We start from the raw sequence: 50,542 nt of genomic DNA on the forward strand, positions 1-50,542 counted from the left end.
CTAAAAATGTTTCGAAGGAAATCAAAGAGAAGTTTTCGTGAGGGCCGATTGTGTAAACGCGACCGAGGACAAGTTGTTTTATAAAACGCGAATCTGGCGTGACGACCGTGACTCGGCGACAAGCCGCTCTACGACTTTTTAATTGTTTCAATTTCTTTATGTGGCTACGACTCTTTGAACTTTACAAACATTTAAAACAAAACGAAACATTAGTGAAGTTATGTTGACGTTACTGAGGCAACCGACTGAGTTTCGGAAGTGAAGATTCAACGTCGAAGATAGCAGGTACAGATAGAATGATAGAGTCACTCGGACATACATATGTATGCATGTTGTAGTGGCGTGCAATCAGGACGTTGCACATAAGCTGTGCCTGTATCTACGTAGGCTCATATTCGTAGCAACCCTAATGGAGCGGTTGCAAATGGAGATAGCACACACAATTGAACACGGGCCTATTAACCGAGTCTGAGCCGGCGGTGGCGTGACAAAGCGGAGTTAGCTCGGCGCGCCTGCCCTGAGGTGTTCGTTACAACTGTTCCACGGCCCACAACAATGTTTTTAATACGGTTTATTTACCGCCACTAATTAATCTTTACTTAGTTCTTTGCTTCTGTTTCAACAGTTTTAAATGGATTTTTTTAAAGATTTAAAATGTATGATGAGTGTTACTCCAGTTTTCTAAGAACAAACTGCGGTATTAATTCTTGGGCAGAGGTAATTCATAAGAACTGGCTGATACGCATGAAGGATATTAAATTTATACATGAGAAAAAGTTTTTGTCAAGAAAAAAAGCTTAATACCTTTTTTTATTTATAAAATGCATAGGACTTTTTTGCTCTACACTCTACCATACTATTAATTTATGATGTGTGCCCCTGGTTCATGTAACTTACTATCGGAGATGTGTATTGAAACTAATAGATGTAATTAGTGCATTTTTCTTTAATTCCGTAATAATTTATATTCGCCAATTATAAACACGTCATGATACAAAATGAAATTGTACATTTATATGAAAGGTGACAGGAGAAAAACAATATCTATTTTAATTGACAACATTTTAATTACAAAACACCACAAAATCTATGAGACATGGAATGTCGCATTTCTGGATTGCTTAAGTACATCGCCGCGTAATAACTATTATAGCATTAGGTACTTCATTACATACATTTAATACTTTAAGTTGTGTATTTAATACTAACAATACATACATCGTATATAATAGGTATTTTTATATTATAATATACAGTATCTTTGCACATTGTCGCTGAACGAGTGTTCCGATCACTATATACTGTACAGTACAGTTCAGTGCTGCATCGTCTCACGCTATTACATCAATCTTTTTTCTATTTTGTAACCAATTTACGTAATTTCTAAAAATCATAAACATTTCTGTAAGTAATTCTGTAAATAAATTATAGTTATTTTCAGTAATGCTTGATTTTTCAAATTTATTTTTCTATTTTATCAACATTTTAAGATGCAGCACCGAAGCGGACCTGCGGAACATTTCTTAAATATAAAATAATCAATAACGGAATGTGTCATATTCCAGCCTATTTACTTTCTATTGTAACTTACAAGCTTTATCTAATAACTAGTTATCAATAAGTAGTTAACACGACATCAATTATATTTTACATGGTCTTATATCGTATCTGGGCATATAATATCACATATCACGGACTTGAGTCCGTCTCAAGGAAAACATTCGAAATGTAGATGTACAGGAATTCCGAATTTGGTGCAAAATAAACGTGCAGCGGAGACCACAGAGAAGAAAACCGAACGGTAACGTTACCGGAACATTATGGCTTCTCGACATATTAAAAGCACATATCAAACATTGAGTGTCTTTGAGCACAAGTCTTTGTATTTTCACTGTTTCATTTATCCGATAGAGAATCACGTTTGGCGCAAAGTCATTTGACGTTAGTCCGGGAACACACAAGTTACTGTCACTTGTGGAAAAGGTGAGTTCACATTAGACGTGTATGGGTTCATCGTCATCATCGTCGGAGTGCCTGTCCGCAGGCGTGTGCGGTGTGTGAGGGGTGTGGGGGGGCGACCGGTGCGGGGGCGCCGGGCTCCCAGGGTCTAGGTCTGGTGAAGGCGATCGCCGCGCATGCGCGTAGTAGCCCAGAGCCCCCAGCCCGGGCGCGCCTAGGCCTCCCAGGTGCGCAGACGGACCTGGTAGCCCTAGGCCTAGAGGTGGCACGCCTCCTAATGGCGCTCCTGGATATAACCTGTGTGACAAATGAAAAATTAGAGTTGGTGCCTTCGAGTTTAGAAAAAAAGGCAAGCTAAATTGAAATCTCAGAAATCTGAATATAATAAATTGCACACTTTTCAGTATTTTATATTTCAGTCCATGATGTTCTCTTTATACCCCTACGGCATATCATTAATCGACGTACCTAAATGACATGAAATAAGCAAGCATAAATAATCAGCAAGCTTTACAAAAACTATTTTCAGAATGCATTATCAAACTTACCGATAAGGCAAAGGCTTCTGCAAGGTATTAGCAGTGGCGGTGGCGGCGGCGGCAGCAGTGGCCGCAGCCTGTCTGTAGTACAGGTCTGCGGCCGGCGCCGGCTGCGCGGGGTACGCGGGCACTCCGGGCCAGTACCCTCCGTACAGCCGCTGGAAAGCCGCGTAGTTACCAGCCTCCGCCAACAGTTCCAGCCCCACAGCCGTCTGCCGCTTCCATTTTGTTCTGTCAGAAGAAAAGATACCATAAGTTCAATTACGTTTCATTTAAAACAAAAAGTTTCTACATCTCAATCGTGAGAGCCACCTCTATTTCACAATGACGACTAATTAGTCTTAGCACGATTGGTTATAAAGTATGTTTTTATTGCCGGCACATAGTGACATAATGAAATATGAATCTTATCAAGCTTTAACAGATTATTCAATAATGCATACTTTAATGACTTCAAACATTTCTTAAAGATTCCAAACGTAAAAGAGAATGACATTAAGAACTCTAAAAAACATCGTAAAGAGTACAATTCAATAAAAGTACGTAAAAAATACAAATGATAAAACGTTCACAGTCCATTTGAAGTTGAAATAAATCGTTACGCGAATCCCAAGTACACAAAACGATTTATGCCACATTAGAAACTTAAATCGACTCTAAAATTCTGTGAACTACCGTTTACGTTCCCCGCAGCCATAGATCATGGGCCCTCACATCATGACCCCAATCGTCATCAAATTTGTCACAGTGCACTCGAGACAACAATGAAGATACCGCATTCAAACCGCTAATAAAAAATATAAATAAAATAATAAATTTGACAAAACGTCTTGGGCACTGGTGAGTGCGCTGGAGCGTGGTCGAGTACTTTAATTTGATTTATTTGATTCGTTTGGGAAAGGGTGAGCTCGTATAAATTACGCTACAATGGTGCGCGTATATTGCCACGGTTTACAACTGCTCCATCTCCCACAATGTCGTTATTTAGCAAAAACTTTATTAGTACACTACTACATTTTAAACATGTTAATTCATTTTACAGTTCAACTTGCAGGGGGAATACCATTTCTATGACAATCTCTCAAAGAAAATTATGAGGCCACCAATTGGTTTAGTTTAAACCCTTTGAAAATTATGTTGAATGCAGTACATGTCTCAATACAATGCTTTTATGTAAATCTCTTAATCAAAGTAAAATATTACTTCAGACGTTACTCTGTTTATTGTATATTTTAATTTAAAAAATACTTCACTCTGGTTTGATTACTGTTTCAAAGAAACGGTGTAATGTTAGTACTTAATATTTTTTTATGGAATAATATCTACAGAAATCTTAATTTACATCTTCTCTCAGTTTATAATTCTATTCAAAAGTAAATAAAATGATCATATATTTAAAACAAAATAATTTCGGTAAAAAAAGTTGACAATAGGTCTCTACTTTTTATCATTTATTTTCCGCAATAATATTCGCCAAACAAACAGAAACGCATCCCTATTTATAAATTTAATTTAATTTCGTGTACGGTACTCGATTAGTTCCAAAGTGGTTGGTTATTGTCATCGAGTGAGGTTTATATTAATGTGGGGAGTTCGTATTATCATTGTTATTATTAGCAATGTAGTGAGCGCCTATTGTTAACCCCCGCGGCGCGTCCTCGACCCATCGCGAAAGCAGACGCTTCACTGGTTACCTCGTTAATTAATTTCTGTAAATGGATCATTTAATTTTATTAAATGCAAATGAGGGGGAGTTCACATGTTTTGTTGTTCGTCACTAGCTAAATAATTTATGTTCCTTATAGCCCCATTTATCATAACTCAACTCGTTAATTCGTACTCCCCATACATAAGCCGAGCTTCACAATAGAGCTTTAGCTTCAAAATAACTTTAACACTTTAAGCCGTATTAAACTCGATCCTAATTTAAATACTACACTTTAATTATCAGTAGCTGACAAATGATCGATAGAAAGCTGCTCTCTCATTAATCATGTTATTATGACGGCTCGCTCTTAGTGTACGTCACTCGAGAGCACTTATTTAATTGTCAAGTGCTGAATGAGAGGCAATCTGCTCAGTGACACTATTCTTTTTATTGCCGCCGCAGGCTACGAACAAAAAGCTCTCGGAGCGCACTTAAATTTGGACTGGCATCTCAAGTCGAGACCTCTCGACAGACAATACGCTTCTCTCTGTCTAACTCGCGAGCGCAGCGCGAGTGCGGCCGTCTTCCGTCCCTGTTCCGCGCTCCCCCGGTGGAGTCTGAGTACGCTCCGCCCAGTGGTTTAGTGATTTGATGCTGCGTGAACTGATTCAATTGTTGTTCGAGGAGGCTCGTCCAAAAACGCGCCTTAACTGTTCTCTTTAAAGACGAAAATTGTCCGGTAAAACGATACGCTTAGGACCTCTCCGGGGGGGAGGTTGTTTATCTCAGTTTGCGTTTTTCGGCGACGTGATGCGAATTCGGCTTGTATATCCGGCAAACAAAGAGCACTTTCATCGATCGGACGAGTCGCGGTGCGGCCGGCGCTTACGCCGTTAAGGCTTTCGAGGAGACGGGACCAATTTGAGCTTTATCGAACGTTATATATACGCTGCTTAGAAAGTTTCTGGAACGTGTTTGTGTGCGCTCTTATGGGAATTGTTTGAAGTTTGAGCACTTTTATTGTTAGGAACGTGACACATGTCTATCTGAAAGTATTTCGGTTTCTACTCGTTTTTCAGTTCTTGCGATGACGCCGTTTATGATTGGCGAATATTTTGAATGTAATCGTACCTAGTTAGATTTTGAATAACTACAAATTTTGTTATATTGTATTATTTTATATAGTCTAAAAATATTTAGACATAATTTCTTTTTGGAAAATGGAGGAAAAACAATTTACATGAATTATATTTTTTGTATCCTATTCAATTTTATTTTATAAAAAAAACATGATTCAATAAACACCTGTATTATGGATTATTATATTTATTATTTACCTACATAAAATTCTGATTGGTAGGAAAATGAAATGAGTGTTTTTAACTTCTACCTATTGCTGTTAACCGTTGTTATGAAGCGCCTACCTGTTATCAAATACGAATATGGAGGCAAAGAACATACCTACGTCAGTAATATTTCATGAAATTATATTCGGTACCTAAACTGATAGGAAAATACATATATTTCTCTAACATAACATTCATATTTCATTCGGTTCATTTAAATTTTGAACAATAAAGACGTTTCTATTAACATTTTATTATTTTCCTTTTATAGTTGAAAATAAATATCAATTTTAAAAACGACGTCGTTTAACTTTTGTCGTAAAATCATTTTAAAGGACACCTGCCCAAACATTTGACATTATGAATGCACAACTGAGACAAACATGGACATAATCAATATAAAACAAGAAATAACAAATATCGACATTTGTCTGCTAATTCTGGGAACTATAAATCTAATATTATTTTAATGAACAAGTAGCGATATAATAAAATATTTCCTGCAAGCCCACAGCCGACTAATATCAGATTGCATCACGGTCCAGACTTAGAACAACTAAATTGCTACACAACGAATAATCCGGCTCACAATCCGCTTATTAAAACCCGACCAAAACTGAAATGGCATTTGCAGTATAATGATTAGTGGTTAAATGATAAGCCGGGCGACCGGAGCGTCCTTGCTTCGAATCCCGTGTCTCTGGCGTGTAATTTGGAAGGGTTCGCTATAACCGATTAGTCTGGTTCTCGGTAGCTACGCGAAACACGCGCGGAACCCACACATTATGTCATTACAGATGTGCGAGCACACGTACGGAATCTTAATATCGTCCTGCTATTTAGAATAGAATCAATCAATACAATACAAGTTAAAAAAATAAGCACGCGCCAATCGTTCCGAATTAATTTACGACTTTCGAGTCGTTAACTATTCTGCGGTACGATTAGTAATCTATGCGGAATACATAAATAGTTCAATATCAGCCGATAGGTCACGCGTTTTGGCGATTTATTGAACTATTAGGATTGAATAGGCTTGTACGACATATCTGTCATGCTAATGTTATCAGTATATTTGCATGAGCATTCGCTGATAGACATAAAACCACTCCTCCGTTTGATAAACTCAAACGGTGGAAGGTACAGACTACAAATTAACAATCTAGGTATATAAAAGTCAAATTAAACTCGATTTCAGGTTTCGTAAACTGATAAAATGCACTACATTCCTATCTCAAATACACAGTTCTACAAAATTTGGATTAGAAACCAAAATGCTACCTTATAATGTGGCTTTGTTCAATACAGATTGTAGAACTAGAGGCATAAAGAGCCACAATAATAATGTCTTGATCACTTTTTAAATTCGGTTTTAAAGTAACATGTATCTAACTTAAAACTGGCTGTAAATAAGACCTACATTCTAGACAGTAAAGGCAACGACTTACAATTTTAACTAAGGACTGCAAAGACTAATAAACACTAATTGTTTTTCTATTTAGATTCAAGAACAATGGGAATGAAAGTGCCTAGTTCTACTTCTCACTTTCAAGTATGGTGTGACGTGTTGTTTGCAATTTTAAAATGAACAGGATTTTTTATGGAATCCCACTTATATTATAGCTGCGAAAGTTTTTAATCACGTATATAATTACATACATATGTATACTTATTCGATACTCTGTCGAAAATGCTAGTAAATAGATTTTATTTAAAGTCACACAGGTCGTTTATAAACAAAAACATTTTATTCAGTCGTTTTTCCACGCGATCGTAATTCTCATTATAGAGCTTGTAGGTTTCGCGTGGTGTGTTCCGAGACCTCCAGTATTATCTGCAAGATGCAACCGTTTAAACAAATGATACAAATTTACCAGTAACGCAAACCGTTTAGTCACTACCGATGATTCACACTTACGCGGAGGTTTCAGTTTCCACGTCGGAAATTCACATACTATGGTACTAATAAATCAAATTCTCGGAACGAAATTACTTATGCATACAAGTAACATAAGCATGTTTACATATTCTAAATAATATCTTTACATAATTTATCGCAAAATACGCGTACTCTCGTCAGGCAAATATTTGGCAAAAATATTTCATGTCAAAGTCGATATCAACGATTTAATTGTCTCTAGATAATGAGTAATAATATTTGCATATTTTTTTGCATTTTGCATTTTGCAATAGCGTGATCTTTAAAGTAGACAGTCACAATAATAATTGAAAATATCGAAATTAATAAAACTCCCTAATAGATTAACTGGAACATGACAATCTAGTGCGAATACCAATCAATTTCTTATTACTCATGCAATACTTGACAGTAATATGCCTAATTGGTGAGTAATTTAATAATAGTCGGAGTCAGGCAACGACAACTAGCGTGGCGGGCTAGTCACAACACACACACACATGACGAACACTTGCATGATTCTTGTGTCATTACCGCGTACGTCATTAGGTAATCGCGATGGATTATACGTTGCGCGGACTAAACGCCGATAAACGACAGTTAGTGCTCAGCCCCCGGCCCATTGCGAATTCACCGTCATACATTTATAAAATTATAACATAAGTATTGATGATTCATTTTGTTAGTCCGATATCTGGTGCCTGCCGGGGTTTTGGGAGCTAGGTTTGAGTGTGATAGAACGTTTTTTGGCATATCTAAGATATGTCTATTTTGATTTTAAGAACGGCGACCAAAAAGTGGTCACTTCACCGAGTAGCGATTCACTGCGTATTGAATAGGTAGTTTATAAGTTACAAAAAATGTTTTTAACTTACTGACTTACAAGATATTTTAATCAAGGGTGAAATGGCAAGAGGTCATTTTTATAATTGTGCCGAACTTGTGTAAAAAAAGTAATGGTGGTAGAGCCCCAATTTTTCTTTTCAGTTTTGTCTTATTAACTCAAAATATGCTGTGCAATTTTTATTTCGAAGCTGATATGAATGCAATTTGCCAACATTATGCATTTTCAACTCGCTTGTAAAGTGGATGTTTGTTAAACAACAATTTTCATAAATGACTGAATTGTGACGCTAATGATGCTTAACGAGTATAACTGAATGCCGACATAATCTGTTGTTTTCACATAACGTTATTTAAAACTGCATTGCCGGTTAAACATTTAATTAAATCATTTGCATGAAAGTTAATTTCCACGAAAACCGAGTCTTAAAGTACATTTCTCTCGTGTGTGAGCGTTTAAAACTGGTCGAATCATGAATCTATTTTCACATGCTCAAAAACACTTAACAGGAACTTCTTTTAAATTATAGAGATCGACAAATAAGGAAGCTATTTCAAAACAATTAAGAAAACACACATGCGCCGGAGTAGCGGTGTGGCGATTAATAGGAGGTGTGGACCGGCGCCGGCGCGCCGCCCGTGACTTGCAGCCCCTTTGAACTGAGCCACCAACGCCGACGTAGGACGGTCACACGGTGTATCAGTGCGCGAGTCAGAACAATCTGAACACCTATTTATTTCATATCGTAGAGAATATTAAGAGTTTGTAAAACTGTTGGTAAGTGTTTAGTAAATCATTCACGAAACACAACAAACAAATAAAAGCTTGAGAAAGAAGCACAAGAAGTTGGTAGAGATCGTGGCAAGTGGCCATTTAGCCTATATTGGCAAATATCGTGACGTTATCTATGCATGTAAAAAAGGCTTTTAAAATTTGAACAAATAGATAGATCCAAGATAACTCATATTAACTACAGCAGACAAAATCTTTAAAAACTACGTTATTAGATTGATATTTTTATAGAAAGGCATACTATAAACGTAACAAGTTATGTTATGCCCTTGAGACATCACAGCTGTCATAGAGCACACGATATTGTTTCTACCACAATCATGAAAATGACGCACGAATGATTACCGCCATTTAATTTTAATCATGGCTACCAATATTACAACGCGGAAAATTTAAATTTAATTTTTGCAAAACTAAACTCGCGAACACGCTATTGGTTGTTATAAATAGATATTAACTCCATATTGTTATTCATTTGCTGGCACGTTTAGTCTTATCAAGTATATGTAACTGCCTATTTCATTATAATAACAAGAGCAAATCTACCTGTTTCCGAAGACAATGATAGTTTACCTTATTTTGAAATACATATAGGTAGGTATGTTAGGTGTAGTAGAAACATTAAGACAATCACTATTGTTTGTAATTTCATATTTAAATAAAGTTTTCTGGATAAATGTGATAAGTTTACGTCCAAAAAGTAAGTATATGCATGCTACCTAACGTTGTTGAGTGAAGTTCAAAATATAAATATACTTCAGTTAACAAAACGTAGGTGTTGTTCTAGTATTTAGGTAATAAAATCTTTATGATTAGAATATTGTACTTTATCTGTGCCGCCATCCGAGCAAAGTTTTTGATAATTTGTACAATTGTAATTGTCTTCAATTAAAGTGATAATCTCTGAAGATTTAATAATTGTGTTAGTAGCAACCAAGTAAATTATAATTGATCAGCTTAGTAATCAAAATGGTCATTACCATTTTTGTATTTTAGCTGTTTGTAGAAAAATCATTAAGAAGATAACAGAAATCGTGTAGATGTGTAATTATTTATAATTAAGCAAAAAGCAAACGGCGTGTCTTATAAATAGGTAATTAAAATTAATTGTTTCAGTTCGACTCTAGGTTATTAAAATAATTTTGCTTTGTGTTCTTCCAAATTAAGAATAACCATTTTTTTATTTAATTTAATAGTTAACTCTATGTCCGGTTAGCTGTTACCAGAAAATCGGTTTGTTATTAGAAGGTGAAAGCCTATTCTATTTGGGTAGTCGCACAAAAACTATACAAATGTGACCGCACACAAAAGCCATTACATCCTTCAATTAACTCCGATTTCACACCCTTTCACGAACCGAAAAATCGAAGCCCAAACATTAGTTTAACCGAAATTATAGAAAATCAACAAAAAGTACGACAAAAAGACGCAGACTAGGCGGAGGCGGAGAGAATCGCAGCGCGGCGCCTGCGCACCGGCCACCCGCCACTCGCCACTGTCACTCTACTGTCAGACATCAAGCCTACATTACCTATGTAAGTCACTTTCAAAGCCAAAAGAATTTGGCAACATTTTTCACATACCTTTATTTGCGGTAATAAATATGTAACCAAGTTCGGCTACCGTAACAAATTTGTTCAGGAAACAATAAAATTACGTATACCAACAGTTTTTGTGATCAAAGATACAAAAACAGTTCTTCACTTAGCCGACAAATCAGCTAGATAGTTTTTAATAACGCACAATCTTGATTAAAAAGTATTCAATCAATAGAAAATTAGTATAGTTTGTTATTAGCTACCGTAGTTTTTGTAGGGAACGTTCGCTGTGGACCGAAGGCGGCGGTCGAGGGCCTAATTACAACCGTTTGTTTTTGAAATAGCCGCCGGTACTGTCGACGATAAACTCCTTTATAAACACATTTTTTTCTAAATTAACTTAAAGACACTTAAGAAACTAATTACGAAATGAATAGGCAATTAATTACAGCGATATTTGTTTATATGTAAAATATGTAGATGTGTTATTTACATGACAATAACTAACCAGTTATGTTAAATTATAGGACTGGTCATGCCATTAATTTTATTTAAACAATTAAAAAAATAAAATAAAAAATATTTTAAACATAGTTTTAAGTATTTTCCCACATTTAAATTAATCTAGCTGTACAAAATTGTCGTTGTCTATAATATATTTTAATTTTTTAGCAAAATTAATTTAGTATGCGAAAAGTTCCAGAAGTCTACTACTGTATATCGAACTAAACTAAATTAAATTGTATTTTTTTAACCTATTTCTGTGCCACTGCTGGGCAAAGATCTCCTCCTAAAATAAGGAAGGGTTAGGAATCACTCACAATCCACCACGCTGGCCAATTAAATAGCTTTTTTTTAATATTGATAATAAAGTTTTGCTTCTAAACTGTGATTCAATACATTGTAACATTGGACGAGTGTTAAACAGATACAATGCCAGTAGCAGTCGTAACGTGTCGACGGTCCCTCTGACTCAGCATTGCTTTGTACTCCGAGCCGACTCTCTCACGACTAACCGCTAGTACGACCCAAGCTACTAGCGGTTAGATAATGACAACCGCAAAACAGTTTAATAAAAATCGTTACATTTTGTTATTTAAATTAATGAAGTTAATAATTATTATAGGCTATATAGCCTATAAATTGTTTATAAACGGTTTATTGAGCTTTGAGCGTAGCACTTTACGTCGCGTAAATCTTCCATTTAGTCTTGTTTAATAGTTTTTAGGTACAGATAATTTAAAATGAAAATAATAACTTGAACTGATAATAGTAATGGCTTTATTTCATCAATTGTCTTTCTCTTCACGACATTCAAGTGAAAATTATTGAAAAATAAGTTTGTGTCTTTGCGAAATAAAGTACTTACGCTTTAAATTACCTTCAAAATGTATCTTAATATTAACTTCATAAAATAGACGTTTCAGTCTCTTGAGAAAGTAGTTTTATAGACTGCCAATACCTCAAAACATTGAACTTTTCGTTACACGCTGACGTCTTTGTCTTAACCCACGCGTGTAAAAATGATATTAAATCCTGTGATTGGCCCACTAAAATGATAGTTAATTGTTTTCTTTACGCCGCCTCCAGACTACGTGTGTTATTTTCTATTCCATTATAATTGTCTACAGCAGTTAGTATCTTAATAGAATTGACTTTTATAGAACTTTAAACTTGAACTAAAATTGTAAAATTGAACGACCGGTGGCCATTTAAGAGAAGCTTATATTCATATTTTATGTCAGTGTATGCAAGTCTTGAAATTGAATTATTTTTTTATTTTATAGGTGTTATTCCTATTTGTATGGTGCACTTTATAGCCTGTTATTTAATGAATTTGTTTAGTGAGTCTCGCTATAGAAGCTATTAAGTCGAAGGCGTAAAGGACTCGTGCTGTAATTGTGACTAAATTACATAGATTCCGAGTTATATTTATTGTTTTTATGATCGAATTAAAATTGCAGATTACACTTGTAACTAACACATTTTGCTTCGACTGTTACTAAGATTCAGCAGTTCAGCAAATGTATATGATTAGGTTATAAACTCCTGTGACATCTTTATGTAATTCGTTTTATTTGTATTTTGTGTAAAAAGAATAACTATTTTCAGTAGCTAATATACAATACTCACAACCTAAGAACAATCCAACACACTGGTAAAAGCTAAAAACACGTTAAAATTACAAAAACATTTCATAAAACTGACCTTCTATTCTGATACCAGGTTTTGACCTGAGTATCAGTGAGTCCTAGTTTTGCGGCGAGCTCCATTCGGTCCTGCACGCTGAGGTACTTCTGCCTCTCGAAGGATTTCTCCAACGTCTGCAGCTGGTGGTCCGTGAAGGCTGTTCTCGCTTTCCTTTGCTTCTTAACCAGTCCTGAAGAGTCCCCTCCGCAACTTTTACTTGATACGTCGTCTGAATCATCCTTTACACCTGCGTGAAAAATACGAATGTTAGTTAGTTATACACTTAAACCTTTATTGAGGATTGCTCTATCTATTTGTGAAAACTCTAATGAAGATGCTTTCTTTAGATTTTCGCGTTTTTCACTGAGGGATAGAATTAGTTTATTTTTTTAATGTAGTAACGGTAAGTATTAGTCAAATAAATTTGACTTTTGACGCCAAGTTGATTGTTTGATACATATAGAAGGGCATTACAATATAAGTTTCGAAAATTATTATATGCCTTGACAGATGCGAAACAATTCAGTCAGACGAAAATTTTAAAAATAATACTTAATAGCTGTTACAAGTTACAATTATGAAAAAATATTACCCATATTAAGAATTGTCTACAATATAATAATGCGTCCTTGGTAAAAATCTGTGTCAACGACCCGTCACTAAACGTGTTTCTTATTAAACTGGAGTAGGTGGTGTCCTCCGAAGCCTTCCCTGTCGGTAGGGCTTCTTGCGGTCACCGTTTCCTCCCACATCAGCCGCCAAGACTTGTACGCTTGGTGGGTACAAGTCCAGATTAAGGGCTCGGCGGCAACCAAGCGAAAGGGACTATGTCGAAATACTTAAAGATTTATGTTTTGATACTTAAAACTTGGATTTTTTCGTTGAAACAAAAAAAGAACGCATAACGCTAAGTTATGCTTGAAGATAGTTTATGCCGAAACGCCTTGATCTATTATTGACACAATATTCATTAGTATTGTTTATTATTATATCTACTTTTTTTTTCAAATCGCACTTTGATATTACCTGCCTACATTTATTTTATCAGCTTGTTTCCTTTTTTTTGTATATAAACATTTAATTACCAAATAAATACAATCACCGCTTCAAATGAGATGCGCCTTTAAATAAATTAAAATAATAGTGTCTTAAGTGTTTGACGATAGTAAATGGTAAACGGCCATTTTGGTCCGAGAAAAGTTTAAGTTAGCATACAAATTCGCACGATGTATAAATAATGTACGTTTGCAATAATTATATCGTGTAAAACAATGGCTGTTTCCGATGGAATTTCCTAATGAATCTATAAGAACAAATGAACAAGTAAAATAGTTTGAATGTGACCGATGTACGGGAATGTAGGTATAAAGGTAGGGGGGAAAAGTAGATTTTTCATTTTTAGTCCTAATATATTATTATAGAATGGTTTTATTTCATAAGGAACTATCTCAGTAACATAGCATGTTTGTCATATTAATAGGCAGTAAAGTTTATTCTTGTTTAGGTAGGGACCTTTAGTTACTAATTCTTAGCAACAGCCTAATTTCAGAATATAATTTATTACTTTGTATTGTTGATAAATCTAGGGCCTAAAATCGTTATCTTTAAATTATACGCGTACTTTAATTCGAAGGATTTATAACAAGAGTCAACACAAAAAGTATTTAAGGCAAAGAGACAAAGGATTATGGTATAATGCGCGAAGAATTAGCGCAGTCGAGTGTAGCCTGCGGTTGTGGCTTGCCACCCGTGTGCTCGCTTCAGAACACTGTGTGTGACAGACTTTATGCTTTTACTTATAAAATCCGTATCCAATATTAAAAAGGAGTAACGTGGTAAGCTGAAGAGGAAAATCAACGAGCATTATGTATTTTCCTAGATGCTTTTCAGCAACGGCCGTTTTGATTTTCAAATTCAACCGTTTACTCTATTCACAATTGTTCCTAAAACATATCGCTGACGAAACAATAAAAAAACTCTTCAAGAAACAATCAATTTGCAAATCAAAAACAACTTTGTTTTCAATTACAAGCGGTTAAAATGTTTACATATAAACGTTTTCCGTAATAAAACAACCTTGGGTATAAATTGCCCGATGGAGGTACGAGGTGATTTTTTACCAGCGACCCTTTAGCAGTTTGTAATATTGAGTATAATTATGTACGGGAAGCCCATTAGGGTACACCGCCGTTAATTTATTATAATAAGGTCCAACTGCCGACCGCGCTTACTCGACTGTGAAAATTATTATCATTAGTGCACAATAATGTACGAGCACAATGCGCAAGCTGAACTACCTCCCTTATCAGAACGACTCTCGAGCCTTATATAAATACCGGACAAGTATTTAAATGACCGCTAATATAAGTAGCTTGCTGTATATAAATATAGGTAATTTCCTCTCGAGGCAGTCCACTGGCGACTATGTAAAAAGTGCTATTAGTACTGAAAGCTCGTGAGCTTCTTAATCGAGCTGTTCTCATCGATTTCATAGCGACGGAAATCGATTTACATCTCAGAACATCTAAATAGGAGACGACATGTGGGACATTTCTCTTCCCACACATTAGTAGCGTGTACTACACTGTACACTGTACAGCCTATTTGTTAATGAGTGTCTTTAACAATAATACCGACTCTTTGACAGATATTCAGATTCAAAAGTGGTACGTAATGACTTTGATCTACAATTTTTGAGTTTTAGCTTGAACTAGCCTTAGCACATCTCACAAACAGAATATAGATGGATACATCAATTCATATTTTCACTGAAAAAAAACTTGTCAAATGTCAGAATACTTATGAAACATTTCGATAGCTTGTTCAATAAATACTAGTTTGTTTGTATACCAGTTTAGTTCGTAATACCAACAAGTTAATATCGATCTACTAGACAGTCTAGACACCCGGTATTCAATATATAATATCTTAGATTTCAATAGACTAATTGAGAAATCGGTATGATGACGTGACGCAAATGCTAAATGGTTCACTTGGCATCGGAGTTCGGACACACGATCCGCACCGCAATGTCGCAACCCACTCACTGTTGCGATTACACACAGATTATTCTAAATATTATATTATTCTTGCCTATTGCATGCCTATTTCAATTATATAACCTTTCTTACTTTTGTTGGCTATTAGAAATGATTTAAGGCTACTCAATCGTGACTAATTGTCATAGCCGCTAGCTATTTACACACATATTAATCTTCAATTACTGTAAAACCTAAAAGTCAGTCAAGAACTTGTCGACCCGTGTAAGTGAACCAGTCACTCAATCACTCGGTTCACCTTAAAAGTCATAATGTATTATTAACTCTACTTTATTTAATAACAGCTTTGAATCGGCTAAAACAAACCTGTTCAATAACTCGCTATAATTGTATTTTTTGTCGTCAACTAAATGATCACTGGCGCGACCTCTGTTAAATGTGAATATGAAACAATATGCGTAGGTGCGGTCCACTAATGTGTTTATAATTGAAATTATGTGTAAAGCGGCCTCGGTGGACTGTCCCTGCCATAGCCCACGGAGGACAATCGAACAACAAGCACGCGTGTATACTGAATAGGCGCTAATTGAATATTAAGTTTGTTAAATCCGCGCGATTGCTTTCAAACTAGTTTTAATTATTCGATAATTATAGCGATAGATTGATTAAAAAGTGTGATAGTGAAGGTCGTTGTGTACTTGTCATAAAGTGACACGCAGAAAGCTTTGTTCAGTGTTGTGTTCTATAAATCATCACGTGTACAAATTAATTATATGCGAGCTTATTTAATTTAGACGTACTCGTTCAACTTTTGAAATGAATAATGATACTGTTTCATAGAATCGTACCTAATCAGATAATACTAAATCCTAATACAACACTTTAAGAATTGTCTGACAAAAAGTGACCGCGAATTTAATTAGTTTCCAACGTGTACAATGCTTCATTATGCTTAAAACAATTAATATAATTAATTAGAATATTAAGACTGTTAAGAGCAAAAAGACCCTGATACAAAGCTAATACATTAAACAGTAAGATATAAGTTACTTCTAGAATGAAATGTATATGAATATGATACAATTTTGACCATGTTGACTCTATCATGCTCATTAAAACATTTCACGTGACAATTGTATTAATTAACCGTGATAACAATATGCCTACTGAGGTTTAAACAGGTCACTGAATTGAACCCACATCCGTTAGTGACGTTGCAAATATTCCCATTGTGAATTATTGTGATAAATACTTTTCTACTGAGTACATTCAACATATGAAACTTATAGGTTTCATGCGATATCTATATTTTAACTAGCGGACCCGACAGACGTTGTCCTGTCTACACATCTTTATTTTGAAAAAAAAAATTAAAAAAAACATTGTCCAGCGGACAAAATTGTGAATCTAAACCATTCTCAAATCCCCTTGAACACACACAAAAAAATTCATCAAAATCGGTCCAGTCGTTGAAGAGAAGTTCAGTGACATACACACTTACAGAAGAATTATATATACATATAAAGATTTGTAAACGCTTAAATTTAACCTATTACTGTCCCACTGCTGGGCAATGGTCTCCTTCCGTAACGTGGGAGGGAATAAGTCTTAAGTCCATCCCGTTGACCAAGTGCTGGTTGGGGACTATTCATACTTTCAAGAACTGTACTAAAGAACTTCCTTTTTTGAGAGGTTACCAACTTATGCCACTCTGTCACTGCCCAATATACGCTTGGGACGAGAAAATTTCAATTGTTTTAAGGAAAAAATAAAGTCTTAAGGACAAACCCGCACTTGGCCAGCGTGGTTGACTCAAGACCTAGCCTCTCCCTCGTTTGGGAGAGCCCTTGCCCAGCAGAGGGGCAGTAATGGGTTTCAAAAGACAATTTACGATTGCTAGATTTTTGTTAAAATTATGGCCGAGTAGAAGACAAGATGTCGACCTTCATAGTATAAATATAATCCTGAACTCAAAAAATCTTTTACAATACAGCAATTATTTACAATACGGCACTGACGCTCATTCCATAAGTTACAAATGTCCGTTTGTCACGTCACGGTCTTAGCTTGACGTCCTACGGTGAATTAAAGCAACATCCATCAATAAAGTTATTGCTAATTACACATTAACCTAGAATAGTGGATTATTTATAAGCTGATAATTAACTATAATTAGTTTAACAGTCATTTGATAAAATTATTGTGTTGTTTCAGTATGGATTTGCAGTACAATAACTGTGGCCAAAATTTAACAAATCCCGATTATTTTTCTGTAGGATCAGTTGGAGAGCGGTTTCGAAAAGTTAAAATTTGGAATAGTTCTGTGTGTTATTATCCTACTTTCTACTAACTAATTTTATAAATGCATAATTTTGTGAGGATGCATGTATTTATGTCTGTTACTCTTTTATGCAAAAACTACCGCACGGATTTTAATGAAATTTTGTTTATAACCTAGGTTAACATAAGACGAAGTCGCAGGCAGAAGCTTGTTAGCCATAATCTCGTTTTGACAGTCCTAGAAATTTATTTCAATCAAGATAAGTCAAATGAATGTTAGTAAAGTACACCACAGAATTGAAACCATCGTATAATTTATGGCTCGATTCACAACTACGTAATTAATGTAATTGTTCGATTAGTGGGAAACATTCCCTATTCATCGCGAGAGAGACGTTTAATCGTACATGAGTTACGATTACGTCAAACGTAAATATCGTTTTTATTATAACTGCTTAGATAATAACCCGCGTTCTTGGAAACGACAGTCTCAAAGCACAAAGGAAATATATAATTAATCATATAACAAAAGATACTCGTTGCTAAATCTTGTTTGTTTTGGGTAGAGTTATATAAAGTAGAATGGTAGGTGCATTGGATGTGGAAGATATCTAATCTAATGGCAATTAAAATCTAAACCGGTAGCGAGCAACAAAATAATAGTCTATATGCCGTTTATACAATTTGCCTAATTACTGTAACGCTTGCTTTCCAGAGCGGCGATGCAAGAATAAGCTCGCGGGCGCAGGCGACGGGCGACAGCGACAATCACTTTGTCATCTCTACTAACTATCAACACGTTTGAGAAGGCTTAGAATATCCATAATCAGCATGACAAAACAATATACTTCGTGTTATATTAGTAAAATGTGCTCTTATCTTGGAGTGTCAGAATGAAATTACGTTTGCAACTTTTCAACAGCTTTCATTTATCCATGTTTGTATACATGAAACTAGTCGTTAGTTTTGATAGATTCAAATATTTGAATGATTTGATTCTAGTATCCTGATCAGTCTTAACAATTTTTCCCTCATTCTTGACATATTGAGCTATGTGATAGAGGCGGATCAAAAGTTGTTTTAATTTTAGAAAACTATCGATGATGTTGATGATGTAAACTTAGTATTAGACTAACCAATTATCCTCAGTCTAGGAATGTGATAGTTCGTAATTACAATTCTCACATCGCTGTCTCCCATACACCGTGTCGGCATTCTTAATGAATTGATGCACAATGGCGGCGCGGCGCGGGTGCGCGGGCGCAGCGTGTGAGCGCCGAGGTGCGCAGACGCGGGCCACAATGCACCGCGCATGCGCTCTTATGTCACGACTGTGGCATAACACGCCGCCATTGATGGCACACTCGCCGACTACAGCTTAACAACACTCATCATTTTGCTAAACTATACATTGAGCAATACGGATCTAATACCTCTAAATACTAAGTAATTTGCACATTTCCTTTGCGGAATCGGAACTACCTTTCAAGATCGTAATGAAGAATCTGCAATTCGTATTTCAAATGTTTAAGGTCATACTGGGCTTATTAGAACATCTTGGACAACATCATAAATGATAACTAAATATTGCAATAACAAATTTGATATTAAAAGCTTTCCTTTCCACTTTCATTTGCTCGTTAAAATTATCATAAACTTATGCTTTAGTACAGCTATTTCGCGGTAGAACTAAAAACTGTTAACAGATTGAACTTTACATAAAACATTTACAAGGACTATTGCATTAACCACTGACAGGTGTTAGGTTTCTTTCGATTACCTTTAGTACAATCGATAGTATGTTGAGTGTTCAGTCTGTTCACGTAAGTCAATATGCACTGCTTAACAATGCAGTGATTTTGCGCTACAACCAATTACGTGGAAATGTGATTAATGTAATTGTTCGCTTACAACACGCATTTTAATTTATTTTCCCTGTTCAAGAAAAGTTTCGCGCTTATTGTAATGGAATCTAGCAATAAAACTGTTTTTGTTAACTTATTATGTATTTATTCAACGGAGCGCTTTGCTCGAACACCTTGCAATATTATTATGCTTTATCAATATAAATCTTTAAACAATGGCGCCATTTTGGCTGTTCCTCTATTTATTCCGTAATAAAACTTAACGAAAATTGACCTGTTTCTACTAAATAAATAGATTGTTTCTTTTGTCATAGCTTCTGCAATTAAATTTTATCTTGTCTCTTAAACACACAATTTTTTGATTTAAAATATAATCAGTCGTGACATAATGCTGCTTGTTGATCACACGAGAACAACCAAAACTACTACGCCACAGACGTGAGCAATGATGCATTTTATATCTCTAAAGAAGACCCGATCCCTAGAGAAATTAAAACTCACTAAACTCAAGAAATGTCTTGTTAAACAAATATCGATATCAAATGTATCGAATACGTAATAACGATGTATCAAAGCGATATCGTTTCTCGATATATTCGGTCCTGTCGATGTGAAATCGGATGAAAAATTATGCATTTTCCGATAGGTTTTCTAGCTACCGTTCAAGTGGACGTTGAGAGCCTATTACACGGTTTGTTCACACAAGTTATTCGCTCATATAAACCTTAATACTTGTATTACGTAAGGAACTGAATACGTCGACGTGTTCGCGGATGTTATGACGCAGGTATATGACTGGAGGAAAACACGCACTATTTTCACTTTTCTAGATACAGTTTTATTTATTTGGATGATATGTCATAAGGTGTGACTGTAGTCTTATTGTGTAAATAATACAAGTCTTGTAAACTCTTCTTGTAAACTCTGTTATACAATGTTTTGTCATTTTCACTTATATACACAAACACTGTAAAACTGAACAACGCTTATTTGATTATTATAAGTCATACAATATGAAAAAATAAATGGTAAGACGTTTGAAAAACGGCTTAAAAGATAGTTTTATATGTACGTGGTAGTGGGATACTTCTATAAAGGCCGATTTTATTATAATTAAGTACATAATTCTGACATTATTGATTGACAGATATTTAAAGTGACTTGTCGTCTGTTTTATTTTTATTCAAAAATTAAAGCTTAAGTACTAATAAATTATGAGAAAGACCGGGAATGTTCCACAATTACTCATCGTTGTAACAGATGACTCTATATTTTTAGAATTTACGGCAAATTATAATTACTCTTATTGTTTTTACGATTTATTTTGATTAAATAAGTGATTGTAATATAATGAGGCTAAGAAAACTAAAATGAATCGAGCAATTAGTGTCTTTATCTTGATAAAATAAAAGGCCGCACGAAATGCCGGTCCTTTTAACAAATTGAGAGTCAATAAAGGCATTATTTTTGTTTTTATTGTTTAACAAGACTCCTTCAACCGGATCACAAAAAGGTTTTACTGGAGTTTGAAATTGATACAACATAGAGAAGATATCACCGACATTTAGGCTATGTTTCATCATCTCTAATTAGCTATCAAATAGTTAGACAATTAATGACACTTTGACAAATATTTTCATACATTTACTGTCACTTTATTTGGCAAATAGGTAACTTGATATTTATTTATTATTGTGCCCCCTACCCCCGGCTTCTGTAGTACATTTAGCGGTAGTTTATCTATTTAATAGCGTTTAAAATCAAACAAACATGACAGTTTGAATAGATAAACTACCGGTAAATGAACCTTAGGAACCGGGCATTAATGATTTAAGTCAATGTTAAAATTTTAGTATTATATTTTTTCATAGAGTGTTTGATAGAGTCATTATTTACACAATGTTGATTCTGTGCGGTACCGTTTATGTGATCATTTGACGTTCAATGTCGAATATTAATCAGTAACATGACCAAATAACCTCTGCATCATTTTGATCTTAACAGTTCGGTGATTCTGTTTATGTTCAAGTGATCTGACACCTCAAAATCTTAATTTTTATTTAATTCACAAAAAATGTAATTAAGCTATGCAGTTATCATTTGTTTAAAGTTATCTAGAATAACAATCTTCTTAAATATTAATGATAAAAAAAATAAAGATTGTGATTACAAAATGCATTATAACTCAGAATATGATTGAATAATGCACGTATCAAATATCTCATCGACGTAACAAATGCTTACAGTTGACAGTTGGAACATTACTACAACTAAACAAACTTTAAATAATCCCTCGATGAAAAAAACTAATCATAAAGTCTTGAGACGTACCTTTATATTTTAAATCGAACCCAATTTCACAGCTCGCATCGCCTGTCAACGGTGACACAAAGCCGCGAATAGGAGCCGTATTATGAGAGAACTCAAACTGACCCTATTTATATCAATGATAATCTATTTATTGTCACAATAAAAACTTTGATGTTATCAACTCCGAGTGTTGAAAGAATCGTCACCTTCTTCTCGCCCTTATCGCGATGCCAATACTCACGTTACAGTTAAAATACAATAAAATTAACTTTAAAAACCTTGACATAAGGTCTGTTTTAGCTTGAATAATATTATTGAAGGTATGCTAAGCAGCTTATTGATGCGGTGGTGCTCACTGGAGGTTTGACTTGACGCTCAAGTGAGTGACGAGCCACAGGCATCAGTTGTGCACAAGTACAGACAATCACATAATGCAATTAGCAATTAATTTTATTGTTCCACAGAGCAATCGTAATTAAGGACACTGGGTGGGTCGGAACACTCGGACCACTCGGAACACTTGTTAATAATAAAGCACCTTGCCAGTTATTCTGCACGACAATGTGTTTCACAACGAACTACAACATAAACTCTTGCAAGGCACTTAATGGTGTTCAGTTCACGTGATAACTGACAATAAATAAGTTTCGCAATGAAAACTAATCGGTTTACTTGCTCTGTTCAGATAAGATATTCACTCACTAATGTCAAGGAAAACACGATCTCTGTACAAAAACATTTGAATGTGCATCCTGTCTAATGCGTTTATAATTCATTGTGTTTTTAAATACGAAGAAACTAACATTCAATTTGATCGTGCGACTGAGTACCTTGTCACTGCACATAGATTAATTACTTAGTTAAATCGTCTTGGCTTGTATGGTCACTAATTGCTGTAAACGTTGTGTTTTTTCACATTCTTGGTAAGTGGGTTTTTTCAAATTACGATGCCAGAGGTTTTGTATTTACAGTTGCATGAAACGTTTAATTGCCTCCAACGGATGTTAAATACAGTAATTGGGAGGTAAATTCGTAAGATAACGTATACGTTAAGAATATAATAAGCATGGGATGTCCTTACGTGTATAAGGATAAAACTAACTCTGTAGTATAGACAGAAACTTTACTGTTCAAAACAAATAAAGGTTGCGCTTGACTGTACTGCGTGCACGGGTCTTTTGGAATTGGTGAGCTATTTTAAAATTTAAAAAGCGAACTTAGCTTGACATTTGACAAAAGCTGATTATGACGTCAGTTTTTTTCTTTTTTCCCCGTGTGACACGGAATCCTTTGAGCCAGGATTAATTTGGTCCGTTTTATAAGGGCTTACTTATCTCGAAGCCGAGTGTTAGAAACGGGTTGTATTTATCGCAACCCATTATACATTTTATTATTTAATTTATTTAACGCTCGGGGTTTAGCCGGTTGACTATTAAATCGTCGATGGGATAATGCGATCTAAACTTAAACATTACTTACTCTTGAATGTCTTGTTTTGTTAATTTATTTATATTGAACACTCCAACAGCTCGTTACAGATTAAATTTATTAGAAAGATAAAGGAGTAATTTGGGATTATTGATAATGACTTTGATGGAAAAACATAAGAAATATATTTAAGAGTTAAGCATATGTGTAGTGTGGTAATAAAAATAGTTTTATTTATTAGTTTTATGCAAATAATGCATGTTGTAAATATAATCTTGATAACAAGCATTTGTCTTAGAATACATTAATTAGTGAAGCCAAATGGTATTAAATTAATGAGGAATTATAATGAAGCAGGGATTACACGGTCGTAGCTTTAAGCTAATAAATTATAATCATATGCAGTGCCCTTAATACAGCCACTTACTAGAACCACTTTATTGAATAATGCTTTCGAATATTATAACAGCTTTTGTTATCGAAATGTATAAAGCTAACATAACGTGTTAAATACAAATCTCTTAGCTTCGTAAAAAGTAAACGTCAATCAGTGTCCCTGGGTAATATAATTTAAAACCCTTTATGGCAAAATCGCCATAGAGTTTATGATACATAATTATCTAAGCATATGTAAACTTTTATGCAGTGCACATGAGTTACAATACAAAATTGTGATATTATTTTAAAGTATTTTTATAAACAATATTAAATATACAAACTTATAATTGAATATTCCTAAATTATAATTCCGGCTATCAAGCGTCTTTTTATTTTTTGCGTTATTAATTCAACAATAAAAAAGATTGTACAGTAATAACTCTTAAGAACACTTAATTAAATAATGTTTGCTAATAATGAGCCTTCGTTTGATCGTAAAAACTTTGCATAGTTTAAGTTTTAATTAAGCATGCCTCCATTCTGTATATATCAAAGTTTCCTTGAAACTTATTAATTTTCGGTACACTTAACGCTACGTAAATTATAATTTTTGCGTCAAAACCTTGTTTATAATTTTGAATCTCACGGTATTTTAACATGCCTATACAGTGTGATGATAATGATATAGGAAATAACACGTCATAATAAATTAGGCTTCGCGTTCAGTCTATTTGTTATACATTTATTCATATAACATTTTATTTCCTCGTTGCAGTATTTAGTTATATCTAAACAGCACATTGTATTAACGGTCGCGGCGAACTGTCGACCTCCGCATTCCGCGAGTGCCGCTTTAACCGCTTTTTAAGGTGTTTATAAACCATACGGTAATAAAATCATTAATAAAATTGAGTAATTCTAAAAAGCTGTATAATAAAATGTGAGTGGCGGTGATATTTGAAGTTCAATCAAAACAATAAAACGTGTAGTCGCACCGGGTTAGTGCCGGTCGGTCGCTTCGGAAGAGGTCGGTTGTGACAAAAGCCTGTGTCCGGATCGAGTTGCATCCCCCTCCGCCCCTCCGCCCTCAGGCACCCTCGCCCCTCGCCCCCTCACATGCACCTGCATGACGTTTGACCCCAACAAGGTCGAAAAATAACGTCGTAAATGTATTATTTCGATCGGATTTTGTACTTTGATATTTTTTATAGAAAAAAGTTTTATGTTACAATAAAGACTGCTTTGTTAGTTTATTGATTAAAATGACAACAGTAACTTGTAACCATAGAGTCTAGTTATGTTTCATTATTGTGCAATATGTTTTTAGTGAGAAAAAAACATTTTGGAAAACAACTTACCACTTATTATTGATTATTCAGTCAGTTTAGTCTTATTGCATTTATTACTACTATTGATTTGTTACAAATATTAAATTTATGAATTACATGTGAAGTTCTATTCAGTTTCAACTGTTTTTTTTTCCTTTTTAACCAATTTTATTCCATTATCAGGTAGGTACCTATGAAATAACCTACGTTATCGAAAATATAGTTTCAATATTAAACTCTGTCATAAAACCTAACATCCGACCGAATTCGACATGCTCAGTGGTTAACTGTAGGTACTGGGTGGTCGTGAGTTCGAATATCACTCGACACAAATATTTATGTCATTCATAAATAGTTGTTCTATATTGTTATTAATTTTCCCCGTTTGTAAAAGTAACTGTGACACAGGAGTATTTTTAAAGAATTGAGTTTCGGTACCCATAAATCTATTTCATTTAGTCATCTATACTAATATTATAAAGCTGAAGAGTTTGTTTGTTTGAACGCGCTAATCTCGGGAACTACTGGAAAATTCTTTCAGTGTTAGATAGCCTATTTATCGAGGAAGGCTATAGGCTATATAACATCACGTTACGGTCATTAGGAGCGGAGTAGCAACGAAAAATGTTACAAAAACGGGGAAAATTTTGACTCATTCTCTTAGGTGACGCAAGCGAAGTTGCGGGGGTCAGCTATAAATAAATAAAATTAACCCATTAATATCCCACTGCTGGGCAAGGGGTTACCTCCCGTAATGAGGAAAGGATTAGGCCTTGAGTCCACCACGCTGGCCAATTGCGGGTTGGGTCAATAGCCAATACTCATATAAAAAAGTATTTTATTATAGTGCTTTTAGTGCTAACTACATGCTACCACGCACTTAAACTACCTAAGTAGTGGTAGCACATTAGGCAAAGTCGTGAGCTAGCAACAAGTGAGTCCTAAGCTTTATATCTAGGCAGACTTTTTTACTAACTATGAGTGTTAAAACTAATAGAACAGTTATTGGTAGTAATATCATTATTTAAGTGTTAGCTTAAAAACTAGACGCATTTTTTGTAACGTACATTGGAAACATACAATCATACCTACTATACTGAATCAAAGGCTTGTAGACAGTTCATATCCTCGATGAACATCAGGACTACTTTATTTCAGGATATCTTTTCAGACACGTCAAGATACAGACAAACAACAAAAACTTACTATTGTAGTAGTAAATTAAAAACTTCAGACTGATTTTTTGGTTGTACGTATTAAATAGTTTTGACAATCAAGCTTGTGATGATAATCTCATGCTTACTAGTTACTTTTTCGCCAAATTCCCATGGCTCATTGATAAGCGTGTCACACCAATAAATTATTTTTGTTTTCCATATTAATTTCTCTAAATCAGTAAAAAAAAATTATGATACAAATTTTTGCCATTCCAAATACCTATTTTAGAGTCGGGTTGATATTTCCTTGTTATTCAAATTTTTTATCTACTCCGATCTGATAAGACGTGCATGTAATAACCTAACCTAACCGAATAATTAAAAAAAACGTTGAACGGAAACCGAAAATCGAATTACATATAACCTGACAAAGCAACCAAGTTTTGGGGCCTAATTCCATAACTTCATATATATTCTTTTTTAAGTAATAAGTAGATTTAAATACTGCCCGAAATATTAAAGTAGTCGCAAATTTGAACAATTATTTGACGAAAGGAGACTATGAAGAGATCCTTTAAAAGTACAGACTGCGTTAACCCCAAATAATTCAGACAAGGAAAGGAAAGGAACGAATCACTTTTCCACAATAACCAGACATAGCTTCCTCAATACAAAATGTGAAATCTCTCTGAAATATTCCAGGAAATATGGTAACAATCTTGACTTAAATAAGTATTGCGAACACGAAGCCCAACGATTTTACCTCATACACTACAAATGTATGTTTTCCGAAAGTGTGTTCACCACTTTATCTAAACGCAAAGCAGTAACAGTCGTTACACTTAGCACTTACATGAACACATTACATAAGTTAACTATCTCAATCGTTTCTAACTAACTCCTAATAGGTATCATACAATTCCGAGGCTCGCAGGCCTCGCGTGACTCGCCGCCCGTACCACTTACATCGGAGTTCCCACCAATCGAACTAAATCAAATTATCATATCTATCGTGTTACTGTTTCATAATGAACACAAACTGTTACGGAGATATATGTTTGCAATTTGTCGCTACCTCTGTAGCGGTTATAAGTGCACTGTCGTTGATGTCTTTTCTTAGACGCTACGAAGTACTACGACCAAATTACTAATGCAACATATTCATTGTTTATGCAAATGTCTTGTTGCGGGCGCCTTGTATCAAAACATATACACAACAATATATTATTTGCGGCTACTTCTAATCGAATATATCATGAAACCGCTTTAGTAGTGTGAAAAAATAACAAAGGTGTTTATTAATTACGCATTTTTTGCTGTATTTCTTGGTAAAAAACCTGAATATCAACATATGTAAATTCCTTAGCGGTAACTTATAACTTTGTTTGTGATAAAGATCTTCATTAAACTTATAATTTAATTATGACAGATTACAGGCCATTGTTGGCCTGTAATCTGTCATATACAACGCAAATCTTTGCGACGCTCATTCTTATTGGATTTGCAGATGAAGCCAACTCTTTAACACGATAGTATGGATGAAGCACTGTTGGAAAGAAGTGCTCCCGGCGTTAAGGAAAATATTGATAGGAATAGAAAAATAGTGAGACAAACGCATAGATATATAAGATAGTTACCTGGTGAGTCCGTGGCAGATCTGTCGGAGTCGGAGTCCCTGTGCGCGCTGAGGTCGCGCGGCGGTGCGTCGAGTATGTCGGTGATCATGAACCGCGTGCGAGGCGCGCGCGCGTCGCGCTCGTCGCGCTGCACCGTCATCGCCAGGGCGCCGCCGGCGGGGCCCGCGCCGCCGCCGCCGCCGCTGCCCGCCGCTCCTACCGCATCCAGCGCGGGGGCGCGCCACCCCCGCCCCACGCTCAGCACCTCGCTAGCCCCCAGCTCGACCGAGTCAGCGCGGTCACCGCACCAGCCACATCACACGTACCGACTGGACCGCGCCGACTTCTTGCACTGCGACCACTTTATCTAACAGTCACGCCCGCTTCCGCAACAACAACATCCCCTTGTGTCAGACTCGGAACTGTTTCTTCTCACGATCTCGGCGATAGAATCCTTCAGATGTTTATTTCGCACTGTTCTCCTAAAGTTCGCAAGTCAGTCTTTCAATTTGGAGTTATTAAAGTTTACACGAGTATGCAGGCTCACACACGAGTTTAGTTCAGAACTAGCACCAGGTTAGGGTAGAGCACTCGCGCGTTGGCAGAAGTGTGGTATGATGGGCGCGTGGTGTGTCGCCGGCGAGTGGCGGTGGTCGTCGGTGAGTGCGTGTGTCGGGCGCGCGAGTGTGGTGCACGCGTCGCGCGCGCCGAGCTCTCGAGTGCGACTGCCGCTGGGCGCGCGGTGGGCAGGAGGCGGCGCCGGCCAATGGCGCGGCGGGCGGGAGAGTCGCGGGAGAGCCGCGCTAGAGCCGCCCAGCCAACGAGCGGCGCGCGGCGCGGGGCGTGCCCCGGCCATGTTGCCGCGGGGACGCGCTAATGCTCTTTTTGCCGACGAGCGCCGGGAGAAAGCTCCGCGCGGATTTAAGCTTTTATACGTGGATAAAACGCTTTTATAGGAAAATAAAGCGTTCTCGCAGCGGGATATCGCACTTTATGACGGCGTTTTACTGAAAGTTGGCGACACTATACTCTAGTAATTGGTTCACGCCCGCCAAATTGAGGCTATCGTGTCACAGCAACCGTACAACTTTGTACTCGCTCCATTTTGAATTACTTATATTTATGACACTCGCAACTTGACTAATTATATTTTTCGACAGTCAGGTTTTTGACCAATATATTTTTGAATTTAATCATCCTGTAAGTAAGGTAAGTCTAAGCGTGTTGATGCCATACATTTGTCAGATATTAGTAAATATGTGTTACATTAATGTAACAGCTAAAGAATTAACATTAGTAATAAGTATGCCTCAAAATTGACATTTCGCAACTCAATCACAGATTAATTTCATTTATTTCGGATGTATTTTTCATTTTAACAAGAAATTTACTAGAATGTATTGTTTAAATAATTTAAACGTCGTTTATTCTATCAAAACACATTGGTCTGTCTCATAACAAACTCGCAACTACGCATCAGATTAAGGAAATAATAACTTCAAAATATATTAATTGGGTATATGACTTTATATAAATTCTGGTATCTTGGTTTAAAACATGGTTTAGAGGTAAAACTTATACCTACCTAGAGTACTGAATTCAATTAAATGTATTTACAATGGAAAATAGTCCATTTGGACTTATTACCTAGCAGAACATTATAACAATGAACATAGGTATTTTAGACAAAATCGATGACTGGTACAAATATTGAAATATTTGATGATTTCCCCGTAACAATCGATATTTAGAAATTCCCGACTAAAATGAACTAACAGCAAATAAAATTCGGATGGAGTCAAATGAAATGTATTTAACAAATGTTCTGAATAAAAACGATGCATTAAAATCTAAATACAATAGGACATACTTAACTAAATAAATGTATAACATAGCTCTACATGCAATACCTAAAAACTAGAAAATAATACATAAGTATAAGTACTCTGAATTAATAAGAGACATTTATGATTGTCAAAGTTACAATATCACTGATGTTTAATTCCAAATATTGTTTTGAAAAAGTAGACAACCAAATAACCTAAGTATACCTATCCAACATTCTTTGGTCTCTACCTACCCCTATGAGAAAAACGCGTAGTACCTATATTATAATATGTTAAAACATTTTCATATTTTCAGTACATTGACATCGAAAATATCACTGACACGAATTTTCAACCTTAAAACCCGGATTCGCTCTTTGTAGATAAGTATCAACTAGCTTAACATATAATATTTTGACAGTTGGTTTCATACATTTTCTGCCAGTTTAACTGACTAATAGATTACCTAAATGTAATGTTTCAAACCAGTCTTCAAATGAAAGCCTTATTTCAAAGCATAACCCTAAGTCACTGTCACTGACACATTTGAATAAGTTTCAGTTATCGGGAGGAATTGGACAATTTATTTTCACTCATCTGCAACATTATCTATTGGATAAATTGCGACATTTATCCATCTGCCTTTAAACAAATCCATGTACTTATATTAGTTTATTGAAATAGGGTAGTTAACTACTGGTCAAATCACACTTTATGAAAATATGTGAAACACATTTTAGTATAGAAAATATGTAGGGTCGTCGCAATTTCGTATAATCATTGGTATCAAATGGATGCCAAATCAAATATTTCGGGCGTAATAATTACAATTTACGAAAAAAATTACATAACCTGAGCATTTAGATGAACCTTTTACGCGTACAAGTTTAATAACTTAACCCGATTCTGAACAGCATGGAAGTGAAAAATTTGTTTACGTATAAATAAAATTGGGAAATCCCAAACTGATTTTAAAATCTTTATCCATTATCTACTAGCAAAGGTAGTCATTACATTAATGTACATTCTAATAAGACTGTACCTATAGTTACAACAATAAGAAAAAATATACGCATACATTTTATAATAACGTTGAAATAATAAAAGCTAACTTATAAACTTGACACGGCAGACGTAAATGGAAACGCGGGGACGCCGTAGAAAGACATACACAGATCAAATCGGTGATGTCTTGCAAAAAAATCGGGTGCGTAATACCCGTAACCGGCGGTCCTGTATGACAACATGTATGGATGTGAATGACGCAAGGGCAGTTTGTAGGGAAGCAAGTTGCGTTCTATGGTCTCTGCCTACCCCTATGAGAAAAAGGTGTGATTTTGAGTAAGGAACTAGGTCTAAAATCGGAAGTTATTTGTATAGGTTTTTGACGCTTCAGATTTTTAAATAGATATTTGTCTAAACTATAAGTATAAACTAATGAAAGGCATTACATCTATCCTAATCTTCTTAACGTTTGTCGTATGGAACGAAAACTATATACAATTTTTAACACCTCTACTAGTAGACGTCTTTTCAACCATATAAATAATTAACAATTGGCACTCTGATATTTGAAAAGAAATTTTAACAGAAATTGTGTGTGACTGTTAGTAGATACTAGTATCGTTCTTCCAATCCTATTAAACCTTAGTCACTGGGGTCAGCTTTTAACTCAAACTAATTCGAAACAGTCGAATGGAAGTTCATCCACGAAACGGCGGCTATCAGAACTTCGTCTTAGATTATATTATACCTATTTGGACGATTGACAGAATATTTAAAGACGAACTATACTTTTTTATTTTGATTACTGAACTAATTCATAAGTATATTAAAAGCAGTTATGCAGACGTCACATATTTTAAAAGAACGCCTACAAAATGCCATAATTTTAGGAGTTATTTTAGATTTCAACAACAGTTTTTGTTATCCTTCACCAGATTTTGTCTATCCTGATGGTTCAAATTCTAAAGAATTGATCGAAGCAGAAATCAAAACTATCACAAGGAGAAAATAAATAGACTACAGAAAACTTGAACACAGTAATTAAAAGACAAATCTGCTGTACAAAGCAATTGTAATATATGTTTCTGTGTACTTTAGCAACGAAACTGGGACATTAAAATATTGAATTTTTATTTCTTGATCCCTAAGGACAAGAACCTGTGTGGGTGTATTCTGTTCTTGAAGTTCACCACGAGTATCGGGCAACACGATGTAATTTCTTATATTATTTTACGTTACGAACTAAAAAAGGCTTCTGTTTAATCAAATTTTTAACTGATATTAAAAATCCTGTGTCTTAAGGGTTTTGCTCTCATCCAATAGCCATATTGATCTAAGAAATTTGAAAGCGACGTTGTGTTTTGTACTTCCACAGCTATGGAGCCGCATAGAGTGACCGTGAGTTTCTTGTTTGTTTCATAATTCAGTTATTGTAACTATCATTAGTGTCCGTATTTGAGCACTTAATCAATTTGTTATTTTTTAATCTGCTTGTTTTGAATGAAGTTTAAATCATTCATATAATATTCTACATTAAATCAATTTCTTAAACCCGCTACACGAATGTGCGTTTATCTGTCAACAGCTTCTAAAGACATTATTTTCCAAATATCATAATTTTTTAAACCAAATGATTCTACAAAACCAAACCTATGACTAACAGGCCAAATCTCAACGCCAATCGAAAATGTGTATGAAATCTCATACATACATACCTACATACATTCACGCCATTTTCCCATAGGGGCAGAAAGACACTAAAGAATTCCACTTGGTACGATACTAACAAACTTGTATAAAATCTCTTTTTTTAAATAATTACTACTGGCAATCACAAACGCGTTTATTTGATGATGACCAAGATTTATCATCCTACTTTTTTTACTAATATTATAATTGCGAAAGTTATTGAGGATGATTGTTACTCCTCCACGCAAAAAGTACTAACAGATTTAGATGAAATTTGACACACATATGGTAATTACCTGAATTAACACATACTTTTTACGCTGGGATTTTTTTCTCGCGATGGATTGGCGGGCAAAAGCTAGTGCTTCTTAAAATCAGCTTCTACTTAGCTCTTATCTTTTACATTTAATTACTGTAACTTCGAGCTTCTCACTTATTAAATTCCCAGTAACAAACATATTTCGGAACCCTTAACATAGATCTTTGGTTCAATTGACACTTAATTTCTTGAGGCAAGCTTTTCTTTGTACTCAATATCAACTGTAGTCGCTGATTAGAACGTAGTATTACTATTAAAGTAGTAGTAGTAGTAGTAGTAAATTAGAAGCAATCGTTTCATGAAGTTTTTTGTAGTACAAACGTTAGGTAATAAACTTCACTATATAATTATAACTTACATACTTTATTCCTAATATAGAAGTTTCCAATTTAACAAAATCTTACTAATGCTATGTTCGGTCACGTACTCATTCGCTTTCGAATTGAAATTATGCAGAAATTGATTGTTGTCGTAAATCCTTCACGAACCACTAATAAATTTCTATATTTTCAGATTGTTTATGCAAAATAAATTAATAAAATATAATAAATAATGCATGCCCATGTTTAACGTAAGTATTTAAAATTTTACGGCAAATTGGGATCCAAGTTGATTTAAGATTTATTATAAAAATCTCAATCTTTACCACCCAAGAAGCAGATTGTTAGGTATCTTCTTCAGTATTCATTGATTGCTATAAATACATGTAAAAATGTGTTAAGTACACCAACATATTCGATGTCGAGGTCTAGCGGCTATCGTTCTTCAATCAGTTCTACCTATTACTACCTAATCGTCTACTCCTGTTAGATTATTGTATGTATATTGTGTTTACAGTCATAATAAATATCACACTACTCGCAATATTTCATTCGTACATTATTGATGATGAATAAACGAAAAGTCTCTACAAACGACTATGCATGCATGTTTTTGACAAGTAACGGTCTTTAGGCGATCGAAGTAATAAAAATTCAATATTTTTCCTGTTTAAAAAATCCTGTTATTGTACTGGATGGGAACTCCATCGGTTCTACGATAAGTGGTGATTGGCCCAACGGTTTATCGAGAACTTCATGCTATTGAATATAATATGTATGTAGATTTGCAGGTGACTTCGTTCAGGAAAATTGTTGCTGAAATTGTGAGCGTATAGGCAAGTATCGTTGCATGTAATTAGCGAGCACGTGACAAGGATCGAGATGTATTAACATATTATTCTGTGTGATATTTGTCACGTAGCTCGTATTGAGCGTTACCTAAAAGGGATCCATGTTTCTTTTGTAACAGGACAGTTAGACGAAAGTACTACAAACCAGTACCTTACTAATTATTATAGTCTTTGTTAAATAGACTGAACATTTTTAATGAATTAAATCATTATTCCATAGTTTTGCGTTTAAGCTTGAAACAAAATTATGCCTTCATCTTACTTTCTGTCTGTTAAGGAGAACGCATTTCCTACTGTAAAGTATCTATCTGCATTGAAGAATTTATTCAAACTTTGATAGCTTCCGTAATTTTAACAGAGAGATTTATAACGGCAATTAAATACCGCAACTTGGACATGAAAACACACTGACATATTCACTGTAACAGAACAAATAAAATCAGCAATAGATTATCCGACTGTTACATAAAAGCATCCGTCAAACTTGTATAACAATACGGAAATATCAAATGTTATTTCCACATTTTTATACGAAATAAAGTATAGTTTAATACACATTTTAATGGCTGTATCGTGCAATTCGTGCATGCTTACTGCAGCTCGTAAATACGACTAATAGCTGAAGGAAAAACGGCATAAGTGCGGCAATTACTGTTAGGTCACAGAAGACCAACTCTAGCGCACATTCAACCACCGATTATGAACACAATTAAAACTACACACACTAATACGATACCTTTAATAGTGGGTTTTTGTGTTGACGTGTCATTGAAAGTTCGTTTTATTACTTCATTTCTTGAGTTGCAGCGTTTTATCGTGATCTTGAGGAGCATTGCACTTATAGCGGAACGCATAACGATCTCATTAGTTACTGAAGTATGTTACAACATGTTACAGTGTGGATATCAAATGCCTGTTAACACATTACATTACAGTTCCAGTTAGATATAAAGTTTATTTTGCTATTGTATACAATTTTATCTACAGCACAGGACAATTCTTAATTTTATATTTTCAACATTGTTTTTAATGTACCTGCTGCAAAGGGAGCAAGATATTTTCTATGTAGTTATTTTAGAACTAGCTGACCCGCGCAACTTCGCTTGCGTCACCTAAGAGAATGGGCCAAAATTTTCCCCGTTTTTGTAACATTTTTCGTTGCTACTCCGCTCCTTATGACCGTAGCGTGATGTTATATAGCCTATAGCCTTCCTCGATAAATGGGCTATCTAACACTGAAAGAATTTTTGAAATCGGACCAGTAGTTCCTGAGATTAGCGCGTTCAAACAAACAAACAAACAATCAAACAAACAAACAAACTCTTCAGCTTTATTATATTAAGTATAGATGATAATATAAAAATGTTATAAACCATGTTCGGGAATCCTTTATTTCAGTAAAAGACACGAATGTATTTTACTGACATAATGGATTCCCTTTATATTTTTCATTCTTGAATATCTAACATTAACTTAAATCTATTAAAGTCATTCATGTTCGAAGTTAGCTTTTCTCGCTAACTAGTGTGGTAATGAGAAAGGGTAGGTTGTGGTTTATAACAAATTTTATCTAGTTACAAAATGCAACTAAAAATATTTTTATTCGATAGTTCAACAATTTTGTTGAACTAATCCTAAAAATCATGGTTCTTCAAATATAGGCACTCGCAATAAAGACCTCAGTAAATTCTTAACCTCGCTAAACTACTATAGCATTTTTCAACTTATATTGCAACTTAGTAAGTTCAAGTACAAAATTATAATACACAACCCTTATTAACACCCAGTAGATCATCCCTGTCGTTATATAGAAGTGTGAACATGACTTATTATTCAACGACACAACATCTTAGGACGATAAGAATTTACGGGCATATCGAGAATGTTACTACAGCCGCTAATGAAGCAATATATAGCTAATTCAATGCTCCTATTATATTCCACTATAAATACTTAGGTCAAGAGAACCATTAAATGAGTTATATCAGCTAAAAAACAACTTCCAATGAATTCCTTCTATAAACTAGCATTTAGAATTTTTATTTCACGGTCGCGTGGTTCTTTAATCGCATGTAAGACTGTTTGCTAGTACAAATGCTGCTAAGCGCTTATTGAAAGTATTACGACTTACGACGACGATTATTGGATTATTGTATCAAACCGTTTTTGTTTAGGCATTAGATATCTAGATTAGGTGGCTATAATTTTACTTACCCTATAGATTTGGGACACTTCTTAAATATAGTAGAGTATATAGAAAATAGTTTTCAATTGGTTTTAAAAATCGTCCCATTTTTTTATTAATGCCCAATTTTACACATCTAAGCTACATAATTTACCTAAATCAATGGGCTCAAAGGCAAACCGCTTTTGTTTTACCCATTCTATTAATCGCCATAGTTACGAAGTCTACTCCAAAAGCGGCTTGATTTATGTTCAAATATTTAGGTGAAGGTTAAAATATCACATAAGTGTACAGAGGAAGTTGAAAGGTTATCTCTGTTAGTTAAACATAATGAAAGCAAGAACAAAATATGTCACGATATTACCAATTTCCCTATAAGTTTAACAGTAAATAAGTGGTAACATCCTGTATAGTTTTCTACTGTTAATTAAAACTGATGTAAAATTATTAATAATTAGTATTTTTAAAGCTACGTTAAAGAAATTATTAATATTTTTTTACTAGACTATTGTTATATTGCATGTGCTCGGCTCACACTCGGCCACGTAAGACAGTATGTTCTAACAAAACGTACACTTAGCTAGGTGAGTGTGTGTTAGCAGTAATTTCACGCTTGCCGCCGCCGCCAGGCTGCACCTGAAAAACTCTAATCGATCCACTTTTATGGCGACTACTCGCAATTTATATTACAAATATGATAATTTTAAGTGATAATAAATTTATTAGCCTCTCGCAACTCGGCAAACTGGAGCGTTTATCGAGCGTTTCCGTTCGCGGCATCGAGTCGCGGTATAGTTATTTTTTTCGCTATCGATTTCCAAGGAATCGTTGCTTTAATTACAATTGTAACAATTGTAGCGTTTCTTTACTTTTCCGGTGCGGTTGCTCTTTCATCTGCTATTTGTTGATTACGTTTGCCAAAAAATATAGCGACGTTACGTCATCGTCGGATGTAGTTGCGGAAATGTTATCAAAAGACCATTAGGTGTGTTTTCTTGGACCTATAGGCAGGATATTTTACGTCTGCATTCATTGATAAATTATTTGTGAATTATTACTACTTGTTTAATTATTTTGTTGCGTAATTGTAATGGTACGAGGTTGTTATCGTAAGTTATGTTTAGGCTAGTTTCACAAGTATTGGTGCGGCGGGTATAGTGCGAATATGTGAATAAAATCAATAGTTGTACGAAGAAATAATGTGATGTATTCCCACGTAATTGATGTGCTGAGATGACATAAGTGTGTCGCACATTGCACGACGCCCGCCGCGCCCCGCGCCCCGCGCCCCGCGCCCACCACACTCCCGCGCATGTACCGACAACAAACAGAAATTACACTCAACAAGTATTATATTTAGATAAATAAAGGTTTGGACATATACACAGATTATTATGATCAAATCGATGGCAGTACAGATTTTCTCTAAAAAATTTATAAATAAAGAAGTAAGTAAATAAGAATAACATTTTTGCTACAACGGCATACAATATATGCCATAAATGTATGCCAGATATCCGCGACCCAATGGCATATCTTTAAGAAAGATGCCTACGTAGAAACTGACTCTACGTACCAAGAGATAATATAGTCCAAGAGTGATAGTTGTGTCTGACGCGGCGGTTTAATCTTATTATCCAAGACATGAGAAGCAATGTTACCTTAAAAACAGTCCTCCATATTTGTTGAATGCACCATGTGCCATTTCCTTATTATTATTTACTATGTTTACTAACGTATGCATTATCATTAAAGATAATCATAATAAAACTAGTAAGTACTTTACTGCGATAAAACTTGGAACGCGGCTTCCAAACAAAAAATTCAAAGGTAGTAAATTTAACGTTTTATTCCGTTAATATATGCGCTTTACCTACCACTTAGTGAGTACTGAGTGAATGAGTCAGTTTTATTTATTTTTATATCCACCTAATTTGTCCGAAACTAAAATTATTGTAGCTCAACATCGCCCACTTGACATGCGTTAATTAAATATTATAATTAATTAAACAAACCGCGCTCAAATGAAATACCTGACAGCTAACTCGCTGACCGTACTCTAATTGCAATAATTACTCATTATCAGGAAGCTTGGCGCACATTAATTTAGCGTTTTTACTGGCAGCAAGCTTAACAAATACTTATTTAATTGCTCGTCTCTTTGTTCCACCAACATTATTAGGTGGGTGATGCAACGCGCACACATCGCACAATTTTGATCGTTGTGCAAGTAATCTGGTAAAAACTATGATGCGACAGTTCGCGTGCTCGCGTACCCTTAATCAGATATTCTTTGTTATGTCTAAAGCTGAGTCGCTGACAATATCGCCGGCTTGTAAATGCGCTAATTTAACTTATAAAGGCACTGTTAGGTAACCGCGCCACTAATTTCTTTTTACGCGCCTATAGACTATTTCCCTGACAGTTTAATAGGCTCGTGTGTATAACCTACTTTAATGATTACGATCCACTTGCAAATGTAATACTGTTTGATACTTGTACAATTTGTTTTTTATCGTGTTCTAAAGTACTTAATGTCAGTTCACTCGTTTTGCTATCATTCTTAGTGGCCACTTAACTAGAAATGGTTAACTAAATTATAGTGTTTGAAAGGACAAGGAGTATTTAGTGCAAATATTGCGATATAAATTATGTTTGTAATTGATTCCGTGATGTTGCCCTCGTATATTACTTTCAGACTCTTGCCTTATAATTGCTTCTGCGTTCAATTACTTAACGTCTTTTATAGTTGTAGGTGAATATAATATCAAGTCTTATTATTAAAAAAATGTTTAAAAACTGAATAGTATTATGAAGATTTAGACAAAGTGTGTTAAATAGCGTAAATTATTTTATTGTTATGACGAGCTTGATACTTAAACAACTAAACAATAGTGTATATTATCGTCAATATTTTCATGCGCCCTCAAAATATTCAGTTTTAAGTGCAAAAATTATATAGATATGTGGATTTGGAAATTGTATTTTGAACATAAATAAGACTTTGAGGGTTACAGATAGTTTAATTAGGGTTATAGGTAATAAAAAATGATTTTAATTATGTTAACGTTATCAGGCTATAGATTTATATGATCTTCAAAAGATCGTAATAACCTAAAAAAATATGTTTACCAAATGCTATAATGGCGTCTCGATCAAGCAGCTCTCAGAGTTGGTTACATCTGCTCTAGCGCCTTAAGCTGTACAAAGGCTCTCGTGTTTGCTGTTGTAGACCTCAAGGTTTTGCAGTTGTGGCATAGGAGTGCTTCAATATAACTGTTTTGGTCGCACACCAGCATTTTACTCGTACTTTTAGGGGTCAGTCGTTGAATATTGAAAATCTTTTATTTTATTTTATTTTAGTTTATTTTATTTTATTTTATTTTATTTTATTTTATTTTATTTTATTTTATTTTATTTTATTTTATTTTATTTTATTTTATTTTATTTTATTTTATTTTATTTTATTTTATTTTATTTTATTTTATTTTATTTTATTTTATTTTATTTTATTTTATTTTATTTTATTTTATTTTATTTTATTTTATTTTATTTTATTTTATTTTATTTTATTTTATTTTATTTTATTTTATTTTATTTTATTTTATTTTATTTTATTTTATTTTATTTTATTTTATTTTATTTTATTTTATTTTATTTTATTTTATTTTATTTTATTTTATTTTATTTTATTTTATTTTATTTTATTTTATTTTATTTTATTTTATTTTATTTTATTTTATTTTATTTTATTTTATTTTATTTTATTTTATTTTATTTTATTTTATTTTATTTTATTTTATTTTATTTTATTTTATTTTATTTTATTTTATTTTATTTTATTTTATTTTATTTTATTTTATTTTATTTTATTTTATTTCATTTTATTTTATTTTATTTCATATATTATATGTATTATAGTATATTTCATATAATATATTATATTATACAGCCTTGGCCAGAAGTATTAGGCACCCCCAATAAAGTTACTACACACTTGTGCTATTTGAATAATGAATAAATATTCTATTGAAATTTGATCTTGATGTCTTAAATCACTATTAAAAACAATGAGTGGCAAATTTTAGAGGTCGATTAACAACTGGTGCAACAATGACCAAATATCATAATTTCTTACAACTTTGTTTTTGATGTTTTGTCAGTCTGCATTTGAAAGTCTAAGCTTAAAGCTAGAACATTTGTGGTTTTGTGATTAAAGCGAGAAGAAATCTATTTGAAAATGCCAAAAACAAACGAAATTAGTTTTAAAAATCGTGTTAATTTCGACCTTTACCATGAGCAAGGTAAGAATCAGGAAGATATCGCGCAGATGGTGAAATGTTCGTGGTGTTCAGTGCAATCAGCTATTAAACGATTCGCTGAGACTAGCATTCACACAAATAAACCAAGAACAGGCAGAGAACGAGTGCCTACTAGCCGTCAGAATAGGAAACTTATCTGTGGGTCTGTAAAATAGAGAAAAAAAACTTCTTTGAAGCTCGCTGCCGCTTTAACTGAAGAGATTGGAAACCCGATAAGCACTCGAACTGCAAGACAGAGGCTGGTAGAAGAAGGCTTAAAAGGTCGCAAAGCCAGGAAGCAGCCGTGGCTTTCAGGAGGCGACAAAAGAAAACGACTCGAGTGGGCTCTGAGACACCAACATTTCACGGAGGAGGATTGGTCTAATGTGCTGTGGTGTGATGAATTCCAACTTGAGGTTAGTTTTACTAATTCAGTCTATAACACAATAATAACGATCAATGTAATGCTAGTCTGCAATCTTAAATGTTATAAGAGTTTGTAATATGTGATTTTTTTTCTAATTTACAGGTATTTTAAATACCAGGTGTGGCGTTCGTGAGGCGACGCAGAGGTGAATATTATCACCTAGATTGCGTAATCCCACGCATAAAACACGGCATAGACAGTGTAATGCTTTGGGGTTGAATGGCTGCTGATGGAGTCGGCCAAATGTTCAATTGCAAAACTCGCATAAAAAGTGAAAAGTACATTAATGTGCTGGAAACTGCTCCCGTACCTTCGTTTTCGGGGTTTTTTTGTGACACTAACCTAAATGGTGAAATTCCATCAAGGCAATGCTTTGTGTCACAAGTCAGCCACCACATTGCGCTGGTTTACTGATAATGGTATTGATCCATTGGATTGGCTTGTCCAGTCCCTGGACCTAAGCCCTATTAATCATTTGTGATGTATTTTAAGAAGAAAAAATAACAGAACACTCGAAAACATCAAAAACTGCTTCAAAAAACGCGTTAGTGCAAAAATGGGATGAATTTTCAACAGAGGATTGTACGAAACTTGTACGTAGTATGACCACAGAGATGCTGCTGCCATAAAATCAAAGGGTGACTCAACAAATTATTGGTGTTTTTATAATGTTCTAATGGAAATAAAGTACTTTAAACATTACAATTAGTTTTATTTCTCTGTAATCCTTAAATATGCAGTAATTTATAGGGTGCCTAATACTTTTGGCCAAGGCTGTATATTGACAGCAAACTGGAACTCGCACTTTCATATCACGTACACAAAGAAATAAAAGCGATAGACTACTTGTTATTTTAATAATCCAATCCGTAAAAATAAAATGTCTCCTCATTTGTCACTGATGATTCATTTTAAAAAAATATATTTAGTTTACACCATAATAAACCGACTATATTACTAATTTAGAGCGTTAGCATTTATAACCGTTACACAGTAGCGCTAAAATAAGGTAAAGGTGGTATAATCGCGCTGCAAGAGCTTTTTCGAACGCTCGTGGCGCTAACCACCTCTGTACAACAGCTGGTAAGCGCCACGAAGCTGCGAAAAAGCTCTTGTAGCGCGATTATACCACCTTCATCTTATTTTAGCGCTCCTGTATTACTACTATACTACGTACTATTATAATTACTATTTACGACCACTGTAGATCCAATGTCGAGCTATAAGCTGGACAGTATGGGCCTATTTGACGCTACAAGAGATCTGTAGCCGCTTATAGAACCACTATACTTCTTACTAAGGAGCCTAAGGCGTTATAAAAATCCTTTAACCGGCCATTGTGCAGCTTGTTATAGCGCTTGTGTGCTAGTTGGGCGCCTATTAAATAATTTTATGAAATGTTTGCCCAACTGTTAAATTAAATTCACAGCATTCATCATTCGTTTGAAATTTAAATTGTTTATAAAGCATTTATCATTTACGAAAATCTTGTTGTTTTAATGCTAACAAAGAAAATTAAAAATACAAACACGTTTTATGACTTCTTATATCAAATTGTCGCCGACTAATTGAATAAAATTATGAACTTTAACTGACATATAAAAAAAAAATAATGCATATTAATTATTTACGTCAAAATATTATTAATAAGTCATTTTCGTTTCTGACTACAATGCTAATTTGACATCGACATGATTACATGAATAATTTCGTATTACTCTTTCACACGCTCAGAATTAACAATAAGGGCTAATTTATTTATTTTACCATTAGAACATTAATTCACAAACTAATATAATGATACAAAGTAGAACAACCGAATGCCTTTGGCGATCCATAAAAGATGTGATCGTGACAGAAAACACGGACGTTACAATGAAATATAGCCATTAAAAACAATTCCCCGCTTGATAAAACTAATAGCAGCAAAAGTTATGTACAGTGTACCGCATAATGTGTGATTATGCAACGTATATCACCATAAATGTAAGTTCCGAAACTTGTGTTGAGCAACGTATGCCTCGAAGCGTGAAAATGTAATTGCATGTAGAACTGTGCATCACTTTAGTTATAAGGAAAACTGAAAGGAATGTCTGCATTTACTTTTTAGATTATCTCATCGCTAGTTGTAATTGCCACAATTACTGAGGCCAAGTCACATTCTGAACGGGCAGTATTCGGATGGGTGACCACTTAACAAAAAAGTCGCCTATTATTGGTTTGTGTAATGTCGTCACCAATAATTTGATTAAATGATAAAGTTGAAGGTATAGAAAATAAATTAGGCTTCAAATACTTAGGTATTATAAATATATAAAAATACCAAGAACTTTGTCGTAGTCTAATCATTAATACATAAAAAGTCTCAATTCAATTAAAAAGAAGGTCATAGGAACGGCGTAGGACGAAATAGTTAATAGTTTACCTTAATTGATTGAAGCTGGTAAATAAGTAATGCCTAGATACAGTGCCAACATTACTTTAAGTCAGACAGATTCAGAGGTAGCATTGGAAACTGGTGGAACGGGAAAACAATGGGACTGGCGGTTAGCTTAATTTAAAGACTTTCGTCTTTAAATTTAGCTAAGTCATGATTAGAATTGATTCGTGTAATACTTTCCACTACTAAGACATTCTTCTGTGCTTCAAAATAATTCTATTACTTATCAGACTATTTATAGGCAATTATCACAAATGCCAAATTTAATGTTAAACGACACACAATTTTAAAAGCCTCATTATTTTTATTACGAATCCCACTCTACTAACAAAGCACAAATCACACCAACTCCATATTTTAAGAGAACAGTTAGCAATTACAGTAATTATACCTATCTGTACCTAAATCCTACTTTCCACAAGGAGATATCATCTCAACTATGTTTTATAGCTGAAAATTAATTAAGCAGATTCCCAAATTGAAAATAAAAACGCACGTATAAAATCAAACAGTCACATAAGCATAAAATTGGTATTTAGAAGCGCCGCGCGCCGGAAACGGCTCAGACACGTAGAGCGCACAACAAAATAATGAACAAAAGTCATTATAAGTGGCGAGATGGTCGCGATAACGCGCCGGTTAGAGTAAACGCGCTTTTTTACGTTAATTAAACTTACTTCTGTAAACGATGATGGTCTCATTATCTGCATTAAGCACCGCTCGCCGCTCGCCGTTGTGCTTTTTACGCAACGTTGCGCGCGCGCATGACGCCAGTCCGCCGACCACCGCCGCGGGTTGCCGTGTTTAGAACTAATTTCGACTATTACACCTTGTCATACAACTTATAAACAAAATTCCCAGCACTGTGCAGCAAAAACTGTTTCTATGACTCTTAAAACGTAGTGTTACATAAAAACGTTAATGTACATTCATACATGCAACTGTTTTCGTCAATTATCCCCAAAATGTCTCGTAAACGATCTACCTACGCGGTCCGCGGCTGCCCGCAGGGTCGCACTTAATAGCCAGTGACGACAAAGGACACAACATGACAAAAACTCTCCTCATTATCCGCTCTATGACAATTCACCTCCATTTATAATGCTATTAATAATATAATGACCAACAACCACAATAAGAATTTAATTCAGCTTCAAACAGACATTAAATGTCATTTTATTGGCAAAAAACTGTGTTTGTAATAACCGTTTTGTTATTTAGTAATGACAATATTTATTTCTGCATTAGACTGTCTCGGCTAACATCCGCATTGCGTTGTGTGGCGTCGATTTATGTGCTATTGTTAAAAAGTGTTCAGTACATAATGTTATTTATTACGATCATACCTACTTGCACTCTTTACAAAAAAATATTTACGATGTACTTGGTCTCACAAGTTCCATACGGAGGTCATTTACTTTTAACCATTTATTATATTTATAATTGAATAACATGTAACAATAAAACAAAAAATAAATAATTTACCGGTAGTTGAACAAAATCTATGAGACGTTTTTCGTAAAAAACGCTCTTCGTAACGACAAGTAAAGAGAATCACTAAAACCTAAACCTAAAAGTTTCCAAGAAATTAATTTTGTGGCCGATTACAGTTATTTTTTCTTTCACTAATAGGTACATATCGTGGCTACGTCATAACTAATTGATCACACAGCACTATGACAAAGCAGGATATTTTTCGACTAAACAGATCAATATGGACACTTTACACATTACAATTATTACATTACGTCTTTCAATTTCGTTTCACAGTGAAAGATCGTTACTTATTTTTCTACACAGTACACAATCTTATTAGTAACTCTCCTAAGTTCTATCTTAAATACATATTAGTATTAGTAATCATATTATTGCATACAATATTACATAAATTATGTTTTATTGTCATTACGAATAACTTTGTAATCAGCCATAACTGCCCATGGCCTACCTATCGCGCTGTGTTGATGATTTCGCTCACATGAATCGAAGGTCTTCGGTTATTATGATGCTAATCACAATATTATTATAATCGACATAACGTACCTACATGAGTTTATAAAGAATTGTTTGTTAATACAATCAGGCGTGCAATAAAAATATCTTCATCTGAAATGAAAAAAATTACAACAGATTTTCAAAGTAAAGTAACACTTTCCATATTACTTTGCTAAGGTTAATTTGTAAAACACATTTTTGTCTAGATTTTTATAACATTTTCCAGGAATACTAATTACTTAGTAATACCCATTTCTTGATACATATAGACACTATTCCCTGAATGATGCAGAAAGTTCTGTCTGACACGAGTCCGACTACGGATAAACAAAACGACCTAAAAAAAATACATCACACTCGCATATCGATGTTGACGCAATCAGAAACCAGTCAAAAGCGAAATTTTACGTTTACATTCAAATTCCAATAGTTATACGTTGGGCGGTGGTCGTCGGACGTACAGGGACTGGCGAAGGCCAGATAGAGATGAGGGATAAACATGAAATCAGGCTACTTATTACCCAGCGCGTTAGTATGCATGGGCTGGGAGCGGCCGCCCTGCGCGCCCTACCGTTGCATTACTCCGCACCGCTCCGTACATAAACGATGCCTCCATTTACACCTAACTAGATTCTGCCCACCCTTCACTGCAGACTGACTCAATTTAGATTTTATTACGTGATCTCGTATTTCTGCTGTTTTGTTTGATGGGATTTATTGTCTGATATTCCATTTTAAATAATAATCGTAACACTCACTACCGTACCAATGACGCTGAACAAAAATACATTTCATTTATTTCCTAAAAGCGATGAATCTGTTACATATGTTTGAGAGACATTAAGAGTCTAATAATACATCATAACAGTTCGTAATATCCAATTTATGTGCAATAGAACAGTCGTTATTACAAAAATCGTGTCAATAAATACTGTAATTCTGATCTAAAATTTCGAAACGAGCCATTTTATTTTGACGTTCAAAAAAACATTAGAAAAAGGTTGACATTCCGACATTTTCTCAGGGACATTTCTTTGAATTAGACTATTATTAGTTGCCGATCACGTTGTAGGATGCTTTTAATATTGAATTAGGGGAACCTGTGGTTACTGCGCCCTTAATCGGGCCCGAGGCCGTGATGTTCGTGTATTAACGTTATATCCACAGTCGTGTAATGGCGTAAGTAATAATAAAGCCCAAATGACACAAAATATTGTCAAATTATAGGCTCTGAAAGCATGGCTAACCACTTACAATGTCTGTTGTTGATCCCTAACAGTACCGTCAACATACACAACGTATACGCTCTACCAACTATTCACGTGATCACGAATTTCAATAATACATTTTGTATTAATAACATTTAGGTATACAGATAGGTCTTATTCATTGTCGTGTCATAAAACTTACGTTTTATTAAAAAAACAATTAGTCGCATGAACTGGATCACTAATAAGAACATTATAGTCTTTGGGACTAAATTAACAGAATTAAAGAGTAGGTACCTAAAGATCTCAAGAGCCAAGAAAATCACAAAAACATTTTCAGTATTCACGAAAATATATTTATTTCTTTTAAAAGATTTTACAGCTTTTTTATGGAGGATACCAATAAATGTTTTCTGCAATCGTTACACCACTACACTTAATTATGGCTATATCAATAGTTCTCCTTTTTGGGTGTACGAAGGAGATACAAAAATGGCTGTGTCATATTATTTTAGTGGATGACGCCGATCGCATAACTAACAGCTGCAACGAGTCTCGCTGATTGTAGTGTTTAGCCTCGATACGAATCGATTTCATACGATTTGTATCGAATGATCCAATCGTAAGCTAATAGGGACGATTCTGGTATATTTTTCGGCTCTCCGACCGATGATTTAGTTCCTACGTGATGTGCTTACACGGAAAATAAATCGTTTGAATCGAATTATATTCATTCGTATTATTAAATGTTCATTTCTGTGAGAATTTTTGATCTGACCTACGCGTCGGAATGTAAGGTGGATTGATAAAAAAGTGAGTAGCAAAACCATTGAACGTATAAATTGATGTTGCTTTAATTCGATGTTTTGTTGATTGCAACTATTAAAAGTTAGTAACTGAACTAATTTTATGTGATTATTCCCGGTAATTATTGTGGAACTTTTGCCATTTTTTTTACTGCTTACAAATCGTACTTAATTGAAATGAATTGTTCAAGAAGTACGATTTGTTCTACACATAGCAGTAAAGAATACTTCCGGTGATTAACGTGGATGGCAACCATATACATAATTAGAAGGTTAAAATTCTTTTTTTTTGTCTTTTAGCTGAAATTGTCCTCAAGAAAAGCAAAGTGTCACTGAAATTATGAATTTGCATGCTTTTGTTACAGGTTTCTATGTGTTATAATATATCTTATACCTTTTCTCTACATCATACATAAATGTAAGGTGTTCAGTAACAGAAGGAGAAGCATTTCAGAATTTTCAGCTTACTTTAATTTATGTTTCAAGTAAATAAGATTTGGATGCATCTGAAAGAAGATACCGCCGTCCGTTAAAGCGGAATAATTGCCAATAACATAAAAGAAAGCCACCCGAAAAGACAAATTTATTTCAGCAGATCAATAAAAACTGCAAAGCAATCAATAGTTATTTTACTTAACAATATTTGTTAGCTATCTATAAAACTATTCGATAAGTACACAAAATTCAACACACAAGGTTGAGGAAGGCTCTACACATACCTACGTTTATAATTCCGACACGTTTCAAAAGGCAATACCAATTGTCTAACCATAAACGTTTAGGTCCATCATACGAATGCATCTCAGCAAATCGATTTCGTAACTTAAGTACGCCAGTACTTCTATAGTCACTATCACTATAGATGAGCCTCTAGTCTCCGTGCTTCGAAGAGCACGTCAAGCCGACGGTCCTGCATCTGGCCTCTCATTGGACAAAGTTATGGGAGCGAGAGTATGGAAAGTATACGGGGGGGTATCGTGCACACAATTGGACACTATAAAGTCCTGCAAACTGGCTGGTTTAAATGAAACTAATCGTCGTAGCCGAGCCAGGAGGACACTCTGAGTCTCTAGACTCCGTGTCTAGGAGAAACGAAAAGAAAACTATAGGTCCTGTACCTGATCTCTAACTGAGAGTGTAGTAATCCGTCCTGACGGGTTGTGAAGGTAAAATAAAAGAGAATGTACCTATATATTGCGCACACACTTGGACTCTATAAACAAAGTCCTGCAAAGTTTGCTGGTTTAATAACATTAGCTGCCGTAGCTGAATATCGGCCAGGAGGACACTTTTGAGTCTCCGTGCCTCGAAAAGCACGTAAAGCCGACAGTTCCGCGCCTGACGTCTCACTGGACGTCTCCGTACTCCGTTCTGACGGGCCATGAGGGTAAGGGAATAGAGAGTATCTCTATGTATTGTGCACATATGTACTTCAACACTATAATCAAAGTCATGGAAAACTGGCTTATTTAAATAAAACTAGCCGTCGTAGCCGAATATCAACTAGGAGGTTATAATTACAAGTGTCTCTAAAAGTCCAATTGCAATACTTACTTATTTAATCAGTTAAGATCCGATTTGTTTATCCGTTAATGTAACACACGTTCCACACTCACACATAAAGCACATGTTAATTAGGTAATTAGATGTTTATTAGTCTTATAACAAATTAATTCGGGACCAAATCAACCGGCTAATCTGCTTGGCGCCACTATCGATGTCACCGTGTTCACACACGGATACTGGGACATCTTTAAACGATTGATCTTTTAACTTTTATAACTTTGAATATACGTAGTTAGTTTTGTGTCCTTTTATAGGGTTTCGTTCTCAAAGGGTAAAAACAGGTAAACTATTTTACTGAGACTTGTCTGTCTGTATCTAAAATCTATAATCTAAAAATATCTAAATTTTCACAGATTACGTATTTCTGTTGCTGTTTAAAAGTAGTTTTGAAATCTTTGAATATTTGTTATTGGTAGATTTTTCAGCACTAAAATGATGTGTTCCTTGCAATTGAGCCTTTATTTAGTTTCTCCTACCTTGATGTTTTTATGAAGATTATATATGAGATCTAACTAATTACAGACAAACCTTCATCAACCAATCTGCTGAAAAAATACCAACTCATCAATCGATCCACATTCTGAAAGGCAGAGGACAAAAAGTCAATATATTTTTGTCCAAAAACCTTACCCTCGATGTGTTACTCAATATAATTTAACTTACCAACATCTTAATACATGTATGATAAGCATCGACAAGCAATTTGACTGCAATTTTTGAAGGCCTTAAGTCTCCTAGTTGGGCAGTACTCCATCCGGTCCGGCCGAGCTGTCACGAGTCGGGATGCAGATAACACTTACAAACTTATTATACCATCTTCCTCACCAAGACAAGGGAATTTCAATCCTGAAGGTATAACGATAAGGTTGAATGTTGTTTTTGTACATGTAAGAGTATGTTGGTCAAGTTAAAGGTACTTAATGATACCTGCTTGGGCCTCGATGACATCACACGCAGTATTGTAAGTGGAGAGATAAGAATAATTCAATAGGTACCAAGGATTTGGATGACACAACATTTGAGTGGTGGTTTTCATTGATTTCTTCGACGTGTTCATTTGTATATCTTTTGAAGTTGTTTGGAGTCACTCTTTTAATAAATCGACGCGTTTTCCTCCGCGTTTCCGTCGGTTCTAAGAAGTTACTCTTGCTAGAGTTGTAGTAATTGTTAGACTTATTTTGCGCTATCCGAACAGATATGATTATTATTATATAGGTGGGTCTGTTTGTGTATTCTTTGAAACGATAAAAATGATTTCTATAAAACCTCAAACAAACAATCTACCGCTTGATGGCAGTCAAAAGACAACAACTATTTATTTCAGTTTAAAGCCCCCCGGGCTAAATCCCCAAAAATAAGAATAAAAAAATATACACCTGATTTGTACATCCACCTATTCAAAATATAACAATATTTGTCAATCCATTAAATCCACCAAAATGTGCAGTATACTTCGAAATACTGCGGCA

The 50,542-nt window shown here is 34.7% G+C and overlaps 1 protein-coding gene across 1 annotated transcript; it reads right to left on the reverse strand.

Moving 5' to 3' along the window:
* Nucleotides 1–1,047: 1,047 nt before the first annotated feature.
* On the reverse strand, nucleotides 1,048–28,842 carry LOC142983949 (homeobox protein B-H1-like). The gene is made up of 4 exons (XM_076131170.1): nucleotides 28,157–28,842; nucleotides 12,793–13,021; nucleotides 2,508–2,729; nucleotides 1,048–2,256 (listed from the first exon to the last, which is right to left on the reverse strand). Exons 1-4 carry the CDS (start codon nucleotides 28,293–28,295, stop codon nucleotides 1,995–1,997), a joined length of 852 nt encoding a protein of 283 aa, XP_075987285.1. The 5' UTR covers nucleotides 28,296–28,842; the 3' UTR covers nucleotides 1,048–1,994.
* Between the last annotated feature and the right edge of the window lie 21,700 nt (nucleotides 28,843–50,542).

This window comes from Anticarsia gemmatalis, chromosome 2 (genome assembly GCF_050436995.1).
Source record: "Anticarsia gemmatalis isolate Benzon Research Colony breed Stoneville strain chromosome 2, ilAntGemm2 primary, whole genome shotgun sequence".
In the NCBI taxonomy this organism is placed as follows: Eukaryota; Metazoa; Arthropoda; class Insecta; order Lepidoptera; family Erebidae; genus Anticarsia; species Anticarsia gemmatalis.

What these genes read in the sequence shown, in the direction of transcription:
- LOC142983949 (XM_076131170.1), bottom strand. Translation starts at nt 28,295, where the DNA reads ATGACGGTGCAGCGCGACGAGCGCGACGCGCGCGCGCCTCGCACGCGG. An exon ending in ACCTGGTATCAGAATAGAAG is followed by an intron (nt 2,730 to 12,792) that starts GTCAGTTTTATG and finishes TTCTTCTGACAG; the next exon opens with AACAAAATGGAAGCGGCAGA. An exon ending in CAGAAGCCTTTGCCTTATCG is followed by an intron (nt 2,257 to 2,507) that starts GTAAGTTTGATA and finishes TTTGTCACACAG; the next exon opens with GTTATATCCAGGAGCGCCAT.